Raw genomic sequence first — 72,089 nt, forward strand, 5'->3', positions numbered from 1 at the left:
CTCTAAATATAAAAAAAGAGCTGGGGATGTGGCTCAGTGGTTAATTGCCCCTGGCTTCAATCCCCAGTACCCACCCTCTGCAAAAGTTATCCTTTAATTGCATATATTCCTTTTCACTCACATTGTGTATGAAGCATTTTCTTTTTTTAAACTAATTTTTTAATCTAAAAGTGTTTTTACCTTATTTAAAAAAAAAAAACTCTGTGGTTCTTTTGGTCTATTTTGCTGAGTTTCCCCCATTTCATTTATTTCTGCTTCTATAGTAATTAATTCATTTCTTACTAGGTACTTGTCCCTATTTTGTTTTCCTTCTCAATCCTTTTTGTATTTTAATAGATAAATGTAAGACTAGAGTTTTCTTCTGAAAATGGCTTTGGCCATGCCCCATTGGCTTTGATGTGTGCTGCTTTATTGTGGTCCAGTTCCTAGCAGTTTACTTCCTCTTTAAACCAGAAGAACTTCAGAAGTGTGTTTTATATTTCAGGAGTATAGATTTTTCTTGGCTCCCCATTTGTTAATTTCTAAATTTATTGCATTACGGTCAATGAGTGTGGCCTATATAATAGCAGTTATTCTAAAATGTGTTGTTATTTCCTTTGGGCATAGACGAGACTCAAACTGGGTGAACTTTGCATGTGCCTTTTTTAATTTTAAAAAAGTATAAAGCATTATTTTTACCTTCCATTGTCACAGCCTCTGAGGCAATAACTTACTGGCATTTGATAGCCAAATTATCACGGGTTTATTTACTCAACAGGTATTTTTTCAAGTACCTGCACCTTTTAGGAACTATAGGCTTCAGGGACACAAAGGTGAGCAACAATAGACATGGTACCGTCCGTGTGAATTCAGAGATGGGGACATGAATCAGTTAGTCCCACTAGTGGAACAATGGGCCAAAGAATACACATTTGATTCTGTGCTAGGGGAGCCTAAGGATGAGTAGAAGTTCACTAAGAAAAGGGTTGGGGAAGAGTGAAGGGTGTCCTCAGCAGAATAGCTTGTTGTGGGCCCCACTGTAGAGGGCAAACAAATGCTCTGGGGTCCTGGAAGCCATCCCATGTGGCTGTAGCACCCAAAACTTGGGAGCAAACCACAAAGGCCTTATGAAGAATTTTTGGTTTTATTTAAGAAAAATGGGAAGTCATTAGGGGTTTAGATAGGCTTACAGGATCCTGTTTGTGGTTTTAAAAGATAACTTTTAGAGGAAATCTTAGAATTTTCTTCTGGGAGTTTTTTATTCCTTGATGTTGTACATGCAGAGCTCTGCCTCCCACTCCTGCTCCCTCTCTTTAGCGAACTGTACTAAATGTGTTAAGAAAATAATCTCCCAGTGAATCTTCTATAGTGATCTACACATCGCTCTGTACCTATGGAAACACATCTGCTCTGGTGGTAGATTGCAATAATGACAACAATAACAATCACTTAATAAGAAGACAAGGGATAGCTATCATGTTTTTTGAATACTTACTATGTGTTCCAGTTCTCTGTTAAGTCTTTTGCAAGTTTTATCTCATTTTGTCTTCACAAGAAGCTTATGAAATGTTTGTTAAATCATATGTATCAATTGCCACCACTGACATCCCTTGTAAGAGAAGGATTGCCCCCACTCAATGGAATGTAGTTGGTCCCTGTGACTTTGATTTTCCCATTGTGGTTGTACACACACAAACACACACACACACACACACACACACACACACACACACCTCTGACTTTGGGCCCAACAGCAACAGCAACCCATCCACAGACCAGTCAGCGGTTTGTATGGTATTGTAAGACAAAAAGTTTGGTCCAAATAGATTCTTACTTTTAGAAATTTCAAGTTGGAATCTATAGAGGAAATCAGTTTATTATAGAAACCGAAGCTGAAAAATCGAGAAGCCAGAGAGGACTGTTTGGTCTGAGTGTTGAAAGTGTGAGCAAGACCAAGGCACAAGAAAGTAGTAACAGAGGTAGAAAAAAGATCCTGGATGAGGGAGACCAACTATTTCACAAGGAGACAGACAAACCCAGAGCAGGTGAGTCCATGGGGAGTGGGCACTAGAGAAAAGACCTAAATGTGCAGCCCTGGGATCTGGTTCCAGCTTCTGAAGTTTCCCTCAGAATGGCTCCTCCTGTCAGTTTTTCGTGAGATGCCTTCCTCCCTTCTAGGCCTTATTAGAACCCCATTATCAGCATGAGCTGTGAAAAATCTCTGTTCTATGAGAGTTAAGAGACCTGGCACTCACAGCTGCAAAAGAAGGGGACTCAGAGAGGCAATTTGCATAGATTGTCACTGGCTAATTGGTGGAGTAGAAATTGAGTCTTCAAAACCCCATCCTCAAGCATAATGCTCTTTATTACAGTAGCAGGAAAGTTTTATTTAAACTTTTGTTCAGATCTTTAACTTTTCCTTGCTTAGAACACAAACGCAAGGAGCCTACAACTTTCAAATCAGTAAACCTGATAACTCAGCATTATTGACCTGTTGTTAAATATTATTACCTAACAATATTTAACATCAGAGGATGGTTGCCTGTGAGTAGACTGCATGCAAAGTGTTCCCACCTAGTCAGCTATTGATGGGGAGAGGCAGAGAGACAGCAGGGATACCTCAAAAGGTGGATTTATAATTTCTCCTCCAAGAACTGGTTAGAGCCTTACTGACCTAGAACCTGATTATTCATTCACTCAGGGAATGGCCCTGGGAAAAGTGGGTGATGTAAAAGAAAGTTCCAGCAATCATTGGGAAGTAGATTGCTGCCAATCCAGTGTTGGGTAGTGGAGGAGCAGAGCTGGGCGCCTGATCAACCCTGACCAGGGTCCTCTGTATACCATGTCCTCTGCCAGGTGCAAGACAGGGGAATGAATGCAGAACAGGTTCAATGAGTGCCTGGCAGGTGTGAGGCCTCGTGCTCACAGAAGGATAAAGGTCAGAATTAGAGGCACATGGGCTTGAAGGAGGTGACCTTCACAGTGACACAGCAGAAAATCTCCCAGCCTGCAGCCTCCTGGTCGGCACAACAAAACCTTCCCTCCCCGAAACCTGTCTCTTGCTGCCTGTGCACAGATCCTATTATGGCTCCTAGCACGTCCCAGGTCCTGTGCTGAGGACAGAGGGGTCTTTATCTTTGGGATTCCTTCCCAACAAGCCCTGGGGTGTCCTGTGCTAGATGCAGCTGAAGGCATTTCTTTCCTGACCTTTGCCAAATCACCTTGAACCTAATTCCTGGTGTTTATCCTATCAAGACAAGCACAGCTGTGACCTAGAGACCAGGCAGACACACATTGGTGAGAGGCCCAGTGGAATGCAATGAGCCCCCTCTATTTGCCTGTCCCATGAGGACTGGCACTCTGTGACAGCATCACTGAGTCTAACCACAGAGATCAAAGATGGCCTTGGGGTTGGCCACAGGATTCACAGATGGTCACCTGTGTCTGCCTTCACTCTTCTTTCTTTTCTATCCACTGCATTGTTACTTACTGAACAGTTTTCTTTAAAAAATTCACTTTTAATGTAAATGAAATTTTATAAGAGGTGGAAACATGAGAATCACTTGTCAAAAATAAAGAAGGTAGCTTTAACACTAGATTTCACTATTGTGGTGGAAATCATTTGTCCATGTTTCATCTAAATCCACAGCTCACTGCCATTGGGCCTGCCTGCCTCACTCTGGCCTGGTGGGGGTTGGAGAGTTGGGCCTGACCTAGTGTTAGACCCTGGGTCCTGTTTCCATCATGTGTGGCTAGAGACTACAAAGAGGTGTCTTCAGCTAGCTGGGTCTCCTTTCCTTCCCTGTCGATGGGGGATTACAGCACCTGCCTCACAGGGGGGTTTCAAAGACCAGATGAAATATTGCACGTAGCGTGAGGCCAGGGATGCAGCATCCCCTCCATTGGTGCTATTGTATCCAGAATTTCCCCTATAAATGCACTTGTGATTTTCAGATGATCCATCGCAATCTTTGTTTGAAAAAAAGGTGGTTTTAATAAGTAAGATCAAAGTTCAATTTGAAATTGAAGGGATCTAAGAAACAGTGAGAAAGGTGGAATTTTGCTGCTATTATTGCTAAGGACAAGAAAACGTCAAGGAGAGTGACAGTTCACGGAGGTCAGTTAGCCAAGGTAAAACACATCTTTGTGAGGGCTCCAGGGCTGCCTCCAAAACAGGCATCGGTGGGGCTTGTCCTTGGCACCAGGCCTCTCCCTGCAGCTCTTTAGAGTAACACACTAGAAGTTTCACTCTAGTCCTCAGCTTGACTTGGCTCAGTTCCAGTCACAGGTCTAGGCTTCCCCAGTCGCAGCCGGTTCCAGCCAGAGGTGTGGTTTTCTGAGGAGTCAGGATGCCTCCCAGCCTGGGTCAGAGGACACCAGGCTGCAGGGCAGCCTCCAGACATTCTGCCTCAGAAATTCCCAGATGAAACAGCTCCCTTCTGGTACAGTCCAGGGCCAGAGGCGGGCCTCCTCTTACTTTTAACCACTTCCCTCCACAAGCCCTGATCTCATTCACAGCATCCCTTCACCCTTCTTCCAGGGTCTAATCTACCTTTCTCTTCCCCTCCCCTGCCTCCCCTCCCTCTCATTCTCTCTTTTTCTTTCCTTTTTTTTTTTTTTTTAGTTGTAGATGGTCACAATACCTTTATTTATTTATGTGGTGCTGAGGATCGAACCCAGTGCCTCACATGCTAGGTGAACGCTCTACGGCTGAGCCACAACCCCAACCCTCTCTCTCCTTTCTATTTTATCCTATCTTCTCCTTCCCTCTCCTCCCTTTCTCATCCCTTCTTTCCATCTTCAGGACTGTTTAATGAGCCCCTACTCACAGGCTAGGTATTATGCTAAGGGTTGGAGTCGTAATGACATCCTTGTCCTTATGAGACTTTTAGTCGAAGAGGGAAGACTAACACTAATTGTCCAAACAATTATTTAATCATACCAGGAATGATGCTATAAATGAGACCCAAGTGGACCATATTCTGCAGAATATGTTCCACATCTGATTAATACAGCAAATGTACTTGATTATGAATATCCTGAACAGCAAGGACTAGGCCTATCTAGAATTATATATCTCCAGTGTTTAGCACAGAACCTGACACATACTTAGTGTGCACTCAGCAATTGTCTGTGGAATATGTAATACTTTGAAATGTAATCTGTTAGTGCACATAGGCCATGGGAGTGATGAAAATAAATTGGAGGTGGCAAATATTTTCTTCTGTCCCATCTTTCTCTCATCCTACCAAAGGGCAGCAAGAGGCAAAGAATGGATGAAGGCCAAGTGCCCTGGATTCTCTGCCCTTAGCCCTCCCCTCTCAGAAAACCTACCTGGGTACCCCCTTCACAAGCCCCCAGCCTTACAAGAGTCTTAGTCTGTTTCATGTCACCGTAACAGAATATCACACACTGGGTAATTTATCTTAAAAATTAATTTAATCCTCACAGTTCTGGAAGCTGGGAAGTTCAATATCAAGGTGCAGGTGTCTGGTGAGGGCCTTGGTAGTGCATATTCCATGGTAGGAAGCAGGACAAGAGGGTGCTAAGACAAGCAAGAGGGCAAGAAAGGGCTGAACTCACCTGGGGAACAAGCCCACTCACAGTAACTAACCTAATCCCATGATCCCAACACTAGTCCACTCATGATGCAGAGCCGTCTTTACCAGTCACCTCTTATTAGGCTCCACTTCCCAACACTGTCACCCAGGATTGTTTCCAATATATCAAACTTATGGTTTGATATTTTCAAACCACAGCAGGAAGAAATACAGGGACAATCACCGTCCAGATTCATGGCTTTTTTGGCATGAATGCATTTTGACTACTGTCACTATGATCAAATAAGTTGTCTTTCAGTTCAGATCTACTTTGAGACTTTTTATTTTGACTACCTCCATTATATGGAAAGTATGGGGGGGGTATTAAAAATCATGTAAACAGGATCAGCTAGGAAAAGAGACTAGTAACCAATGGAAAGTGCAAGTTTCAGTAGTGACAGGAGAAGATATCCAGAATATATTTATTTCATCACATTTTCACTCAAACTGGGAATAATAATAAGGTATTGGAGGATGGGAAGAAGCAAATTAATAAATAAAACACAATCCTTCAATTTCAGCACAGGTGCCAAGTTAGAGACAGGAAGTGAGGGATCTGAGTACCAGTGCCTGCATCCCTGTGACCAGGTGCCCAGGTAGGTGTGAAGAGCCATGCTAGAGGGTCAGACATCCTGCAGGGAGACAATGGGCCTTGGGCTTGACCTAGATTTGACCTGGCTCTGATAAGAATCTGTCCAATTTGGCAATGATGTGACAGTAAATTCCATGGATTTGAAAAGCTCAGCTCTTGCCAAAAAGCTTGATTGCTTTTTTGGACAGAATTGCCCTCATTGTTACTGTGTGGCAGACCAAAAATAAATAAATAAATAAAGTGCAAGAGACAGAGCATCTCTTACTTTCTGGCTCAGGACACAATCAGTTCTTTTCTCTCCAGTACACAGGGGAAGTAGGTTGGTGCAAGGACCAGTGAGGTCACCTTCAAGGTGCCCTGTCCATCCAAGTGAACACGTCAGAGCGGAAAGAGATGGAGGCTCAGCCCACTTTGGGGTGTGCAATTGCCCTGGTGTGCTAGCTCATAAACCCAGAGTTTTATTGCAGGGAAGGATATCATTGACCATCCAGTCCAAAAGCTCTGAACTAGTTCAACCCCATTGCTTTCAGGGTGAGACTGAGGTCAAGGCACGGGAAATGACTTTCTCAGAGAGCATTACCCAGGTAGTAGCTGACCCATGACCTGCTTACAAAGTACCTTCCTCTATGTCCATGTCTCCAGTGGTAAGTGCTCAATTAATGTTAGCCATCTTTTCCATCCTCACTCTTACCATTATATGCACTTTACACACCCTGTGGCAGTTAGATGGTATTTCCCACTTTTGAATGCAGAAACTAAAGAATTTAGCCAGGCACTCACAGCTAACATATTGGAGCAGGCCTGCTACCCAGGATTCTGACTCTACCTCCAGAGATCTTTCCAGTCCTCATGCTCTCTGTCCTGTAATCTGTGTCTTGTGAAGCCATCAGCCCAGAAAGACTGATTGGAAGACCTTGGAGAGCAGTCCTGCCAACTTGGTCTGCATAGCAGCTGTTTGGGATGCTCTTTAGGGGAACAAATAAAAGATCCCTTCAAGGTAAGCATTTCTTTTCTGGTAAGGCCCTGAGGTTTAATGAAGTGCTTGGTTTTATCTCTCCTATGGAGCCTTTGGTGGGGATTAAGTAAAGACATGCTATGGCAAGATTTGTGCTTCAGGTATTTCATGCTGGTGGTTGGATATAGGATGGATTTGAGAGGGTTGGAGGAGAAGCCAATGCTGAGAGAAGGCAGAGGCTTAGGTGAGATGATAAGGGTTTAAACTACAGTTTCAGGAGGGTGTAGAAGGGCAGATTCAGGACTGACAAGGTCAAGAGGAGGAAGAGAGAGGAGTCAAGGAAGAGTCTCCGGTTTCTAGCTTTGATGACTGAGTAGGCTAAGAGCGAGGAAGAAGTGTTGACCTAGAGGAGAGACCATGAATTGTGTTTTAGACATGTTGAAATAGAAAATGTTTTAACCGCATTTCTCCCAAACATTAACAAGACCCAGGCAGAGGTTTACCTATAGGTCCTTTATGTGGAAGGTGACCCCCAAGGAAGGATGGAAAGGAGGGATCAAGGAGGTAAATAAGGAAGGATGGAAAGCTAATAAAAGATGAGTATGGAGTTGACCTCTGCCATGAGACACTGGCACTGGATCCCCTGGGGCATCCTGAGGGGTATTTCTATTGCACTTGGCATGTCCACTCAAGAGATAGAGGGATAAATGACTGTCTACTGGTTCTTACACACCATAGAGTAGCAGACCCCCAACTTCTTGCCTTATACCTAGGTTGCTTATGCACAGGTGCTGGGGTATCTAGAAGGAATGAATAGATGTCCGGGGACATCAAAGCTCAGGGTCAAGCATAAGCCACTTGCTGAAGTGCAAACTGAGTCAAAGCCAGAGAAGAGCTGCTTGTTATAGCTGCTGCGGGACTCAGAGGCGAGGCCACGAGTATGTGGGAGGGCACACGAGAAGCATCTTAGCCCTAGGACACCCAGGTGAGCCTGCCTCATCAGTAGATGTGTAAGTCACCTAGAGTTCTGGAGAGAGGTTGGGGCTTGGAAAGGTTCTGGGAAACCTCAGTATCCAGGAGGTGGTTGAAAACTGCAGGGAAGTGTGTTGGACACACAGAACAGTGGGCTGACAGTACCCTGGGGGATGTAGGAGTAGGCAGAGGAAGAGGGGCCCAATGAAGCACAGGAATGGCCAGGTAGATGGGGGAAGATCCTGGAAAGCGTGGGACCCTGGGATCAGTGGTAGCAAGTGACAAGGAGAGTGCTTGTCAATACATCACATTCCATGAGAAATCCCTCTGGATTTGGCAATCAGGAAGTCTTGGGTACCATCAGCAAGATGATGATCAGTAGAACTGTGGTGATGGGGACCAGTAAATGTTAGCCTGTGGTGTGGACAGCAAGTAGGAAATTGGAAATAATGCAGCTGTGTAGACATGAGGATTGCCTTGGGCAGGACATGGGTAGTCAGAAGGGGAGAGAGGTGTGGAATGGGTCAAGTTTTAGGTCAGAGTCAAGAGCTAAGGAAAATCAGGCAAAAGGGACTTAATTTGCCTGATGAAACATGCTGTGGTCATAGGAGGGCCTGAATTAGAATTTCCCTCTCCTTGGAGCTTGTAAACCAGGCCCTACCTACAAGACAGCATTTGGGCTAGCACTTGGTTGTTGCTCTTTGGTATTTACTGAGCATCAACAATGTGCAAGGTCTTATGCAAGTAACTGAGAATGATACAGGGATGGTTACACTGCAGAGGAAGTGAAAACCCAGACTGGGTCAGGATGCTGACCTGTGCCCAGATGTCTATGCATTTTTTCAACAGATTTACTGAGGGACTATTATGTGCCAGGCACTGATCCAGCTGCTCAGAAAATATCAAAGAACAAAATGGATGAAGACCCTCCTGTTTTAGACTTTATGTCTGGATGGGGCATATTAGTCAGGAGAGACTAATTTATGTTGTGTTAATAAACGACTGCAAAATATCAGTGGCTTTTCAAAACAATGCTTTATTTATTGGTTGATTGCACAAAGTCCGTTAATTTTTTGCACAAAGTCCATTAAGTTTCTTGAGGCAATTGTCCCCAATGTGGTAACTCAAAGGCCCAGGAGGCTTCACCATCTCAATCTGAGGTTCCTTGGTTTCTGCTCCTCCACTGGTGGAGGAACCGAAAGACACACTGAAGAACTTCCCATAAAGTTGTCAGTGCCCCAGCTAGGAAATGACACTTTCTCCCAGAACTCATCACAGGGCCTCACCTAATGACAAAGGGACTAAGAAATCTGAGGGGGCATATGGACTATATGTTAAGTATTATTGTATCTGCCAGATGGTAGAAGTCAGTTTATAAGCATAATAAATGACAAATAAATAAGTTATATACACTCTTCAAATGTGATCAATGCCATGAAAAAAGCAGATCTAGGTAAGATCTGCTGGCAATGTTGGGAGGGAACAGAGAAGGTGGCGTTTTTTAAACAAGGCAATCATAGTAGGCCAAAGTCTTAAAGGAGAGATGGGAGCCATTTGGATATTTTAAAGAGTGGTCTCAGCAAACAATTCATGCAAAGACCCTGAGGCATGAAGATGTTTTGAGGAGGCAGAAATAAAGAAAATAAAGATAGACAGGTAGTGGAAGAGGGGCAGGGAAAGGAAAGGAAGAGCCTACAGATTGTGTAGGGTCTTAAAAGCCATTTGTAAAACTCTGAGGGGAAAAGGGAGCTCCAGAGTATCAAGTCCTGTTTGAAGCATTAATGTGATCATGCTGGGTGCTCTGTGGGGAAGAGTGTAGGGGCACAGGCAGAACAGACAGAAGGCTGCTACAGCCATCTAAGTGGGAAATGATGGTGGTTTGGAGCAGGATGGTTACAGGGGTGAGAAGCAGTTGAATTCTGGAAGTTTCTGGAAGTCTGTGCCATGGGTGGAGTGTCTGGGCTGCCCTTGCTCCTTGGTTCCTGACTGAGCAGGCCACATCAGCTCAGAGTCCCTGGGGAGTAAAGGTGTATTTAAGTCAGTGGTAGGTGGAGGGAAGGGGCAGGAAAGGTGTTCAGTGCCAGGGGTGAGTCCAAGCTGGGTTCTGCACACAGAGACGGCTGACGGACAGCCTCCAGAGCACTGGGAAGCTGCCAGAGAAGTGACCACACCTCCTTCCCACCAGGTCACAGTCCTGCTGTCTCAGGTCTCAGCATCGTCTCCTATCACATGGAAGAACAGGGTGGGGAAACTAAAGCCTGTGGAGTTAAGATGACCCAAACCCCCAGGCTCAGAGTCAGAGATTGAGCCCAGTGTCCCTCCCACCTTCCAGCCCAAGGCTGCCGCTTCCTTCCTTGCCTTCCATCCTGTGGCCTATTCTTGCCACATCCCCCCTGTTCAGTCCCTCCCCCACCCCCAGCCCACTCCTCTAATCTTGGTGCTTGTTTGGGAGTCTCACACCCAGCAGAAGTGCTTAGGTCTATCTGGCTCCAGGAAGGGAGGAATGAACCAGGAAGTAAAGCAAAAAGTCCCCATCTCTGTTGTGGTTAGAGATGAAGGACAGGCTTCAGTGTCAGAAGAACGGGTTCCAGCCCCACTCTCCTCACAAGGTAGTGATCGTGTCTCATCCGTTGCCTTAAAGCTCAATGAGCTTTCGTTTCTTTGTCTGAAAATAGAGATAATAAACCAATCCCACGGGACTGTTATAATAGATAAGATGCCTGGCTCAGGGCAGGAGGATGGGACAGATCCTGTAAATAGGTTCATCCAAAATCTATTCTCAAACACCTTTTGCTTTGCTTTCCTTGACTAGAGAGGGTGAAAAAGGAAATACTCAAACTCCCAGATCCTCTGCAGCTAGGGGTGCTCACAAAACCCAGTGCTGGCCAATGAGATGTAAATAGAAGGCTGATTTTTTCCAAATAGCCAGAGCTTCTGCTCTCTCCCTGCCTCTTTCTCTTCCTGCCTGGAACCGAAGGCCGAGTAGCCACCTGGCATCAGGGACTCAGGATGATGATACGGCAGCCCAGAGCTGGGCACCTGTTGATGTGGTTGAGCTACGCGTTTTGATCCGGGACTATCTGCCCAGTATTTTTTTGCTGTGAGAGACAAGCAGCATCTCCTTATTGGTCTTCAGCAGTATTTGTTGGGATCTCTGCTGTGTGAACAAGCACCATCAAGAGGAATAGCTACCACATCTCCACCCCACCCCCACCCCTGCACCCCCACAATCATGTCCATTCTCTCACAACCTTCAGATCACAGCTCTACATTTTATTATCTAATGGGGGGGGGCTAATTAAAACTTATTAAATGAACCTCTTAGGTAGCTTTCCCAGGAAGTATTCCAAGAACAGTGATTCTGTTTCAGGTATTAATAGGTGTTCTGAGAAAAGAAAAGCTTTAATGTCAATTAAGTCACAAATTATATCCTTTGCAACTATTTAAACTTACCATGAAATTTTTAGATGTTTACTTTAAAAATAGATGAGGATTAGATGAACTCTAGATAGGGCAAAGGGTTTGGAGGGGAAGGGAGGGGGCGTGGGGGTAGAAATGAGGGTGGATAATATGGACATCGTTACCCTAAGTATGTGTATGAAGACACAAATGGTGTGAATATACTTTGTATACAACCAGAGATATGAAAAAATGTGCTTTATCTGTGTAATATGAATTGCGATGCATTCTGCTGTCATATATAACAAATTAGAATAAAAAAAATAGATGAGGGGTATATAGTTTTCAGATTTTTTTTTGAGGAGTATAGCAAAAAATTGGAGATGACTGCCTTAAGACAATTTGTTTTCGTGAATAGATAAAAATGATAAGTAATTACAAATGATGTTATGGAAATGGTGCTTTTACCAATAACCACTGTTCTTTTTTAAACAGCCAGATACACTCACTACCGACGGTTGAATATCCTACATGTACACATATAACTTTACCCACAGATAATGCAAGAGTACGCTTTACCTCGTGTCTCTCTAGTCACAAAATGGAGGTTTAGAATAATCCCAAGTTGTTGATCTGTTAAGATTTCATCAAACTGTGTCAATAAGATGATACTTCACTCCACAATCAAATAGTTTCAAAGAGATATATTTGGAGGACAAAATAAGAGAAGGGGAGAACAAACAGAGAACTCACCACTAAAAGCAAATTAAATCTTGCCAGGGAGGCAGGGTGAGGACCCTAGGCAGTGGAAGGGGTGACAGGTTAGCTTTTGGTCTCAGCTGACTTTTGCAGACTCTAAGTTCTACCATTGTGAGATATAACCACTGGGGCCCAGCCGTTCTAGAAAGAAATGGGAAACTCAAAGAATAGAAGTCAAGAATAATGAAAACTGATTTTAAAAAATATGTTGTATTAGTTATTGATGGATCTTTACTTATTTGTTGTTTATATGTAGTGCTGAGAATCAAACCCAGTGCCTCATGCACGCTACGCAAGTGCTCTACCACAGAGCCACAACCCCAGCCCCCTCAAAAAGCTGATTTTATTTAAAAAACTCAGAAACAGTTTAAAGGAGTTCATTTATTTTTAACCTTTATGTATCTTTCTAATGAACCAGAAAGTCAAATGGTAACCTACAGAATGTTTTGGAGAGAGCCAAATTTTAAGGAGGGAATTATTTAGGATATATTAAGGATATAGTAAAGATTTTGAAAAGGATTATTTGTTTTAACAAAGACTATTTGGTGATCAAAATTCCTGCTTACGTGAAATCGTTCACTATATAAAGGGAAAGCTGTGATAAAAGTAGGGAAGATAAAATTCCAGGTTAAAATGGCATTACCACGAATTTGAGATGATTAAATTATAACTTGAACTAATCCTACTAACAAAAACAACCTTTGGTTATTAACTTAATAATGATACACCCTTGATTTTATTAATGCCATTTTATCAATAGACCCATTGTTGATTAATAATCGATATTAATGACTGAATAAATTATTCGGTTTCCCCACTCATGTTCAAGCTTCACTTAAGCCAGAAATCCTAGAATCTCTGGTAGAAGTGTCCAAATGGCCCAAACCTGGAAGAGACGTGGGGAAGACATGAATGATTCACAGTGGTTTTTTGATGTCTGAAAACAAGGAACCGGATGTAGATAGCAGGAAAGTGGACTTCCTGAATCAATCATGACAGAACAGAAGAACTGCTTTAAAAAAAGACAAAACAACCAAACAATTCTCTCCACTCTAGTGTATCCCAGCAGCATAAACAAAGTGTCATACGTGGTGTCAGGAGGAAGATGCATCCCTGTTTTATTCGCCCTTCCCCCTGAGTGGCCTTGCCTTGTAGAGTCCACAACCTGAACATCTGCACATGGGGCTTTGATCCACTATCCACAGCCGGAAACCTGGAACTCATCCTTGATTTCCTCTAATATTTCCTTTATCCATTACTCTCCCTCCTGATGGCAACTCCCCAGTTCCCAAACTGTCTTTAGGCATACCAGTGTCTGTCTCCTAGTCAAGAGCTCAATAAACACGTGTAGAATAAATAACCTGATTTGGTATGGTCTGTGGTCAACCTTTTTCTCCAAAGAGTGCTCTGCCAAGAAAGGAGATAGACAGAAAATCTCCTTAACCTTTAGATTGTTCAGGTGTTGCCTCCTCCAAGAAGCCTTTTAGATCCTCTCCCACCAACCAGGCTGGGGTACGCAACCTTCTAAAGCACCCTCTGCCTAACTTGATCAGAAAACTTCCAACTTTTCCTGTTGCAATTGATTTACTTGTCTGGATCCCCCACTCAGATTTTACACCCAGATCCCCAGGACTAACAGAGTATCTGGTGCAAAGTGCAAAGACAATGCTTACTGCTGATAAATGAATGAATGATACGGGGAACCAGTGCAAACACACCTGTGCTGTGGAGCCAGACGAAGGAGCAGCAGATTCTGCTATGAGGTGAGTGACAGTGAGAAAAACCCTTTTGAACTGTTCTTGAAAGCAGAGTTGGAGGGCTGCAGGTGGTAGACCAAGGGCTTAGCATGTATGTGCAAGGCCCTGGGTTTGATCCCCAGCCCTAAAAAAAAAAAAGTGGGTTGGAATTCCACTAAAGATCAAGGCAAGAAAGGGCATTCCATGCTGAAAGAACAGCATGAACAAAAGTATGCAGCCAAGATAGCACATGAAGTACAGCAGCCCGGCAAGAACAGCTTCAAGTAAGAGGAGATGGAATGGACGTGGCCAACCCTCACATGCAGGTTTTAAAGGACCTGGAAGTGACACCAAGGGTTTTGAAGATTATGTAGTAGGAAGTCACAGAAGGAGGAATAACATGTCCAGATTTCTAAAAGAAAACAAAAACAAAAACTTTTGTTTCCTTTTCATCAACTAAGAGTCACAGATCTAACTTTCTCCATTTTCATACATCTTGATACATGATGAACATACAAAAAAAAAAAAAAGAAAGAAAGAAAAGAAAACAAAGGCCAGCTGAAGCAATTCTTTCCTTGCCTGGTCTGCACAGGCTATTTTCTTTCTCGCCCTTGTTTTCTGGCAAGTGGCTTGTGCAGTTGTGCATCACACAGCTGGGAAAACAGGAGTCTGTTTGGCTTTGGAGCAATGTGGGTGAGCGCTGGTCTGGGCACTGTGTCAGCTCCTTCCTGAAAGTCTGGGTCAAGGAAGTCCACAGCACGACCTTGTTTACTTGATTTTGCTTTCAGTGTCGAGAACACTGGTTCTGATGACTGCAAAGGTGTATGTGGTCGCTGTTGGCTCACAACCCTGTAATTCCTTTGAAAAGATGATCTGATTGGGACAACGGTGACCTTATTTTAATATACTCCAGTTTCTTTTGAAACAGCCAAATGAAAATCGATGCGTTATTTTCCCAGTGGCTTTTGTTCCTTGGCTAACCGTAACAGTGTGTTGGATCTCTGGGAGTGATTCTGCAGGACTGGGTTTGCTGGGCTGGCAGATTTGGAGGGCAAGATGATGAGTGACCAGTCTGAAGCAACTCCTCTAGCCCAGACACGTGAAGTTACAGTTAATCAACAAGAGTTTACTGTCTGCTCGGAGCCAAGCCCTGTACCAGACGCTGGGATACCAAGAGGAAGAAGACAGTTTCCACCAGGGTTTAGTAACTGTCTGAAAACTCATCCAGGGTAAAAGCCAACTCCTAACTTGCTTTAAATTGTTTAGCACAGTGTCTAAGTCGAGGTGGAGCCAAGAATACCGAATGTCTAAATACACTGGTATATTTCAGTTTTGCACAGCAAATATTCAGTAAGCTACCATGGATTGATGGGCTAGTAAAGAAGGAGAGACAGACGACGTCCTACCCTCAAACTGTCCACTGTCTGGTGGGGAGGACAGAGGTTAAAACACTGCTCTGCCTGTATAAATCGGAGCCCCCAAAGAGTCCCTGAGCTCCTAAGGAACTTCTTACCAATCAGTCCCTCCATTGGAACCCCATATCTCCCTCCTCAAGGGATAACAGCTGGCATGGAAGAAAGGTTCCAGAATACTTCTCCAGCACTATGCCCATTCTGATTGGTCAATGCTTTTGCCTTTTCAGCTGATAATGTCTTAGTATCATTTGTGCAGGTAGTGATGGAGGCACAGCCATTCTTGTATGGGGGACAGAGGAGGGAATAGCTTCTGAGAAGGATCTGAGAAGGTGCATGGTTAAATTTGAAAGGGGAGTGGGAAGCCCCCAATAGGGTCGACACAGTCTCCTCACAGCCCCTGCCCCCTCCACCATGAGCACATGCATACACCCCGGATCAAGTAATTGTGTGGTCCAGAGACGAGGGGCACCTGGTGGTTACTTCATGTTAATAATTATGGGTTCCAGATGCAGAAAATAATTTTGAAGTGGTATCATAAAACATTTTAATTTTAAAAGTTAATTTCATTGTTTTTGTTTCTTCCTTTTCTGGACCAACCCTATCCACAAGCATAGTTTCGTAGTCATCTTGTTTCAAATAATATTGCAGTCGGCTGAGTCACTAGACTTGCTTGTGAGCAGGAATGGCCCAGAGAGCCTTCCCGAACCAGTTTACAAATCTCGAGGGCTAATCCTCCTGGGGGGGTGAGGAGGGGGGGAAACAAGGCTTTTGTTTTCTTTCCATCCCTGGCAAAGATAAAGCTTAGTACCTAGAAATATTATGGGACATTCTGAAAAACAGGAAGGGAGGAGGGAGGAGGAGAGAGGAAGAAAAGAAAGAAAGAGTTCTATCTAAACCTCTCCTTAGAGGTTCAAAATACAGATTTGTAAAATCCTAAAGCAGGAAGAGCCAATTTCCCACTTGTAAATGCATCAAACATCACCTGAGTGGTTTCTCAGTTGGAACCACAATTATTCATGGAAATGTGACAACTCTTCCCAGTTCAAATTTTATGAGCAAAAACAATGAAACAAATTACACTTGTACAGGTAATTGAATTTGGCTTCTTAAAATTCAGGCAGTGGACTGTTGAGAACATGCTGGTGCCTTTACTAACTCTTTTGTTTGTACCTCCTTGCACTCAAAGCAGGATGTCATAATATTATTTTTAAAAAATATGACTGGCATGAGACTGGTTTCCGGTCACTTCTCAGCCTCTTCCTTCACCTCTTGCTTTACACACAAAATACAGAGCTCTGTTCCCAAGCAGACACCCCCATAACCTGGCCAGGCATTCCTCATGCTGTGCCCTCTCCATGGAATGACTTTTCCCTCAATTTTTCTTGGGAGTGTGGTCTCCAGTGTGGTCTCTTCATCTCTGGTCCTTGTCTGGATACAGAGCCCTTCCTTTTTCCCACTCTGCACACCCACCTCTACCCTTACCACCTTCCCCTGGAAGTACGGTCTTTGCCTATGTATCTCTCTTCCCATCTCCCCACACTGACACATCACTCATCTTCCACATTCTTATGGCCTAACCTACTACCTGAAAGAGCAGGTACTTGTACCAAACATCTATTGCTGTGTAACAGATTACATCAAAACCTAGGGCTCAGGGCTGGGGTTTCGGCTCAGCGATAGAGCTCTCGCCTAGCATGTGTGAGGCATTGGGTTCCATCCTCAGCACCACATATTAATATAAATAAATAAAATAAAGATATTGTGTCCACCTACAACTAAGGGAAAAAAACAAAACAAAAACCCCTTAGAGCTTATGACAGCACTAGGTGTAATCTCATAGTTTCTGTAGGTCCAAAATCAGGTTCAAGTGCAGCTTGGGTGGGTGATCATGACTCAGGGTCTCTCATAAGGCTGCTGACCAAGGTGTCTGTCAGGCTGCAGTCATCTCAAGAGTCAACTGTGGGAGGAGCTCCTGTGGCTGTGGGCTGGCCTCAGAAAATCTACTTCCAGTCTCAATCACAAGGGTGCGGGTAGGCCTTAGGCCCCCGCTGGCTGTTGAATGAAGACATTATTTACATGTGACATGAGCTTCTCCATACTGGTACTCAAAACATGGCAGCTGGATTTCCCCCATATTGAAGGGGAGGAAGGAGAGGAGTGGGAGGGAGAGGGAGAGAGAGGGGTAGAAGTCACAGTCATTTTGTAACCTAACCCCAGAAGTGACATTCCAACACTTTTGTTGTATTCTGTTACTAAAAGTGAGTCACCAGATTCAGCACACACACAAGGGATGAGGGTTGCTCAAAGCTGTGACTACCATGAGGTAGGATCACTAGGGCCATCTCAGAGGCTGCCTACCACAGTGCCCATTAAATGTGTGAACAAATGGATGGATCCTTCTAATCAGGACGAGTCTTTTCTTCCCCAAATGCTTAATATCTAAGCTGCTGTTGAAGAATACAGCACAATGTGGCTTTAACTAGGTATATGTGAACAAAAATAGGATGACTTTAAGCAATCAAGTAAAAACAGTGCCAAACACATGGCTGGCACACACGGCTGGCACACAGTAAATAACTGTGCCAGTAAATAACTGGCACATAGTAAATGATAGTGAATGGGTGAAAGAAAAGGTGTCAGAGAGCAGCACATGTCCATTGATATCTCTTCTTCAGCGATGTAGGGTCAACACTGAGACATCTAGGCATAGGCAATGCCTTCCTCAGTAGGATTCCTAAAACTCAGGAAATAATGTCAAGGATTAACAAATGGGGTGGGCACCAAACTGAAAAACTTCTACGCAGCAAAAGAAACAAGAACGTGAAGGGAGAACCTTTAATGGGAGAAAATCTTTGCTAACTGTTCTTCCAACAGAAGGTTAATATCCGGAATTATGAAGAACTCAAAAAACTTCCCACCAAATAACCCAATATATATGACAAATGACCAACAAATATATGAAAACACCAACATCTTTAGCAACTAGGAAAATGAAAATAAAAATACACAAGATTTCATTTTTCTCTAGTTAGAATGGCAGTCATGGAGAATACAAATAATAATAAATGCTGGAGAGGATGTAGGGGGAAAGGAACACTTTTACACTGTGATAGGACTGTAAATCATACAACCACTATGCAAATCAGTATGGAGTTTCCTTGAAAGACTAGGAATGGAAGCACCAAACAAATCCAGTTATACCACTCCTTGGTATTTATCCTAAAGAATTAAAGCCAGCATAATATAGTGGTACATACATACCCACCCTAGGTGACCATCGATGGATGAGCAGATGAAGAAAATGTGGCATATATACACAATGGAGTTTTATTCTGTTGTTAAAAGAAAGAGATTATGTCATTTACAGGAAAATGAATGGAATTTGAGAACACTATATTAACAAAATAAGTCACACTCAGAAAGTTAAAAATTGTATGTTTTCTCTTACATGTGAAAGCTAGACAGAAAAAGGGGAAAAATATGGGGTGAATCTCATGAAAATAGAAGGGAGACCCATACAGTAGAGGATGGGGGTCAAAAGGATGGGGAAGGAGAGGGAAATAAGAGACAGTAGGGAATTAAATTATATTGCTATATTTTGTGCATGTATGCCTATGTAAAAAAGAATCTCACTATTACATATAATTATAATGCGCCAATAGAAAAAGTCTTAAAAATATTTCTTCTTCAATAATAGAATTGAAGAGACACTTCACTAGAGATGACACTTTCCAATCTCTTGCAATTAGAGGCATCCATATTACCATTTTTTGGCTAAGGGGATGCACAAACATTTGGCTTCTCCTTTACCCCGGACTGGAATGCAGAGGTTGGTGAAGACCCTGTGTAGGAAGGTATATGCATGTGGCAGGACCACCCCATCAGACTACTTGCCTTTGTATTAGTGCATGAAGCCAGCTAAATTTCTGTCTTATGAAAAGCCCTGTGCTTTAGAGTCTTATTGTTATATCAGCATCGAGTGTTTCCTGTTTGATAAAGAAGTATAAAACAAACATGAAAGACAGTCTCCCACTAGCCCAGAGCTAGCCCATGCTTTAAACATGCTATAGGAACTACAAAAATATTTGCTAGATTCAATTGTGCCTGTGGGCCCCTTGGACTTTGTTGGTGGATGAGAAGGGATGATTTAAGTCACCTTTCTCCTTGGACAGTCAACTCCTGTAAAATCCAGGGTCTCTGCGGCTCCCCAGGGAAGCAGCCCACAGCAGCACAGCAACACAGAGAGGCCTTCACTTTCTAAGGTTGGAGGAAGAAAGTCATTAAGGAGAGATGTATGTCAGTGGACTATTGAAGGAAATCTGTCCAGATTGAGGTTTTCTCATGCATTTTTTTTTTCCCTCAGTGCTGGGGATAAAACCCAGGGCCTTGTGCATGCGAGGCAAGCACTCTACCAACTGAGCTATATCGCCAGCCTGCTCATGCATTTTTATTTTTCCCCCAAATGAAGAGTTCTCAGCATAGCTCTTACACAGGAACAGGCCAGCAGCTCCTCTAAATCCCTGTGACCATCAAGGGCCAATGTCCCACTGGGCCACAGCAGACATCAACGTCCTTGTTCCCCGCTCTCTGCTCTCAGGGAGCCGGCCAGTGCTCTGATTCTGGAGAAATGGGCCTTTTGCCTTAATCTGGAACTGGAAGGGATCCATGGCCTAAAGCTGGATGTTGTTGTTCCATTCGTGTTCTTTTACAGCATAGGGATAGGAGAAGGCTCCAACCAACACCATCCTCCAATGCCAAAATAAAATGCTCACCCAGCCCACTCGTCTCTGCTGAGCTGGCTCGGGGAAATGACCAAGCCTTGTTTAAATACAGGAAGGGGAAAAGAAGGAAGTGGGATACGGTTTTCTTGCCTGGATTGAAAAATCTGCTAAGATGATAGATCTATGCCAAGTGTAGAGTTGTTTGAAGATTCCCCCACCCCCCAAGGGAAAGCAAGTTAAAAAAAAAAAAACCCAAAGGGAAAGAAGTGGTGAGGAACTCCAGGTTGAAGTCTACAGGTGCAGTTATCTTGGAAGGTGGGGACATTTTGAAGCACCTGTGTCTGTGCATCCACAAAGTGTTTGGTACTAAAGAGAACAGGTGTGTCTGTTTCCAACAATGATTCCCACTCTGAAAAAACTATCATATTTTAATGCAGCAGATGCTAGGGGAGAAACACAGAAAAGATGACCTGAAGAATTGTTGAGATTTACCAGCTGTTCATTGGTGAACAGGAGAGATTGTTTCAGTTAGGGAATGGCAGGAGCCCCACTCTGGAGATCTGAGCGTTAAGTGATGTTGCTGGAATTCCCAGTGCCCCGGGGAGGAAGAATCGCAGGACACTTGAGTTAGGTATTTGATAAGAAAGAGTAGATATGGCTTCAACTGAAAATATGGAGAAAATACTGCAAAGGAATGGGGAGGGAATAAGAAGAGTTAATACAGCAAAGAAGAGAGACAGCTTCTGTTCTGTGGAATCAGGATTTAGCAGAAGGGCTGTGTAACTTGATGGCTAAAGTCACAAGCTCTTGAGCCAGCCACAGGGTTGGTGTCCTAGAGGGCCCTAACAAAGTACCACAAATTGGGTGGCTCAAACATCAGAAATTCATTGTCTCACAGTTCCGGAGGCTTGAAGTCAGAAATCAAAGTGTTGGCAGGATTTGGCCCCCTCTGAAGTCTGGGAGGGAGAATCTGTTGCCTGCCGCTCTCCCAGCTTCTGTGGTTTGTTGGCATCTTTGGCATTCCTTGGCTTGTAGGTGCATCACCCGGATCTCTGCTTTCATCTTCATGTGGTGTTCTCCCTGCGTGCATGTCTGTCTCCACATTCAAATTTCCCCTTTTCATAAGGACACAGTTATATTGCATTAGGGCCCACCCTAATGACCTCATCTTACTTTATTGTCTGCAGAGATCCTTTTTCCAAATAAGGTCACATTCAGAAGATATCAGGGTTAGGACTTGAGTATATTTGGGAGGTGGTGGTGAGGGAGACACAATTCAGCCTATTACAGCCTTGTAGGTTTGAGTCCCAACTCTGCCATTTACTGGCTATGTGGTCCTGGGGAAATTACTGGCTGTGTGGTCTTGCACAAACTGCTTAATGTCTCCTAACCCCAGTAACCTGCCTAAAATGGGACAAAGGATCCTCTTGATGCAAGGATTAGCACAAAATAAGTGCCTAATAAACACCAGTGCTTACCATTGTGTGCACAGAGGATAGAAGCCGAGGCTGCCATCACTGCTAATTCAGAAATAGGCAGAAATTTTACTTTTTTTTTTTTTTTTTACTACCAGGCCTACCCCCAGTACCTAGCACGGTGCCTAGAATCTTCTGGGCTCATTAAATATTTTCTGCAGTTTATGACTCTATAACTGGACTTAATATTTACTTTGGGCCACTATACTCCCAGGGTGACAGAAACTAAGGACTGTCAATTTGGGGTTTCTTTCTTCCTTTTCCTAGGATTGTGGTAAATTTCAGAGAACCATGTTGGACCAGACTCAAGCGCATGGGAGCTAGTTCTTTTGGGGAGGAGGTGGGGGGGGTTCTTATTTCAGGGATCTGCCCAGGCTTCTAGTAAGACCTCCACAGGCTTCATTCCAGCCCCAATGCCCCTGAGACCCAGAGGATTCTCTACCACCTCCCTGTCTCACCAGGACTCAAGATCCTCTGCACCCTCTGTACCAGGCTGGAACATGAGCGCCTCTCTCCCTCTCCACCCCACCCTCTCTCTCAGCTTTATCCCTGCAGTCACCCCCTCCTGCAGTCTCCTGCGTCCTTCAAAGTTTGTGTGGGAAGGAGGTACAGCACCCCTGCCCCTGGACTCCCCGAAGTCTTTCTGAGGAGCTGCAGCCCCTGGGGCTCTTGTTCTAAGACCATCTTGCCCTGCTTTTATTAACTTTCCCTGCTACCTCCCCAAACCCAGCTGGATCGCAGGGATGTTTCTCTGTCTTTACTGTATTTCCCTAGACATTTGGGGGATACCCCAATCCTCTCAGTTCCCTTGTGGATTTGGTCGTTTTGGTTTCAGAAAGCCAAGCCCAGAAGGCAGCTGCAGGCTCTCCGCACCTTTTCCTGACCCCTTCCTCCCCTGAGGCCTGGGACCGGACCAGTCTGTCGCCTCAGGAAAAGATACCAGGAAAGGAGGGAAAATAAGTTAATATTTAAAAAGCATTATCCCAGCTTGTTTGGGTGAATAAATAATGAATAAATGGTACTGGCCCAGGGCAGTTGGGAGAGATCCTGAGCCAGCCTCATGGAAAACTTCTCTCCTGGGGTCCAATGAACACTTGTGTTCTCAACAGGAGGACCCAGAGCACACATACACCCCCTTCCCACTTGCAGTAAGAGCTGGGCTGCATGGTGCACACGTGCTCCCTGCCTGCCTGCCCCAGAGGAAACGGCTGGTCTCTTCCTCCGCCTCCCAGGTCTGGTGGCAGTTCTAAAGAGCACTTATCCACACCACCTGGTAGGATTACAGTTAATGTTCTACACATCTGACTTCCTCACTCCTGAAATCAGTTCTTACTCACCCTATGCAGCAAAGTGAAAGCTTGGTCACCACCCATGACCTTAGCTGGGCTGGGCTGGCCTCTCTGAGCCTCAGTTTCCTCAGAGGTAAAATGGGGATAAGAACACCCCCTTCCCACGGCAGGGTTGCCATGAGGATTAAGTCAGAGACCTACATAGAGCCCCCCAGATGGCTGGGGATGGTGGTCCATGAGCTGTGGCCCTGGCCTGGCTCTTCTTCACCTCACCTATGCAGAACAGGGAGCAAGTAGCCATGCTAACAAGGTCACCTCTGCAGAGGGGACCCAGCTAAGGGACTTCACCCAACAGAAGGACCATCACTAAGTCCCACTCATATCTTAAACCATCCCAGTTCAGATTAGTGCTGACTCATCAAATAACCAAGCACCTATGAACATCAGCTAAAAAGTGGGCATTTTCATACACCTGAACAGGGGCTCCGTAGGTGGCTGGGGGGAGGCAGATATGGACAGAGGAATAGAACAGTAATGGAAAGGGCCGACAACTGGGTTTAACGTGGGTTCAGGGAGGGACACCATCGGTTTCCTTGCGGTCATTTGTATATTCATACCACCATCACAGCCACCTCTTTTTGCAAAAAGAGATTTAAGGAGGCCTAGAAAAATAAGGAATTCTACTCAAGAGGTTATTTGTGGGAGTGGTGCTGAACACTCACTAGGTGACAGGAGACAGAGATTGCCCAGGCTCAGGGGACAGCATGTACCAGGCCTAAGTATGAATACCCCAGTCCTGGATGCTGTTTTTCCGAGGAAAGAAGCAGAGCACTTGTTCTCAGACATTCCCACATCTCAGTCCCTCACCTCTTTCCGGTTTCTATTCAAATTTTCTTTCTCAACAAAGCCTTCTCTACCCACCAGAGAGTCTCAGCTCACTAGAGCCAATTATGAAATTTTCAGGAAATTTGTGGTCCACTTTATAAGCCAAGCCATTAATAAAAATTAAGTTATGTAAACTTATAATTAAATTGTAAGCCAAGATTAAAAATACTCAAAACTCCTAGTTTCCCTATGACTTTACATTTTATTATTATCTATACTCAAGATTATTTACATTCATTGTCTGTCTGGTAAAAATACTGTATAATGCTGTGTACTTTTTCCCAATTTCACATTTAATGATGTCTGATTCATAGTTTACAATCTGTCATGTTTATTCCTCCTATAAAGCCAGTTGTTAAATATCTACCTGCACCCCACAACTAACCACTTCCACCTCCGGTTCTAGTTCAATTTATTTTTTTCAGTAGAACATATTGCTTTCTAATTTGTTACACTGCATTTTTTTAGTGTCCTTATTTCCTGTCCAACTGCATCAGCATCTAAGCTCCAGGATGGCAAGGATTTTTTTTTTCTGTGATGTCCTTCATAAGCACCCAGAAGAATGTGTAAATTTAACTGAGTGAATGTTAGCAGTGAACATGGGCCTCTCTGTGGGTAAGGCTGGTGGGGGTGGGGTACAGCTCTCTAGGTTCTTGCCCACACCCAGTGGTGACTTTCCGGACTCACCGGCTGACCCCACTTAGTCACTCTCTCTCCATCTCTCTCCATCCCTGTAGTCCCCTGGATGCACACAGTTAGGGAGATCTGGTGTAAATCCCTCAAGAACCCTAGCCTGTGGGATGCCTGTTGACTCTACTATTCTTGTCTCTGGCCAAGAAGTACTCAGCACACGGATCTGAATTTCACTAAGACATTCTTGCTCAGAGCTTTGTGGCTCTTTTAAGGCAGTGGTTCCAAAGTGGCCTTGGACCAGCAACACCTGGAATGAGTTAGAAACCTAAGTTCTCAGGCTCCACCCTTGACAAAGTGAATCAGGAATCCTGGAGATGAGGCCTAGCCACCTGTGCTTCTGAGATTCTAATGCAGGAGGTTCCAATGCATATTAGTTTGAGAACCACTGACGTAAGCCCTAGAATCCCTCTAACTTAGTGATTCTTAGTTGGGGCTACTTTGTCCCCCAGCGCATATTTGGCCATGTCTGGATGCATTACTAGTGGTTGCAGCTGAGCAGGTGCCACCAGCATCTAGTGACTAGAGGCCAGGGCTGCTGCTGAGGCACCTTCAGTGCACAGACCATGCCCACAACAAAGAAATATCTGGCACAAATGTGGAGAGCCAAGGTGGAGAAACCCTGCTCAGAGGCTTCCCTGCTTCCCCACAACCCCACCTCCATCCTCCCCTAGAACATTTGCCTAGCAGTCAATAATAATCAAATGCTCATTCAACCGTCAGCTGTGAGGAAAGAGTGAGTCTGGTATCTGCTTCTTGGTCATTTCCAAACACAGAGATACTTTAGCTGAACTTCACAGTACAGTATGCTAAGCATCATGATTGGGGAAATATCAAGATGACCCCATCCCAAGCTTGAAGCATCAGGGAGATTGCTACCTCTGTACAAAGACTCGATTTGGAATGGACAGGGAGGCTGGGAGGGGACAGCTTTCATTTTGGAGCACTTACTATGTTTCCTCATGGGTGCTAAGTGTTCTACCAAAAAGATCTCATCAGATCCGTGCAGCACCTTCTGGTTACACTAGTATTATCTCCATTTTACAGGTGAGGCTACTGAAGCCCAGAGACTCTAAATAATTTGCCTAATGTCACCTAGCAGGAATTGGAATCCAGATCTATGGACTCCAAAGCCTGGGAGAAAGTGGTTACTGTTTACCAAAGGCAAAGGGGTAGACTGGTGAGTTTTTTAAAAATAAAATAGAGTCAACTTTTGTGTTAGGAGCTGAACTGTGCCCCTCCCCATTTGTAACTCCCAGAACCTTAGAATGTAATGTATTTGGAGGTGCCGTCTTTAAAGAAGCGATTAAGTTAAATGAGGCCTTCAGGGTGGGCTCTAATCCAACACAACTGGTGTGTTTATAAGAAAAGGAAGAGACACCGAGGATGCATGTATGCACAGAAAAGGTCACGTGAGGACACACAGAGAGAAGGGAGGCTGTCAGCAAGCCTGGGAGAGAGGCCTCAGGGGAAAGCAAGCCTGTCCAACACCTCAATCTTGATTTCTGGCCTCCCGCATTGGGAGATATTAAGCCACCTAGTTTGCGGTACTTTTTGTGATACCTAGCAAACTAACACACCTTATTTCCTCATTGAGAACACTGCTTGGATAGTGTGGAAACTTAAGGGATGTTAACTGTGTTCTGTTTTCTCTGCTGTAGAATTAAAAAGAGCATGAGGTCTGGGGTTTTGTCCTCTCCTACACTGACACGCACATCTCAAGAGGATCCTCAAGGACCCTTGTTTCCTCTTCCTCCAGGGCATCTGCAGAACCTAAGGTTCTAGGAGACAATTTCTTTTCAGGCTTTTGTAAGAGCCAATTTATTAAGGAGATGGTCAGTAGGTCCTGGAGGGTAGGAGAGAGTCCTCTATGGGAGATATGGATTCTCTGAGGTCAAGAGGTGACAAAAGTTTGAGGGTGCCACCAAGCAGGACCCAAACCTTACTTCCTCATTGCATTGTGGAGTGGCCATGGACACCCACCAGGCAAGGCTGAATTCTCCTGCAGTAGAGCCCTGGCCCTGAAGTGTGAATCCACAACTGCAGCAAAAGCTGAGGACTTTTTCTCTACTTATGGACCCTAGAAATAATGTTGCTTCGGGAGGCATGGGGTAAATACAGTTAGCATCCATCAAGGCTGAGATCAACTCTTGCCTCAGCCTAGAGAATGGAGCGTCCACATTAGATTGAGCTGAGCTGATGGTTGCAAAGAAAGCAACATGATATGTTTGTGCGCCTGAATTTGTGCATTAACATTCAAACTGACTACACTATATTTTCAGAATTGGGATACCAAAAGGCAGGCAGAGCCAATCCAAGGCAAAGCTGAAAACATTTCTTTCAGCAAGAGAGGCGAGCCAGGAGAGAAGGAGGAATAAGCTATCCAGTGTTTTTCCTCTGGCTCTGCCACTGTCTCCTGGCTGTTTTGTCTCCTGACTAGGACTAATTATGCTTGTCATCTGCATCAGAGGATGGGGCTAGGATTAACAAGCTAATATGGGGAAAAGCTCTTGGAGCTCAGTAGATGAAAGAGGAACTAATTAGCAAGGCCAGCAATGACTGCAGGCGGGTAGGCAGGCGGGCAGGGGGGGCAGATTCTGCGCCTTGTACTTAGCAAAGGGCTAGTTAGAGGTCCTGGGAGGAGCTGCGGCAAACTCCACCCAAGCCTTCAGCACCGGGAGAAGAATCTCCCACATTTTCCTCCAGCCCTAGAATTCTGTGATACTTCAATGAATGGAGGGGCGGGGGGGGGGGGATGCACACACCTCTATAAGCTGATTGACAGAAGGGAAAGGTCAATGGACAGAGGTCAGAGGTCAAACAAGTAGAACAGTGTGGATGGCACGGGGACCTAGGTCCAAATCCTCATTCCTCCATTTCTAGGTTCTTCATTTGCCCTAAGATGGTAATACTTGTAAGGCTTAGATTTATGTTGGGGACTTGTACCAAAATAAATGGATATTTTGATTAATGTTAATCAATATGAGTACTGCCATGCATATAATAGGTGCTTGAAATATTCGTTGAACTGAACGCTTTTGTTTCAAGCACACCTATTGCACTTTTTCCTATGGCCAGGGGAGATGGCACTGTGCTACTGAGTGTGCAAAGCTGGGCCACACAGATATGGTTCTGCCCTCACAGAGCTGGTGTGTGCAGGGGAAGAGTCTCCATAAACTTAAATCCTCCCTTGATACCTTGTTTCTATTAAAAGGTAGTACTTGAGTGTTTTTTAAAAATGGAAAAAAAAAATCACAGCTCACAGTTTTTTACTCTAAGAATCATGGGGGAGTATTAGTTTAGAGCACCCTGAATTAGCCAGGAGGAGTTGAGAATTTTAAAGTATACAGGCCAGGCGCAATGGCACACACTTGTAATCCCAGTGACTTGGGAAGCTGAGGCAGGAGGCTCTAAGTTCAAAACCAGCCTCAGCTTCTTAGCAAAACCCTGTCTCAAAATAAAAAATAAAAAAGGGCTAGGGCTGAGGTTGAGGTTGTGGCTCAGTGGTAAAGCGCTTGCCTTGCATGCGTGAGGCCCTGGGTTGGATCCTCAGCACCACATATAAATAAATAAATTAGATAAAGGTATTGTGTCCATCAACAATGACAAATTATTTTTTAAAAAAGCCTATTAAGAAAGGGCTGTAGCTCAGTAGGAAAGCACCCCTGGGTTGGACCTCAATTTAAAAAAAAGGGGGGGCTGGGGTTGTGGCTCAGTGGTAGAGCACTTGCCTTGCACATGTGAGGCACTGGGTTTGATCCTCAGCACTACATAAAATAAATAAATTAGTAAAACAAAGGTAATGTGTTCATGGTCAATTAAAAAAAATTTTTTTTTAAAGTATAAATGCTAAAGCAAGACTTCTGACTTTTCTTCAATTCCATATATAGGGCCAGAGGTGCTGTTTTGCCTTTTATATAAACGAAAGCCTGGCAGGAGTGAAAATAGGGGAAGAGTCTGTTCCCAGAGATTGAAAAACTGGTTCTCACCGGGCACTTCTCAGTACTTCTCAGCACTGCCACTGAGCCCAGGTTGGTGTAAATATTTGGTTAACCTCTGTCTCCCCCACTGGGCCATGAGCTGCAGGAGGGCAAGGACACTGACCTGGGCTTCTGATGCACTCTCCCAGGCCTGCTGCTGCCCTTTACCCTGGACACTCTGAGGCCCAATGTTCCCTGAGACTCTTTGTGTGCAGGGGCCTGTGCTGCAGTCTCTTTGCATGTGCTCCCACACATTCTCACAGCAAACCCCTCAAGGTGGGAGCTCTTACCAAGCACTTTTTTTTCTGTTGAAGAATATGAGGCAAAGCAGAGTCATGTGACTTCACTCCACTCCATCTGACAGCCAGTGAGTGGCTGAGTCACCCCACTAGCTCAGAACACAGGAAAGGCTCCAGGGCTCTGGCACTCACCCATTCCACCACGCTGCCTTGATGGACACGTATAGAAGGCCATAAGTGGAACAAGCCTGGCTGGAGACATGGGGCAGAAGTGCTTGGATGCAGGAGGGGCCACATTCTGAGGCTGCTCAGCTGCAGAACTGCCTTAAGAGTGGGACAGAGCATGCAGGCTGCACTCTTCAGATCAGCTGGGTGGTCTTGAGCAAGTTACCTCCTGTTTCTAAGTTGCAGTTCCCTCTTCTGTAAAGTGATGACTAAAAATCAATAAACCATAAAACCAAAACTGAAATGAGATATCCACCTCACTCCCAAATGAATGGCTACTATTAAAAAAAAAACTAGTATTGGTGAGGATGAGGAGGAGCTGGGGTCCCTGAACCCTGTTACTGGGGATGTAAAATGATGCAGCCACTATGGAAAACAGTGTAGCGGACTTTTGAAACATTAAAAAAAATAGAATTACTATGATCCAGCAATTGAACTTCTGCATATATACTCAAAAGATTTGAAAGCAGTTTCTCAAAGAAATATTTATACACCCATGTTCATAGAGGCATTATTTGCAATAGCCAAAAGAAAAGCAACCTAAGTGTCTGTCAATGGATGAATGAATAAACCAAAGATGGTATATACATACAGTGCAATAGTATTGAGCCTTATAAAGGAAGGAAATTCTGATATATGCTACACTATGGATGAATCTTGCAGACATTAAGCTTCTGATGGACTCTCCCAGGTCTGGTGCTGTCCTTTACCCTGGACACTCTGATGCCCTGTATGACCAGTCACAAAAGGACAAATATTACACGATTCCACTTACAGGAGGGACCTAGAATTGTTGGATTCATAAACAGAAAGCACAGTGGTGATTGCCAGGGGCTGTTGGAATTGGAGAAAGACAAGTTGTGGTTTAAAAAGCAGGTTTCAGTTTTGCAAGATGCAAAGAGTTTTGGAGATGGATGATCATGACAGTGAATATACTTACACTTTACCATCAGCTCCGTTCACAATGAACTGTGCACTTTCAAATGGTTAAGGTGGTAAACTTTATGTGAAGAGTATTTTACCACAATTTAAAAAATAATCTAATAAAAAAAAATAATCTACATCTGAGAAGTGTTGTGTCAAGTGAAATAGTGTGGCACATAAACTTGAGAGAGTTAAGGGGTATAATGACCCAAATGCCCTAAGATCTCCCTCAAGAATTTGCATTATAAAAAAGGGTTTCTGCACCTTGGGCCCCCCCAAAAGTAGGGAGCACTGTCAGATTTTATCTAGTGTGGCAGGCCGCACAGGAAGGTTTATTGTTGGGGTTAGATTTGGGCTGTTTTAAAGGCAAAGAGGACTTTGGGTGCAATTGCTGACTTCAAAGCAGATACCTCTCACCACCCACAGTCCTTGGGAGTGTTTGGCCTCCAGGCAGGGTGGGGCAAGAGCAGAGCCTGATGGGTGAGGCTCCATTTGTATGTCTCTGTCAAACACTGGTGCCCGTTTGCTACCAGATGCCTGATCTTCCAGCGCTGCCAAGAAAAGGTTCAGGAATGCTCACCCAGCCTGAAATTCCAGGCCTCCATCCTAGTCAGTGCCTAGTACAGTGATCTGCATTAACTGGCACTCTGCAGAGCAGGAACAAGGGCTTCCATTTATGGACTACCTAGTGTTTTGCATATATTATCTCATTTAATCCTCACTCGGGGTGACTATTATGTGTTTTTCAGATGTTAAAACTGAAGTTCAAAGAGCTAAAGTGACTTGCTGAAACTAATGAGTGGAAGAAATTAGATTTGAACTTAGTCTTTATCCAAAGCTGCTATTCATTTCATTATGTTACACTGAGTGAAGAATGAACGAATGAATGAAAGAAAAGGATGAGGGTTGTTATTTCCAAATGCCTTTCACCTGAAGATTTTAAAGCATTTCTTTTTTTCAAAGAATTCTGCAGTTATGAGGCAGGAGATGTAGCTCAGTGGTGGAGTTCTTGCCTAGCATTTGTGAGGCACTGGATTCCTCATACCACATAAAATAAATGAATAAAATAAAGGATCATTGACAACTTCAACTAAAAAATATTAAAAAAAAGAATTCTGCAGTTATTTATTGACTATCTGCTCTCCAGCCACCATAGAGAGCTGGCCACAGTTGTCCCTATTCTTAACAGGGCTTGCATGCAGCAAATTGGGGGGATAAGCATGTGGTAACTAGTAATAGCTAACATTTACTGACAATGCTAAGCTTGCTTTTACATGGGCTATTTTGTTTAATCCATAGAGAAAAGAGCATGAGAGGTACTAATATCAACTTCATTTGCAAATAAGGATACCAAGGCTTAGATGGGTTAAAAATTAACCTATGAAATTTCCAACTCTGCTAGCAGAAGTGTTGTCCTTGTCAGTGGCCTGACACAAAATGAGCATGGCAAATGAGTTTAAGTGTTTTGTAGAAATTTGATAGACAACATTTTTTTGGTCTGTTGAATAAAGTTTTTTTTAAGTGGATCTTATATTTTATATGTTTGTTTCTTTTTATTTCATTCTCTATGATTAATTCCCTTGGTTTTCATTTCAAAGATATTGTTCTGAAATAGGATGAAACAATTGTTCCTATGATATATACAGTTTGAGAAGCAATGAAATAGCAAAGGCAGACCTGGGATTTGACTGGGACAGTCTCACTCCAGAGCCTAGGCTTTTTCTCAGGGTTAAAAAATGGCTGTTGCACTCCAGGCTCTGTATCTGCCTTCCAAGGAGAAAGGTGAGGGACGAAAGGCACCTGCCAGTTGAGTCACAATTGGTCTTCTGGTTGTTTATCTGTTTCACCATACTTATTCCTACTTCACAGCCTTTGTTCTTGATAGTCTGTCTTCTCCAGCTACCCTAAGTTTGGCTGCAGAACTTCACTTCAGTCTGCATTTGAGAGTCTTCTCCTCAGACACACAATCTCTGGCCACACTACTTAAAATACAACCATTGTCCTTTCACTTGCCAACTCTGTGCTGACCGATATAAGTAGCCTCTGGTCACTTGTGCCATTGAGCACTTGAAATGTGGGTAGTCCAAACTAAGATCAGTTGTAAGTGTGGTAAGAATAAATTTCAAAGACTTTGTTCAAAAAATAATATAAAATATGTCACTAATAATTGTATGTGTATATGTGTGTGTGTGTGTGTGTATATATATATATATATATATATATATATATATATATACAATTGAAATATAATTTTGAATATACTGTATTGAAAAACCAACCTCTACCTCAGAGCAAAGCCTGTCCAAGGAAGGGGCATGACCATTGTTCTTGGAAAGACCCACAGAGCACTCCTAGGCACATTCTCACCCTGCTAAGTTGTTTATCTACAAATAACAGGAGAGATCTGCTGTACCAGGTGTCCCTGACTCAAGTCAGGCTATAGGTGGGGACCCATAGCAACCACCTAGCAGCCACCAATCAGCATGAGACAGGGAAATACCTGGGATGCCAGATGACACTCCCAGTAGTTTATGGTGGTTGATAACAAGTTGGGAAACCATGTAGTTCAGCACGTATTCCCCTCTTGGCTTAAACCAATCAGTTCAAACGCATCCCCCTCTGTAGTAACCAATCACCCCTATCCAACTTGTTCCCACCAGTGAATGTGCTAATCTTGTTTTAGAATTGTTTTATGATTTTCCCGCGGTGTGTGATGATTTGCTAAGAAATGCTATGATGTATGTGAAGTCCCTGCCTTCCCCAAAGAGTGTATAAAACTGCTGCAAACCCTGGGCTCGGGGTCTCTCAGCATCACCAGGTGCTGTGTGCGTGCGGAGGACCGGACCGAGCTAGCTCGCCATAAACACCTCTTTGCTGCTTACATCGATCTTGGTCTCTGGTGGTCTTTTGGGGGTCCCAAATTCGAGCATAACAGTATTAAGTTAAATAAAATATTTCAATAAAATTAATTATAACTGTTTCTCTTCACCCTTTTAAAATGGGCTGCTAGGACTACCTGGTGTTTTTGCATATATTATCTCATTTAATTTAAAATTACATACGTGGCTTTCATTATGTTTCTACTGAACAGAGATGTGCTAGTCCCTGGTACAGCTGTGTTTTTCCTATAGGGGCCAGCTTCACCAGACAGTAGCCAATTTATTTATGTTTTATTGATCACCAGCCTCTCCTAATGGAATTGAAGCTCAAGAATGGCAAGGACTTTATTTCCTGCTCCCCCACTCTGATCTCAAGTCCTAGAACACAGCCTGGCACAGCCTGGATACAGTCTTCCAGCACCGCCCATGTGAATAGATAAATAAATGAGTGAACAAACCCATTGGGCCAGGAGTGCCTTGGCTCCTTTCATCTTTGTGTTTACACTATTTTGCATGCCTGACAATTTGCTTAAAAATAGGCCTTTGTAAAAAGCATAAAACATGTGTCTACCTTCACTTTCATCTCCGCCCTCAGGGCAGTTAGGTAATATTCAAAGTGCTCCCCTCAGAAATCCACACTTTAGAAAGATTGCTTACGCTTTTCGGATACAGAAATCTACACTAGGGTTTTTGTTAATTATCTTCAACGATGTCAAAAATAATTATTCATGCTGGAGAAGGGGCTCCAAGGTGCAGCTTTCTTGACAAACAAGACTTGAGAACCAGCAAATTGGGCAGCCATGTGCCCCCAGGGCAGCCCTGGAGGTCCTGAGACCCCCCCACCCACCCTGGGTCGGTGATCCCACCTCTTCCCACCGATTTTCTGTACTTGACATGGACCTGGGGTGGGCTGCTCTTTGCCGAATCTTCCCTGCAGGCTCCTTACAGGGCTCTCTGCTCTTACCCCACACACTTGAAAGAACTGATCTCGGTTTTTTGCACCTAACTTGCTAACGAACACAAGTCTGGCAGAATTGGTTCAAGTCCTGCTTTCATCACAGCTTAGCTCCAGGTAGCAAGGTGAGGGGGATTGGACGTATGCCTTCACCTGGCCCATCTCCTCCCTCTGCTGGAGGCGACTGATGTGTATCAAAAAGCAGCCAGTTGTTAAACCAACACCACGACTGAGGCCCATTAGGAAGAGACTGTTGGGGTTTTTTTTCATCCCAGGTGCTGCTCCTCTGTAACAGAAACCTGACCCTGGCTCAGACGGCGCCTGTCTGCACTTGGGCTGCGGTGGTTCTGCTCCCTTCCAGGCCTGTTGCAACAAGCCATTGCCAGGGCGGCAGGCGGCAGGCGGCACCTCAGTGGCCTCAGAGGTCAGATCGAGGTGTTCCGTCTGAGCCAAAATTTTAGAGGCAACTAATATTCTCATGGCCAGGCCTCGGAATTGGCCTTAGGCTTTTGTTCTGCTTTGGAGAATAGAAAACTGCAGTCTTTAGAACCTCAGGACAGGGCTGACTCCTGGTTCCCAGCACGGGGCACTGCCCTGGGGCCATCTAAGGACATTGCGGGCAGGTCTGAATCCATGTGCGCTTGTGCAGTAAATGGGGTTCATGAGCTGAAAACCTAGTTTCACAGAAGCATGCACTGTGTTTTACATGCTTACAGATGAACAAAACTTATTTTGGTTGAGTGGTCAAACTTCGGTCAATATCTGAATCAATCCGTCCTAAAAGAACAAATGCTATTCCTCAGGGTCTTTGTACTCAAAGCCTGGGTGCTGCTGAGCTTAGTGCCAGCTCCTGAGCTAGAGGAGAGTTCACAGAGTACCTGGACCAATGATTTTCATATTTTTCTGGATTAGAATATTTTTTTCTTTTAAGCCAAAATCCCGTTTTTTAAAAGAAGCGATAGAAGCAGCAAAGTCCCCCTAAGGTAAGCTAGTTCTGCACCTAGACAGGGGAAGGTGTCTAGTTCTGCACCTACTCCAGGCCAAGGCTGATGTGGGTAAGAAGCCTTGTTTCCTGTGCCCCACCAATGTCTACAGATCCACTCACTCTGTCATCCTGGAGCCCCCTCCCCTGGAGGAGTTGCCCACTCAGTGTCTCATTCAACAAACACTTATAAGTACCTGCTGTGTACTAAGAAGAATGGCATGCCCTGACAGGCAAGAATAATTATCATGGTGGATCAGGCATCCACAAGGCCACAGCCATGGAGCCTGTGATTCCTCTGGGGGTCACCAGGGAAAGCTTTCTGCAGATGTCTCAGGGGACTCTTGAAGGAGGTAGGTGGAGGGGAGGGTGAGTTTGGGGGAAGCAAGGTTGGCCTAAGTATTCTAGGCCAAAGGAATGACATGTGGAGGGAATAATAATTACAAGTAGCCCAGGTGACAGTGATCTGCATGCTGTGGCATCTATACAATCCTTGAAGGTATGTACTATTATATGCCCCATCTTTCATGTGAGGAAACGTCACCTTCAGTTGGATGCCTTGGCGGACTCTGAGGAAAGGCTCAGAGGCCAGAGGGACCAGCCAGGCCTGACATTGTTCAAGATGCTAAGGAGTCTGGCCTTGATCCAAGAGCAATGAAAAGCTATTAAAGGGTTTTAATTAAAGTGAAAGGAACAGATTTATTTAAATTTTCCTCCAACAAAACCAGATCCTTATGAGATCATCAACACTGATCCTATCATTTCCCATCACCCTTTTCACCTCAGTCACCTCTAGAAGGTCAAGCCTCTCTCCCAAGACATCCACCATTGCCCCAGCCCTCAGCCCCAAGGGAGCTCTGCACATCATTAATCTGGCCTATCGCTCCCCTACCCTGACCCGTCCTATCAGCAGCTTCCCCTCCTCTGTCCTCAACCCCTTCTCTGAATGTTTGCTTACTCCTTGCACTGACTAGTGCTGAGATTTGCTATAAAACTTGCTTCTCAGGCTAGGGATGTGGCTCAAGCGGTAGCGCGCTCACCTGGCATGTGTGCGGCTGGGGTTCTATCCTCAGCACCACGTACAAACAAAGATGTTGTGTCTGCCGAAAACTAAGAAATAAAATATTAAAATTCTCTCTCTCTCCCTCTCCTCACTCTCTCTAAAAAAACAAAACAAAAACAAAAACAAAACTTGCTTCTGCTTCAGCTATGTAAAAACAGGTCCCCTTATTTTCCCCTCATACCATGCCCCTGTGCCATGTGACAGGATTGGTGTGTGCCTCATTTCCTATTGCATTCCAAGCCTTTGACTCTCTTCTCCTTCAGTTCCCCTTCCTTTTATTTTTATGTCACAGACTTTATTTCCCCATCAGTCTCCTCAGGTGGCTGCCCCCTCCTGCCCACCCTGTCTTTCTCCTTTCACTGGTGACCCCTAATATCCCCTTGTTTCCTTCCACTGCCACCATTCTTGGCTACTTCAAAACTCAGGAGGCTGATCCAGCTGATATCCTGGCTCCTTGTTCTTCAATTCACTGATAGGAATGCTGCTGGTTTCCCCAGCCCACCTCCAGCTGTCCTGGTCCTTGCTCTCAACCTTCCATAATGGATTCCCATTAAATGTACCATCTCCCAAATTGCAATCTCAAGCATCCCAGTCTCTGCTTCCAGCTCACTCTCTCTGTTCCTCCAGCCCAGTATGTTTCCAACCTCAGGGAGACCTGCAACTCTATCAACTGGCTGTGTTCTCATCGGTCAACTCACTTCCATCTCAGCTTAGAGATACATTTTTTTTTTAGGGGGGGGTACTGGAAATTGAACCCAGAGTCACTTTACCTCTGAGCTACATCCCCAGCCCTTCTTATTTTTTTTTTTTTTTCATTTTGAGACAGGGTCTTACTAAGTTGCTTTAGGCCTCCTTAAATTGCGGAGGCTGGCTTTGAACTTTCGATCCTCCTGCCTCAGCCACCTGAGCCACTGGAATTACAGGAGGGTGCCACCGCACCCGTCTTACAGTTTTTTCTTAGAGACAGTCCTGCAACCCACCTCCAACAAACTTCCCTGCCAAGCTCCAACTTTGCAGCTCTCTCATCTGTACCCAAGCAGCTGTGTGTTCTTACAGAATCCTCTGACTACCAGGATTGGGTTCCTGTTACATTTATGGTCTCAAATCCCTAGTGCACACTTCCCTCTGCCTTGTGACACTTCTCCACTATCTTGACTTCTCCTCTCTACTACTGTTCACACCTTCTCTCTCCTCTGGCTTCCACCCCCAGAACCACAAACATGAAGCAGTGCCAAACCAGAAACGAGTGAACGTTGCTCAGCCCCATATTCCCCTCTCACTGCTGGTCTAAAGCTCCGTTTCCTTTCCTGACCAACATGGTGAGCGGTTGTCTAGGGCTGCCTCCTGCTCTTCCTTGCCTGTTCTCATCCCCACTGGTTCTTTCTGAGCTTGTCTCTCCTTCTCTGCAGTGATGCCTCTTGGGAAAGTGGCCAGTGGCCTCCAATGGTCACTTTGTCATTCTTACCAGAACTTCACAGCCACATTTCAAATATGGCTGACTCTCCTTCTGGAAAGATTTTTTTTTTCTTTTGACATCTGGGATATCAGATGTCAAACTGTCTTGGCCCTACCCTACCTCCCTGGCAGATCCTTCTTTATTTCCTCTGCTGGATCTTTCTCCTCTTTGACTTTAAATATTGGAATTCTCTATTCTAGAATACCTTCCTTCTTTCCTTTGTGATCTAATTTAGTCCCACAGTTTCAGTGCCAATTTAAACCTATGATTCCCAAATTATATCTCCAGTCATGGCCTCTCAGTCGATTTCCCAACTCTATCCAGCTGCCTCATTGATACCTTCAAATGGCTGAACCAAACTTAACATGATGCAAGCTTGACTCCATTCCCCTGACAGCTTGAATACCACCAGGTTCCCTGATTAAAAAAAAAAAAAAAGTGACATCATCACTCACTGAGTTGTTCCAACCTGAAACCTTGGAGTGACCTGATTTCCTTCCTTCCTTTGTCCCCATCAGCAACTTCCTTCCAGAATCCATTCACTTTTTACTCCACTTGTATTCCCAACCAAGTCCCCAGCATTTTGTGCCAGGAGACCTGAAAAAGGCTTCTAATTAGACTCTCTCCCCATCCCCCGGCTCCTGCCCTCCACACTGTTCTCTATTTACCTGCCAGGATTATCTCTGAAAAGAGTCGAGTATTCCATGTCACCTTCTTCCTTATGTCTTCCCACCTGACTTAGATGAAAAACCATAATTCTTGTTCTAGCTTTCCCTGTCCACTGTCTCCTCCCCTCCCACTTACCCTACACCACTCATGCTCACCTCCTTTGTCCTCTAGACTTGGAAGGTTGTCTCTATCATGGGGCCTTTGCTATAGCTTCTTCCTATAGACCTCTGCTTGGAAGGATCCTTCCTGAGTCTCAGCCTATGTCACATCCTCAGAGAAGCCTTTCCTCACCATTCCGTCTAAAGCCTCACCCACTACCATCACCACCACACGCATGTAATTTGCTATCACACTATCTTGATCAATGTTATTCAGAGTTACTAAAGAAAAAAATGTAACCTGATATTTGCATACTTATTTGTTTAAGATATTTGAATGTCTTACTTAGAATCTGCCTCTAACCTCCGCCCCAACGCTCTTTCTTCCCACTAAGCTATATGTCATTGTCACTAGCCTAGAATACCTAGCACTCAAAACATACTTGTAGAATGAATGAATTATAAACTAAGTACTCCATGCTCCAAAATGCAGAATCTGTCCTTAGCTAGATTCTTGCATGAGAGGAGGCCCATGCAATCAAGACAAAATTTTCAGATGTAATATTACAAGGTCTTTCAAATAATTTGAACTAAGAATGGACTGAGCTCTTTTAGAAAGGGGGAAGGTTCAAGGAACTATTATTAGATGCCTATTGCAAAAGGTTGTCTCATTTCATCCTCACAACAATCCTGCAAATTCTGTATAATTATCCCCATTTAGTGGAGCAGAAACAGAATCAGAGGAGTAAGAAACTGGCCCAGAGCCATACAGTAAAAATTGGCATCTGAGTCAGGGATATTTAATTCCAGAGAAGCCATGGGTTTGTCTGGCACAGTTAGCTGGTGCTTTATTTACTATCCCAAGCATTGGGGTCTTCCTCTGCAAAATGATGGCAACGATGTACTCTCTAGGGCTGTCATTAGGATTGCAGGGACCATGCAGAGAGAAGTGTTTGTTCATGCTCAGCACTTGGAGAGCACTAGTCACCTATATCTTACTATCAGTGTTGTCTAATTGTTTTGTTTTGTTTTTGTAGCAGAGATTGAACCCTGGGGTGCTTAACCACCAAGCCACACCCTCAGCCCATTTTTGTATTTTATTTAGAGACAGGGTCTCAATGAGTTGCTTAGGGCCTCACTAAATTGCTGAGACTGGCTTTGAACTCACGATCCTTCTCCCGAGTTACTGGGATGACAGGTGTGCGCCACTGCACCCGGCTGTTGTCCAATATTTTGAAATTAATGAATGGGGAAGCTAAGACAGGAGGCCTAATAAACTCCAAAGCCTTTGTCTGTGATTTTCTCATGGAGTTGGGTGGGAGCTTGTCAGATCTGCAGCAGGAGAGATGCTGTAAGACTGAGGATCTCCACATCCCCCTCAACTCTGATAGTGTGTCATTCCTGCCTTTATCCTCATGGGCCAATAGAAATCAGAGTGCATTCCTCCATCACCCTCTACTTCTGGGTGAAGCAAACTCACCTGGCCAGGCACCACAGAAGTATAGATAAGATAATTTGGTGTGATGCTCATTAGAGTCAAACCCAGCTGGGTTTGGGTACCATGCTTACACCATCTTGGGTTAGTGTGGGCAAGTTCTTTTCTCTCCTGAGGCCTCAGTTCTTTAATCCACAAAGCAAGGATAATAGGACATCCTCCCAGCTGGTGAGTACTGAAGGGGTTAACATACATAGAGTACCCAGCTCTATGCCCACAGAACCTGGAACCGTACTGAGGCCTCCCCTGAGTGATAGTTCTGGTTATTATTCCCTCTCCTGAGCCCCTGGGTGAACAGTCATTGTTTGAAGACCCGGGGCAGCCGTGTTTGTGCAGAATTTGCTTCCTATGGTTGGACCTGTTAGATATATAATCAGCTGATTAGAATTTGCTCAAGTGTGTAGGAGCCAGGCTGCAAGAGGGGCTGGATCCCTGTGCAGAGTTCCTAATGAGGCAAACAAGTCGTGCTGTTCCTGTTTTTGAGTCTCAGGGAAAGACGGAGGGCTATTTTTAGTTGTGGTAGGTTTGGGTTCTGGGGAGGGCTCTGGAGCCGTGTTTGTTACATTAGGTTTTAACATAATACAGAGTCACCAGCTAAAGGGATCTGTTTCGGGTTGTTTTTTTTTTTTTTTTATTAATCAGAATGTTGTTGTGTTTTTTTTTTTCCAAGTTGAGATATTCATACTTAATGGGCAGCAAGCAAACAGGGCCCTATACACGGATTTAACCTAATAAAAATAAATTCTTTGTTCTATTAAGTTTCCATGAGGTCCCCTAAAAACAGGAAAAAAAAGTCATAATACAGCATTGCCTTCACTAAAGTTATTCTTTTAGTAAAAAAAATATTTTGTGATTATACCATTGTGTATCTCACAAAAATAAACTTTGGATGAATGTGCTGTGACTCAGGAGTGAAAGCAAGACCTTCCTATGGAATTTTTTTTGAGCTCTTTCAGGTGTAGACAGACGACCATCTGTCTCCTAAGATGACGAACCTGAAGCAGCGGGGGAGGGAAATAATTACAGCAAGTACAGATCATCTGCGTTTGGGAGGCTAGGAACAAAATGTTGATGTGTGTAATAAGCCAGGTTTTGCAGAATCAGACCCAATGGTTTCATTTAGGAAACATCAGCCTGGTACCCAGGATGGACCTGCCTCCAGAGATACATAAGGGAACCAGATAGACTCCATCTTGTTCTGAAGGAGTTTAAGGCTCAACAGAGAAGATGCAGGGGAAAACAGTGTGATGGGGGGCCTGTAGGAGAAGCAGCCTCCTGAACCAACTCAAAAACTTTCAATTTGCTGAATAATCCTGAACTTCGGTTGCTTCGTGCATGAGGCTAGGATGGCAGGTTAAACATGTGCACAGATGGTCAAAACAAACAAACAAAACCTTCCCATGTCCTCTTTCCCATGCTCCAAAATGAAAGAACAATCCAAGCAAGAAGAGAGCAAGGGACCCAGAAATAAGGAGTTCCAACCTAAGAGAGAGCCAGGGAGCCCGGTGACAGCTGTGCACCAGGCACAGAGGCCACCTGTCCAGATCTGAGCTGATTAGATCCCAGAGAGATTGCTTCGGGAAGATGAAATTGATAGAATACCAACTAAATATAGTTGGTGTACGTATTTGGAAAGCATACAACGACAGACATGTGGGAGGTGGAATTAGATGTAAATGCACAGAATATGAAGCAGACTTTAAGAAAATTATTCCAGAGGCAACAAAAAATTATGCAGGTAAAGTAAAAAAAATTAACAGGCTAGAAGATACAGCAGTGAATATAAGGATCTGGCAAAAATTAAGTTTTATCTATACTAACAGAAAAGGGAGGCATATGTGTGGGTATAGGGTATGTGTATGTGTGGGGGGTGTGTGTGTGTGTGTGTGTGTGTGTAGGATGTGTGTGTGCAGGGTGTGTGAGAATAGGGTGTGGGTACAGAATATGTGTGTATGTGTGAGTGTGTGGGTTTAGGGTGTGTGGTCATAGGATATGTATAGGGAGTGTGTGGTTGGGTGCAGAGTGTGTATTTATGTATGTGTGCAGCAATTGTGTTGTGTGCAGTGTGTGTGGGTGTAATGTGTGTAAGGCATGTGTGTAGGTGGGTGCAGGTGTGTGGGTATAGGATGTGTGTGTGCAGAGTATGTATGTGTGCATGTGTAGAATGTGTGCAGAGTGTATGTGTACATGTGTGTATAGTGCGTGTGTGTGTGTGTGTGTGTGTGTGTGTTGAACATGGGTGGTAGGTCGATGACAAAGCTTAATCCTTATCCTCCATAGTACAAAGCCATGCTTAAAACCGAAATCACAAAGTAGCTGTCGAAGCATGGGGCTGAGAACATAGTGCTAGACAGCAGGGAGTCAGCTAACGCACTGAAGGTGGTGTTCTCTGGCCTGTGGGAATTGCCTGGTGTGGGTTTGGGGATGGAATAGGGAACATCAAGGTAATCATCATTTTTTTAAAACCAAAGAGCTGCTTAACTCTTTATACAACTTGGATCACATAAAATCTAATTTAAAAAAACCCAGCTATACAAAACACAAAGTGCTGGAATTCCTTGGTGTTTGTTAGCAAACATGAAAGTCATGTGCATATCACATGAAAACCTTTCTAAGAAAGGGTTGCCATCACATGGTGAGCCCAAGCTAGCAGCCCTTCCCATTAGTTCTCAGACTTGCAATGCTGGCTTGTTGATAAAACATCATCTACTTAAAAATGAGGGTGGGGTAGATAATAACAGTATTTCCATAGGGTAGTTGAGAGGGTCAAATGCAAAGAGCATTTATTTAGTCATAAACATTAGCCATAAATATTGGCAAGTTGACCTCTCTGTTCTCCTCTGCTTTATCTCAGGAGATGCCCTTAAAGTGGGAGGAGAAGGGACTTTCTCTTCACTTCTCCTTCTAATGCCATCCAGGATGTTAGGTGTGGTGGTGAGCCCTCTGGGACCATAGTGACAAGGGCCACACCCTGAGGGTGGTAAAATAAGAATACAGAAGGAGACATAACCTCCCACCCAGCCCCCAATTCCAGTCTGTTATATGAGAAAGAAATATAAATACTTATGTCAAAAGTCCTGGGTGGCTATCTTATAGTATAACAACTTTCTTTGTTCATTAACAGTAGTAGCAGCACTAGTTGGACAATTATTTATGGTACACTAAGTAGGAACACCTATCTTGTACCCGGACACCTGAAGCCTTGATGTAGGAAAGACTGAAGGAACTAGTAAATGTTTAGGCTAAGAGTAGAGAAAGAATGTTCTGGGCAGAGAGTAAAGCATGGGTATCAGTGATGAGGATGAGAGGAGCACATAGAGTTGGGGGAACCCAAAGAAGCTGAGGAGGGAGTAGAAGGAGAAGTTTCTAGAAGCGAGGCTGGTGACATAAGCAAGGCTAAGGGCTCACAAGCCAGGTTTAGGAGTTCTGACTTTCAGGGACAACAGGGACCCATGGAAGGAAAGATGATGGAACTCAAATTTTAATGGGTGATGTTTGTGGGATGGAGGATGGATTGGAAATAGGAAAGAACAGAGGAAAGGAGGTGAGTCAGGAGGCTGTTTCAGTCATCTAAACAAGTCATAAAAGAGACCTGGGAAATGGTAGTAGTAAGATGGACAGAGGTGAGGACAGATTTGGACAACAGGTAGAACAACTAACTCAACCTGAAGACAAAGTGGGAAATGGGCATTGAGAATCAGGCCTGGGTTCCTGGCTGTTCTGCTGGGAGGACAACTGTGCTGTTCATGGAGGCAGGGAACAGGATGGGGAGCTGGCTTGGGGAGGTGTATACACGATACTGGGCTCACTTTCACATGTTTAGTTGGAGGAGCCAGAAAAACATCCCACTGTTAAAGTTGGGGAAGCAACTAGATATCCAAGAGAGAGTCCAGGCTATCTGGATTTGATCTCACCCCAGAATTAGTCTTCCTAATGCATTTTAAAAGAATGAGTTAGACACACTTTTGAATAGCTGCATCAGTTTGGGATAGAGACATCACCATTTTACAACAGAAGACACTGGGACCCCCAAAGACCCAAAGCCTGTACTCAGGGAAGTTAGAGGGCTAATTCCTTAGGTCTGCTCAAAAACAAAAATCTAGATCATACAACTCAACACGGCATGCAACCCTGGATCTTTGTCAAATAACTCTGAAATATCTGTCAATCCCCTCATGATGTCAATCATTCACTAACCCTTAACTGAGGACCTGTCTGTGCATTGTGCAGTTCTAGAAGTTGAAAATATGTAAGGTGAACAAGAAAAAGTCCAAGTTAAGTGGTACTTGGGAAGTAAACCATCCTGCCACCACCCATAAGACGTTAGCCAGCAAACCTGTGGCACTACGAGGAAGAAGAGGGAGGTGGGCCTGATCCAGAGAGACAGGGGACAGACTTGCCATTGGAATGATCAGGAAAGTGCTCTCTGAGGCTGTGTTGTGGACAACAAGGAGCCAACCATATAAAAAAAATCTAGGAAAAGGACACTCTGGGGGGCAGCACCTGCCAGTGCAAATGTGAGATGGGGCTTGGTGTAGAGAAGCTGTGGAAGGCCAGGGTGGCCATGGCAGGCTGAGCCAGGGGTAAAGTCTGGGAGGTGCCAGGGTGCAGTGCAGCGGTATTTCAGGTTAAAGCTGGTATATCATCCTATGTCTGATGGGAAGTCATTAAAAAGTATCGTGTGGACGTTTGGGGCATGTAGCTGTCCCTTTAATAATATTTGATGTTTGATTAATAAGTTAAACAACCCATTGATTCATAGAATCGGGCAACCCAATTAAAAGGCCTCAAAAACAAAGACTAGACATACCAGCTGTTTGCCGGCGCTGGTCAGTTGCTAGAGCGGGAAGCCGTGTCAGGCTCAATCAACAGGGTGACCCAGTAGCCCACGATGACACAGTCTCCAGGTCTGCCATTGTTCTCTCTGTAAGCTGAGTCCCTGCGCCTGCAGAAATCTGGAGGAAAACAAAAACATCCCTTTTCAACCCCATGTTTTCTCCAGGGGCTTGTCATCATCAGCTGAAGTGGGAGCACCCATGAGCTCAGATGTGGACCCCGGGGCACCCAGGTGGACTATGGATCATGCCTTATCTGCTTCCCCCAGATTCACTGGGTAGCACAGGATCTTTGGGCTTTCTCGCAAACAGGGCTTGAGTCACCACAGAAGCTGAGGAAAGGCACGGTCACACTTCCTGTCCTTAGCGCTCCAGTTCCTGGGCCAAACCCCATCAAGGAGGGCAATCAGTGGGTCGCTGCTCTCCTGAGGTAAAAAGCATGGTGGTTGCCAGGGCTGATGGGGTGTACCTATTATCACAGCAACTTGGGAGACTGAGGCAGGAGGATCACGAGTTTGAGGCCAGCCTTAGCAATCAAAATAAACAATAAAAAGGGCTGGGAATGTGGCTCAGTGGTAAAGTGCCTCTGGGTTCAATCCCCAGTACCAAAAAAAAAAAAAAAAGTGCACAATGACTTAGAGTTACCTGCCCCACTCAGCCTCTCCTGGAAGAATCCCCACCCAGCTCTTGTTGAAAGAGTGTAAAACGTATAAAACATCATGACCCCATGGCCTGGAAGTAATTCCCTGACCCCAAAATGTGTTCTACATAGACTGGCCTGAAAAATTCATCAAATCACTCTCTGAGGAAATGGAACCCAAACCCAGAACGTCTGGCTCTGAGCTTATGAAGTGAGACAATTAAGGCAGGAGGAGAGTGAGAAAAGAAAGGTCTGGAACTGTGCTGGACAGTGTAGTAGCCACGGGTACTGATTTAATTCTATTTACATAAGCATTTCCATGAATAGATTGAAGTTAGTGAATGTGCTTAAATTTGTATATAATATTAGAAATTAAGGGCTGGGGCTGGGGCTCCCTGGTAGAGCACTTGCCTGGCACTGGGTTCAATTCTCAGCACCATGCATAAATAAATAAATTAAAGTTCATTGACAACTAAGTATATTTTTAAAAAGAAATTAAAATTCAGTTCTTCAGTTCTACTGTGCCAGCATAGAACATTTCGGTCATCCCAGGTGGTCCTATTGGACAGGGTTGGTCTGGAAGACACATTAGGTTAGAGAGTAAGGAATCTTAGTTCCAGGTTTTCAGCTCCTGATTCCTATCCCCAGACCCCCTGTCCCACGCCTCACAAGATCATTTGCATTCTTGTAAGTAACCTACCACCCCTCCTGCCACCATCACTTTTTTCTTGAACTAGTTGGATTCTCATTTTTATTTTAGCTTATTATAATCAAAAGAACATGTGCTGACTGATATTAATAATAAAAATGATTTTAAATGGTCACAATTTATCAAATGGTCCTATGAATGAACACCATGCCTTAGCTTTGTCCATATGTTCTTATTTAATCCTCTTAAGGAAACTAATAATGCACAGATTTTGTCTCTGTTTAACAGCCAAGAGAACCAAGACACAGAGAGGTTAAGCAAGTCATTCGAGGCCACAGAGCTGGTAGGTGGTAAAATAGGAGTGGAACTGATCTTTGCCTTCTATGATTGACGCACAAGAACCTGGCTTAAGCCCCGGATTCAGCCTGTAGGAAGTGGACTCCTAAGGCACCACTCTTACACAATCAGTAGGAACTGGAAGTCTGAGACTTCCCTAGAGATAGCCAGGTTCTGGAACCCCTAATTAGGACAGCTGGTCTGGTTGCAATCATCACTCTGTCTCATCCTTTTTTCTCCCTCTATAGAAGGAAAGTTTGAAAAGCCACAAGGCCCTGAGCTCAGGCTGGCCCTGCTGAGAGACAGTCCATCAGGAGCAAACTGCATGTCCTGTGAACTTGGGGTCCTGCCAGCAAAATTCCCTGATGCTAGAACTTTGGTTAGGGACCCTAAGTGGTGTGCTGATTGGCGATAGAAGCCAAGTTTGGGGGGTGGGGGTGGGGGGAGTCAGCACATACTTCTCTGCTGAACTTCATTTCCCATTTGGTTTTGGCAGCTTGTATTTAACGAAATGAGGCCAATCCAAGAATTCCATGTCAACATTGCTATTTTTTACTGGAACCACAAATTCAGCCCCCTGGGACCTGGCTCTATCTCTGAGTAGACATCAAAAACAACTCCTTTTTTTCCCCTTTGAAACTGTAACAGTCTTCTAAGCCACTTCCTCACCTTTTATTTTTTTCTCCCCTTTGAGGAAGAAAGTAAGGGCCAGAGTTTGTGGGCTGCAGCCCCCCAGGATTTACCGTTGGCAGAGAAGGCCTGGGGGCTAGCCAGGCTGTGGGGGTCTTCCTGCACTCAGCTGTTGGTTTGTCCTTTCTTGTGCTTCCAAGGCCTCAAGGCTCCTTCCTGCCAGCCTGCTGTTCTCCCTCCCAGGGCCAGTTCCAGGAGTAGGCATGGCTCTCCCCCACCCCCTCATCACCCTGCCACAGCTGCCCTCATGCTGTGACTTGGGGAAGGGGGAGTGTTGTAAAAGGTGCTGTCCCATCCCAAATCCTGGCCCAGCCGGTGAATAAATCCTCACACACATCCATCAAAACTTCCGCAGCTCTCCAGGGCTCCTCTCCTTTGGGGAGAGGAACGACTTTTGAGCTATTCCAACATTTGAGATCCCAGCTGGGGTGAGGATGGGGGTGAGGGCAGGAAGAAAGTGATCGGTGATTAATGGACAGTTGAAAGTAGAAAAGGCTGGGACAGCAGTGGTCTGTGCCACAGGCCAGGCTCTCCCAGTGAGAGAGGAGCTGGAGAAAGGCTGATTGGTGCCTGCTGTCCTGGACCCTAGGATGACCTCATTCCGGGTCACCTTTCTCCCCAGGGGTGGATGTGTGGCCCTCCTCTGTGTCCTCATGACTTCTTGTGCTTCTCTCTTTTGTAGATCTAACCATTCAGAAATTGTCTTCTTTCTCACCTGTCTTCCCAGCATGACTCTCCTGTGCCCCCAGCTCTGTGCACACATGGAGGTCAATGTTTGCAGAGGGAGGGGATGGATCCTGGCTGCTCTGTGGACCATCAGGGGAGGTGCAGGTGAGGGGGTGGCTTATTGCTGCTCCAAACAAAGACTCTAATCCAAGGATAACATTGTGCTTGGAACACGGATCTAGGCTCTGTCACCTACCAGCTGTGTGCTTGGGCAAGGTTAATCCCTGTGCCTCATTCTCTTCACTTATCATATAGGGATGATAAGAATACCTACCTGATAGTGTTTTGTGAGAAATAAATGAGTTTATACAGGTTGAGGATCCCTCATCTGAAATGCTTGGGAAGAGAAGAGTACCCGATTTCAGAGATAATATCAGCACAGATTTTACTGATTGACCATTCTCAGTCAGAAAATCCTAAATCTAAAATGCTTGAAAAATCCAAAGCGTTTTGAGTGTCTGCACTTAAAAAAAAAAAAAAAAAGAAGAAGAAAGAATTCTCAGATTTTGGAAGAATTTGGAGTTTGGGTTTTTGGATTATGGATGCTCAATCTACACATCCCAACTAAGCTCTCAATAAATGTTAGCTACAAAAAATAAATAGAGTGTTGGGCATGGTGGTGCATACCTATAATTTCAGCAGTTTGGGAGCCTGAGGCAGGAGGATTGTGAGTTCAACGCCAGCCTCAGCAACTTACTGAGGGCCTGAGCAACTCAGTGAAAGCTGGTCTCTAAATAAAATACCAAAAAAAAAAAAAAAAAAAAAAGGCTGGAGATGATGTAGTTCAGTGGTTGAGTGCCCTTGGGTTCAATCCCCAGTACAAAAAAAAAAAAAAAAAAAAAGTAAATAGAAAGCATGACTAGAAGAGTTGGGCCTTCAAGTTGTCCTCATTTGATGCCAACTTCCTTTGCTGCCACCTCAGTGACTTCTCCCATGGCCATCCTCGCTGGTCCATTCTTGTCTTGGGCCCTGGTTTATTTCTCCCTCTTGGCTGGCATACCCTTCCCCAAGTAGCTACGTGGCTTTTTCTCCCACGTAAATAAAAAAAAAAATATTTTTTCCTCAGAAGCCTTCCTTCTCGTCCCCTCCAAAAGAGCGGCCTGCCTGTTTCAGGTGTCTTCACGGAGCGCGTATTTGCGAGTTCCTTTCTTTGCCTTTTGATTTTATTTTTTTGAGGTTGTATATGAACAGCATGGCCTTGTTTTATTTATTTATTTTTTAATGTGGTGCTAAGCATCAAGTTCAGTGCCTCACGCTAGCTAGGCAAGTGCTCTGCCACTGAACTACGGCCCCAGCCCTTTATATGTGCCTTTTGTTTGTGTCCACACTGAAGTGTCATCACCATGAAGACAGGTACCTTGTTTGGTTGCCTTGTCGTTCCTAGTGCTTGGTATAAAGACTGCCACGTAGCAGATGCTTGGAAATAGCCATGGAGCGAGGGAATGAGTGAATGTGTGAGTAGATGAATAGGTGTCTGGATGGGTCCATTGGCCCCTTTGGGGAGCCATATGCTTCTATTTCCACCAGCTTTCTCCTCTTCAAACTCCCAACCGCATTCCCTCATGGGAAGCCCTCAACCAACTCCCTCTCTGTGCCCCAAATTTCTCCCTAATGCCCCCCTTTCCTCACAGTTGACCCAGTTTGCCAAAACCATACCTGTCTCGGGAGGCAGGTTTCTGGCACAAGCAGTTTGGGATTTGCCGACTAGTCCAGAAGGATCAGCTGTCCCCGTATCAACAGTTAAGGGGACACAGTGGACAAGACAGAGTGATGACAGGCCAGTGGGAGAAACAGAGGAATAGGGTGACAATCACATCTGCTTTGGAGCTGGGTCAGAGAAATCCAAGGAGGATGGGACCACAGAGGAGGGCTCACAAACCAGGCTTAGGGCAGGAGTCTGCCTTGAACAAAGCTGGGCTCCATCACAGAGCCTCATCCAAATAAAGTATGGAGGAATGACGCATAGGTAAGCTGTTGCATTTATCCCAAGTTGAAAAAGTACCTGGAGAACCAAGCTCTAGTAAAACTAGACACTTATCAGCCCGGGAGTTCAGATGCCACATCATCAGAGAGGTATTTAAAGGCCCCAGGGAGTAGCAGTCCAGCAGTGTAATTAGCAGGGAGAAGAGCACCTGCTACTCTCAGGAGTGAACTTGGACTCCAGACGCTGTTGTCAGAACAGGAGAAGGGTGGCTCATCCTCCACTTCCTGCTGTGAGGGGGGAATGTCTCACCAACCTTGTACACTGTGAGTCACATACCCGAAGACCTTTCTTTTTTATTTTCATAATTCCTGCTAACATGATTTTTTTTTTTTTTTTTTTTTTTTGTACTGGGGATTGGACTTAGGCATGCTACTCCACTGAGCCACATCCCTAGCCCTTTTTATTTTTTATTTTGAGATTGGGTCTTGCTAAGTTGCTGAGGCTAACCTCAAACTTGGAATCTTCCTGTCTCAGCTTCCCTAGTTGCTGGAATTACAGGTGTGTGCCACTGTATCCAGGCCTGGATGTGATTTTTTAAAATGATTTTTCAGAGTGCTGTAGCTTGAATTGTGTCTCTCCCCAAAATTCATACGTTGAGGTTCTAAGCATCAGCACCTCGGAATGTGCCCTCATTCAAGATGGGGTCTACAGAGACATAATCAAGTTAAAATGAAGTCTTTAGGGTGGGCCCCTGTCCAGTATGACTGGTGTCTTATAAGAAATGGAAGCTTAGATACAGACAGGCACAGAGGGAAGAGACACAGGGAGGAGAGGGCCATCTGCAAGCTGCAGGGGATTGGCCTGGAACAGATCCTCTTCCCCTCCCAAAGCTCAATCTCAGACTGCCAGCCTCCCAAGATGTAGACAAGAAACCCCTGTTGTTTGAGCCCCCCCCAGTGTGCGGTACTTGGTTACAGTAGGCAGCCCCCAGAAATTAATACAGAGAGTAAGCAGCCACTCTTCTTCAGACAAAGAGAAAAAAAGGACATTATCCTCGTCTTTTCTAATCATTAGTGAATTTGAATATTTTACAGGAGGGTTTGGTTTCTCTGTGCTACGTTGTGGGTTGTTGGTCTATGTATGTGTGTGATTTAGCGCAAGAAGGAGAAAGAGTAATCATGCTTTATCAATCAGTGAGAGGGTTGGTGGAGTGCTAAGCACATGGATTCTACTTAATCTTACAAATATTTGTGGATCCTACCACATGCCTGGCATTGGGCTGCAACCTCAGAAAGACAACCCCTACTTTCATAGAATCCACAACCTGGTGGAAAAAGCATGAATATAAATAATAACACTTCAGAGTCACAAGAGCAATGACTGCAGTGTGTAGAGAGCAAAGGTGACCATCTTGAAAAGAGAGGGCTGTCAGGTGTGGCTTATGGAGGAGAACCTGAGCTAAGTGAAACCCACCATTTTCTCCAGAGGGAAACCTGCCAATCACAGGAATAGGATGCCACACTTATACACACCATTAATCTACATTTACCATCAGAAGCTCAACAATCGTTTGTGGGCGGTTGCAACATTGTTTATAATAGCAAAGCAAGCCAAATCTTTAAGAGATGATAGTTAAGTAAATTATGGTCTATTCATACAATAGTCACATTATGGAAAATTATGCAACTGTTAAAAATGATGTAAACTACATGTATCATCATGGAAAGATTCCCCAAAATGAATTGTGAGCAAATTAATGGTAAAACAATGCACTTAGTATGATAAAAAATTACGTTATACATAGAGGAACCTCTGAATGCTTCCTCATAGGTCTGAATGTACAGGAAGAACTCTGGAAGGATATGTAAAAGCTGATAATGTCAGTTGCCTGGAATGATGGGGGAGAGAGGTAGGGCTAAGTAGAAAACTTCAGATTTTTTTCTACGTAGATATATACTTTTTATAATAAGTTTTTATATAAGTTTTTAAAGAAAAAATAAAAGTTTTTCAATATCTATGATGAGCTCCTCCTCTTTGAGCTTGGGGCCCTGGGAATCTTCTCAGGATGCCTGGGCTGACTTTTGGAGAGCTTGGCTCCCAGAGAAGCCACGTCCCACCTTTGGTCCCATTGCTACGTCCAACAGCCTGCAGGTCTGTCTACACCGTGGTCCTGTCCCCAGCTCCTGCAGCCATGTACATGCTGTTTGCTTTGCTGCACTTGCAGCTAAATGCCTGAATTCAAAGCTAGGCAAATTCTACTTCACATCCCCAAATTTTCATTCAGGATCTCTATGACCGTGAAAAAATAAGATGTCTTCTGAGCTTCCCTCATCACTGAATGATGGCAAGAATTAAATAAGGCAATGTGATTAAGTACTCAATAAATCATAGCTTAAATAAATAACAGAAGAAAAAAATAACAGCAGTTGACTGTGTCCACCTGATTCCCCAGGAAATCTAAGCAGCCCTCACATTACCCTGGGCTGTGGCCAGCTGGATTGGCCTCCTCATTCTACTTTCTGGACTCCTCCTAATAAGAAATCATGTCAGATCGAAACAACAGGAAAAAAACTTATGGATTTGATCACGAGTGTTATTTTTCAGCAAATCACAGATGCTACCTTTTCTCTCTACCTTCTCTATTCCAGGCATCCCCCCTCCTCCCTCCCTCTCTCTCTCTCTCTCTCTCTCTCTCTCTCACACACACACACACACACACACACACACACACACACACACACATACCCCCAGAAGGTTGTATGGACCTATTTTCACAGGAAGAAAGGATGACATCATCTCAGTGTACAAACTTGATATACCTTCTATCAAAGCATACATGAAGAAGTTTCTTCAACATTTTGCCCTATAGCATTTAGCATGTATTTGCAGAATAAGTGCAATCCACTCCATACGCATTCACTCATTGCAATATTAAAAATAAAGGCAAAGTAGACCCCAGTCATTTTTCTATCTGGTGCCTGAGCCCATCATTTCCTATCTTAGGTGATTCCCTTATGGTGCAGGTCTTGTGAAGAGGCAAGGGCCCTCCTCTGTCTGTAGGAGCTGAAAGAAAGCAGCAGCTTTTCATCCATAAGCTGTCAAGCAGAGCTGTGGCCTGTGTGCTGGACTCAGACATTTGGATGCTTCTATCTGGAAGCAAATGTCACAGAGACACAGGGTATCCCAGAATGATCACAACCACACTTGTAGGTAGGCAGTGGCAACCTCAGAAACAAGGCTCCAGGATCAGCAGTGCACCCTGGGGCAGGCCAACAGCTCTGGGGGCAAGAACTGGGCTGTGTTCTCAGCTGCCCTGTCTACCCTGGAACCTGCCCATTTTCCACACCTGGCTGTAGCCTTCCTGTTGACTCCATGAGCTACCCAATATCCTTCCAGTACATTCCTATGCTCCTTAAGTTAAAGAGATTGGTGTCTGTTTGTTTATTTATAAGCAAGAACCCTGACTGGAACTAATAACTGCAAATGATTGAGCAGCTATGAGCCAGGAGTTATTCTAAGCTCTTTACATGGGGTATTGTACTGCCCTGGTGACAACCCTGGGGAGATGGAACTGCCATTCCCACTTCACAATGCACAGATTGAGACCTGCCAAGCATAGCTCACTCAAGGTCAACAGCCAGAAAAGAGGCAGAGGCTTATTCAAACCCAGCTGCACCTGACCTGAGGCTCACCCTCCTAGTCAGCATCCTAAGTATTTGTGGATGGTTTGCTAGTTAGTCAAAGTGTCTTGTTTCTTCCCTCATGTAATCCTCACCACTCCTTGAGGTTGGAATTTCTAATCCCTATTTTACAAATGAGGAAACCGAGACTCAGAGAGATTAAAAGTAACTTGCACAAATATTTACCATCAACCTTAATATTTGTGCCTGCCCCTTGATCCAACAATTCCAAATCTGGGCATTTATCCCAAGGAAATAATTAGAGGTATGAGCAAAGATTGCTCATTGGATTGTCATTTATTATAGGGAAAAATGAAACGTCATCCTATGTTCAACAATTAGGATATGACCACAAAAATAAGGAAATGCCATCGATGGACTATTATGTGGGTACTGAAGATTGGGCTCTAGGTGCTGGGGGTGTGGTTCAGTGGTAGAGCATTTGCCTGGCATGGGCAAGGTCAAGCCCCTGTACCACAGGGGGAATAAGAAAAAGGGTGTATGTAGATCAGTGGTTTCCTGGGTCCAAGGGTGGTAGGAGACTGACTTCAAAGGAGCATCCAGGAACTCTTGGGGATGGTTGAAATATGCTACATTGTAATGGTGGTAGGGGTTCAGTGAGTGCATACAGTTGCCAACATTCATCAGACCACACATTTAAAATGGGTACATTTGTTGAGTGTAATTTATTCCTCAATACACATTTTTTAAAATTCTCCTATAAAAAATGAGTTGTATCATAAGGACCCTATTCATAAAACTAATGTTTTACCAAAAAGGTTACAAAATGATATTTACGGCATGTTTGCTTCTACAAGAGTGAGTCACACGCACAGAGAAGGAAACAGAACAATGAGAGTGGCGGTGGGTGTCCGAAGTGACCTGCTTAGACCTTCTCAAGACTGCTCGCTATTCTGTGGTGATCCAAAGAAACAAACACCCAAAGTATTTTAATGACTTTTCGTGCATCACGGCAGGATCAGATAGAGGCGAAGGAGGCTGAAACCGGGGCTTTACAGCCAATCCTGCACTTTCTACTGTGCCTCAGAGTTTCTCCTCTGTGCCAGGAACTGCTTCATTGTGTGCTTTGGAAGTCGCCTATAAAACGTGTTCTTGCCTGCTAGGAACTTGAACTCTGCGGGGGAAGGGTTAGGAGAGAGTGATCCCATCTGGTGGGGGAGGCGGGAGCGGCCTCACGGAGGCGGACTGTGTGATGAGCCAGAAGGATGGGGGGGGGGAGCCCTGGCTGGTCGGGGACCAGGGAGGAGGGTGACCAGGACATACATGTGGGGTTGTGAGTCCTGTGAAGGGTGCTGCAGAGCTGTGAGGTCAGGGGTACCTGGAGGCCCATGATGGTGTCCCCTGAATGAAGCCTGAACCGTGGGGGACAGACTTCTTACTCCACAGAGGGCAGGACTGGGCTGATCTCAGGGCAGAGGTGCCAAGTTCCAATTCCTGCCAAAGAACCTCATGTTACAGAATGTGAGTCCATATAAAACAGGAAATTGGAAAATCCAAAAACCCAATTTAGGGCCACTTTGGGGGACACGTGTGACAGGTGTGCCTGTACCATCACCAGCCCAGGCCTCCAGCAGGACACCCAGGTTGATCCAGTTATTCAGTTCCCTGTCTCTACCACACCATGGAGACCCTGATTGAAGAACTAGAGAGTAGAAGGTCAGTTTGTGGTTGTAGAATGAACAAAGATAGTATATCTATCTTAAAAAGAAAACTAAGGAGGAGGTACTGTACAATGGTTAGAGCATGGACTCTGGAACCAGATTTCTTGGCTTTGAATCCAGGCTACTTATTATCTGTGTGGCCTGGGGAAAGTGATTGAACCTCTCTGTGCTTTGGTTTCCTGTGTCTATAAAATGAGATCATGAGAGTATCTGCCTCTGAGGGTAGTTGTGAGAACTAAATGAGTTAGCACATGTAAAGCACTTAGAACAATGCCTAGCACATAGTAAACTTTATGTGAATATCAGATATGGAGATCCTTCAAGTTCAAACTTCTTACTTTAGAGATAAGGAGATCAAAGTCCAAGGAAAGGGAAGTGACTTGCCCCCAATCAGAAAAGGCATTGGAGGTGAGAGTGGGGACTCTGCCTCTGTGCCTCAATCAATGTCTTTGCAACAAAAGGACTTAGGTTGGCTGCTTGCCATGTGCCTGACATTGCCCTAGACCCTGCCTAGGGCCCTGTGCCTGTTTCCCACTCTCAGGTTTGAGGTGAAAAGATGCATACCCAGGAAACTAGAACATGCTGGGCCTGGTGGTGCACTTCTGCAATCCCAGAGAGCCCCGAGGCCGAGGCAGGAGATGGCAGATTCCAGGCCAGCCTCAGGAGTGCAGGGAGACCCTGTCTCAAAACAAAAATGATAAAAGGCTGGGGATGTGGCTCAGTCGTAGAGCACCTGCCTAGCATGTATGAGGCTGTGGGTTTGATCCTCAGCACCACAGGGGGAAAATAAAAGAAACTAGAACTGGGAATTGGTGCAATGTGGCATGCATCCCTAGCTAGGTGACACAGTGAGGGAGGTCAGTCTGGGCCTGATGAAGGACAGGAGCCCCTGCTCGAAGGGAAACTTCAGCCTGAGTCTTCTCAGGTGGGGAAATAACTAGGACAATGGAGTTTCATTTTCTGTAGGGAGGATAATTAGGAAGCATCTCCAACCCCAACTCCACAGACTTTCACTCCACCTTCCTGAAAACGGTGAAAGCCCCGTGGAGTCAGACAATGCGGGTTGAAATCCTGGCTCCACTACTTGTCAACTTTAGTGACCATGGGACAGTCACAGGCTGTCTCTGAGCCCTGGAGTCCTATTCTGTAGAACGGAAGTAAAAGCACCTTGTTCACTGGGTTGCTGTGATACCGAAGGAGGAAGCACTTCGGAGACACCGGAGGAGCAAATGAGATGAATCCTTCTCTCCCGTTTTTGACTTTCTCTAGTCTACCAGATTGAAGAGACCCTTCATACTCTAGTGAGGGCCGGGTGGCAAGCGAGAGACAGAGAACAAATCAGATCAAGTTCAAATCGAATCTTTGGAAGAGGTCAAATTACTTTCCTGGGACCAGGCGTTTTGGGTGGGTGGTGGGTAAGAGAGGCTTTGGAAGAGGGGACAAGGACTGCAGGGGAGGACCTAGAGGACAGATATGAGCACTAAGGATTTTGTGAAGCATGACTAACTGCCAGGCACGGGGCTAGATGCCAAGGATATGGTTTTGAATTATATAAGAACCTTACCCTAAGAAATTCCAGTCTTGTGACAGACATTAACAAGAAATTCAATCATTATAATCCAAATAATGAAATAAGGACAAGAATAGAAAAATAACACGTCAGACAGCATGACTGATACTCGGAGGCAGTTATGTGGAAGGTGGGTTTTGAAGGATGAGTAGGAGTTCCCGAGGAAGCCGTCTAAGGAAAGAGAAATGACCAAGTTCATGAGCAGTGAAGTAAAAGTAGTGGGGAAAAAATGAGTCTGAGAGATGAGGCTGGGGTAGGGGTGGGGTTGGATGATGATGGGTGATGTTAGCCTTCATCCTGGAGTAATGGTGGCCTGTAAGGGGTTTGGGGTGAATGGAAGACTATGTCAATTCTCCAGTTAGACTCCTTTGGCAGCAGCTTGCAGTGTTCCTTAGAGGGGGAGTAACCTTGGAGGCAAGATTCTGGTGAAGATGCAATTTCCTGTGGTCCAAAAGACAGGATGAGGGTCTCACCGGGAACCTAGGCAGCCGTCTTCTCCCAAGCTCCTCAGCCGTGTGCAACCGAGTCCTCCTGTAAACCCCGCAGCATGTGGCTGCCTCCCTGTGACCCGGGGCCGTGTGTTTGTTTTTCCTCCACTGCCAGGTCGAGAGCACTTTTCTCTCTCTGCATCGCTGGGCCATGGAGCTGGCTTGTGGTCAGCATGAGCATGTTGTGAGCGTCACGGGTTCAGAAAGAACACAGCACAGAGGAACACAGCACAAGCTCTGCTCTGAGCCAGGCAGGACTTCTGCACACACTCTTCCCTTCTCTATTTGTCCTTAATCACACTGTGCAAAGACATGTCTTAGCTGCCGTCTGTGTTGTTTTGTGAGTCAACAGAAAGTCCAAACCTTTTCTCTTGCACGTTCACTGACCAGAACGTTAAGGAAATAGCACACAATCAGGGAGGGACAGGCCAGCTGGTGGTGCGTGGAGCCGGCCTGCATGGTCATTTGTCTCCCTCTCACTGACACGTTGACAGTGGTCCAGGGCCAGGGCGTTTTCCCAGAGGTGGACTTGCCAGTCTGCAGGGACCCCTTTGCTGCTTCCTGCTGCATCTGAGTGGGCACGGACAGGGCAGTTGCAGGTTAACTGGGGCTGAAATGCTGTTATCACCTGACATCTGTGCCACTCGCTCATGTAAAATGAGCTGATCCTAGCAAGGCCATGCCCCAGGCAGGAGCCGCCCCACCCCCCAGAGCATCGGCCAGGCGCCTGCGAGCTCTGTGCTGCCAAGGGCCAAGAAGGAAGCAGAACCCAGGGCTGTGGCTGTGTGGGGTGTTGGAAGGAGCTGCCTCTGAGAAGGGCTGGGACATGTGGGCAGAGAAGTCAGGCCAAAGAGGACTGTGCGTCCCGGGTAGCACCTGTTTCCCGGGAGTAAATAATACCTTCCCCTTGTGTCACACGCCTGCCTGTCGCCGAGCAGGCATCCAATCCATCCTTCCTGTGGGCCACCAGCCCCACGTCAGCTCGTCAGTGTGCTGCTGATCTAAAATGTGCTTTGAACAAGAAATCAAAGGTCCTGATGCCATCTGCTCCCTGCTCAGCTCAGTGCCCCTCTCAAACCCATCTCACAGCGGCTGTTCCACCACAGCATCGGTGGGGTGAGCTTGCCAGGGATTTGAATCTGGTTGCCCCCTCCTCCTCAGGCTCCGGACAGAAGCAGGGTGACGGGGGCAGAGAGCCTGAGATTGCCCTGGGCTGCAGTCCCAGAGGACAGGTGCTGACGGCTGCTGCCTGGTCCAGCTGCCCTCCCTTCCTCTCCTCCCCCTCTGCTCGCCTCTCTCTGTTTACAGTCTATTCCCGGGACAATATTTGAAGTATTCTAAATATGGGCGTCATAGTCCAAGATGGATCGCCGGGCCCATTGTGTGGAAGAAGAATTAGTGAGTTTAAGACAGGGAAGACTAATTGCTCTGTTTGGGAATGAATCAGAGTTCAGCGATTATGGTGTTTTGAAAGAACATGGTTTATGAGTCGAGGTAATAGCACGGCGGTTAAGAACTCGGTGCTCAGGGCACACAAGTCTGGGTTCCCATTCCAGCTGGGTGTCTGTCCTGCAGCAGGGCCTTGGGTAAATTCCGTGTCCCTGTTTGTTGGGTGAGCATCTCCTCCAGGTTGGCTGGGGGTTTCGAGTACTGGGAACCCCATCCATCTGGACCCCCCTGAGCTCACATCATGCTCAGCTCCTCTACTGAGAGGGCTCACTGGGCAGGATTCAGAGTGGTCATCACGGTTCCTGGCATGCCTCGAGTTCTCACCGAGGTCTCCTTTTGAGTGCCCAAAACTCTTGGTTGCACCCGAGGCAGCCTGCTGAGCAAGAGACAGCCACACACACACCTGCTGCTGAGCCAGCACCATGGTTTTTATGCATGGAGTTGGTAGCTAGTGTTATGTCTCTTCCTGATGAGGAAACTGAATTTCCCCAAGGCAGTAAGACTTGCCCAATGTGAATACCCAGAAAGATGAGTGCATCCCTCTTGAAGCAGCTCTTCTATGCCAAGTTCCCAATCCTTTTGTCCTGGATCATTCCACCCACAACTCCTCACTCCACCTCCACTCCTTTGGCCTTCAGCTCATGCCTTATGTTGGGCAATGCAGGGCCTCTGCACAGGCCCTTGATCAGCCTTTGCTCCAGTGTCACCTCTTGCCACCCTTGTCTCCAACCTTCCTCCCTGTAGCTGGCACAGTCCCACTCCCCTTTGGTACCAGCTGTGGCTTCACCTTCTCCAGATATCTGTGCAGACCCTTTTCACGTGTCTCTGTTCTCTGCTCCTGTCACAACCTTTAAATATAGAAACCCTCTGTTGGCACATTTCCTCATATTATAGTAAGAAATTGCTAACGAACTGTCCTGTAAGCTCCTTGAAGGCAGAGATCGTATCTGTCTTTCCACCTCTCCCAGAGCCAAGCCCAGTTCCTAAGATGTACCCTGTGCTCCACAAATGTGTTGGAACTGAATTGAATTCATGAATGTGTGACATGATTATTTTATACTTCATAATAATAATAATAATAGCTTGAGTGCTTATGGTGTGTCCCACTATGCTGAGCTTATCTATTTTCTCATTTAATCCTCACAATAAATTAGTAAGTTTTGATAAATGCCAGGAAAGTGAAATTCAAAGAGGTTGAATGACCTTCCCAAGGTCACATAGCCACTAAGCAGCAGATCTGAACTTTGAGTCCAAATCTGTGTAACATAGTTTTGATGACTGGGCTTTTGAGCCACCAGTTCCTTGTGTACACAGGCACTCAGGGCCAGCTGTCAGGTTGGATGAGTGGCGTGGGGCAGGCGTTGGTAAGCCCTCCAAGGAGTACATCAGGGCATTGTCCTTGAGCCCTTACAGGCCAGCTGTTATCAGGAGTGTGTTTTCAAGGCTTCCAGTTCCCTGAGCTGGCACCAGAAGCTCTTCCTGTTTTCACTCTCATCCTTCCCAGCCTTTCTCATCCTCCCAGGGCAAGGTGAGGTCTGAGAAAGCCCAGGAATGTGGCTGAATTGTCTTCAGCAAATTCTTTGCTGATAAGACCTGGGGGAGTTTCCAAACACTTTCCTATGATGGTTCCAGCTAAGAACACTGGCTGTGCTGCAGTGACTCAGCCCACGGAAAGCCGGGGCTGCCCAAGGTTCCCAGGAGACAAGGTGCAGCGTGCACGTCTCCATCCAGCCTGGGTAGGCAACCCCAGGCCAGCCCAGCGTCCTGGGATCCTCCTTGTGGAGGTGACAGGCAGGATAGCACTGTCCCTGGGGCGAGAAAGAAACCTCAGGAATGGACTTGGAGTCAGGTCATGGGTTAGATCCTGAACATGTCACTTCCTGGCAGTGTGACCATAGCCAAGGATGTCACTGAGCTTCAGGGTCCTCTCTGCAGAATGGGAAAGAGAACAGGCCTTGCTTCAGCAGGGTGATATGAAGTTAAAAGAACGGGTATTTTTAAAGAAAAACAAAAACAATCACACAACAACAACAAAAACACCAAACACTTGGTTACTGACCAGTGCTGAGCTGTTACCAGACCTGGAAGGTGCTTGATAGCACTAGCTATTATATGAGGGAAGGAAAAACTGTGAGCTGGAACTGGCAGCCTCTGGGTGGCCCCGAATCTAGCGCAGTCTTCCTTGCTCACCAGCGGAGCCAATCAACTTGCTGTGGCATTGTCAACTGCTCCTGGGCTGAGTGGCACGTCCCCTTCCCCTGGCCAGCGGCTCCCAAAGTGTGTTTCTGCAGGCTCATATCTGCAGGAAGGACTTGTTTACAACGCCCCCCCCCAACCCACACACCCCCATTGTGTTGGCACTGTGTGCATTTTGCCTGGACAAGCTGGAAGGGCATGACCCCATGACATTGTCTCAAGGGAACTTTCCTCCTGGGCGAGTGTCTGCAGGGTCTGCTATCTTAACCACCAAGGGCCTTGACTTTGGGAAATCTCCTCTGGACACGGTGCATGAGGGCTCCTGAGATCCACATTTTTTTTTTTTTTAAAGAGAGAGTGAGAGAGGAGAGAGAGAGAGAGAATTTTTAATATTTATTTTTCAGTTCTCGGCGGACACAACATCTTTGTTGGTATGTGGTGCTGAGGATCGAACCCGGGCCGCACGCATGCCAGGTGAGCGCGCTACCGCTTGAGCCACATCCCCAGCCCGAGATCCACATTTTGGCTGTATTTCTACTTCTCCTCCCCAATCCACCCCCTCCTTTTTTTTTTTTTTTTTTTTTTTTGACAGAGCCAGAGGCAAATGGAAAATTTTTGCTCACATGAAGAAAGATGTTTAATGTCAGATATGATCTTTTCTTCTCTGACTTTGAAGTGTATCAAAAAGAAAAAAAAAAGCCAAATGGCCTAACCTGGATTTTAAGTAGCCTTTTAAGTGTGGCCATGTCTTCTTGTCCAGTCAACATGTATCTATTAAGCTGTAAGTGTCTGGAGACTGGGAGTCACGGAGTCTTGGTGGATAGACAGGGCTATGGAACTGATTTAATGGCAAGGAACAGAAAAACCTGGGAGAAGAAGGGACGTTCCAAAGGTTATCAGCCGGGAAGAGATGTTGCTTGTCAAGACACTCTTGTTTGGCTAAACTCTCTTCTTCTCCCCATCTTCCTAATGGCCAACCCACAGTGTCACTGCTGTGGTCCTGGCAAGGAAGGAACACCAAGAATTCAGAGGAACGCTTTTCTTTGAGGAGCTTTATTCTAGTAGACAGATAAGCAGGTTGCAGGATGGGAGGTGGTTCTTGGAAGCCCAGCATCAGGGAAGAGCAAGCACTCTCCTGCAAGGCAGATGGTCCCCAGGTCTGTGTGCTGCACAAGCCCTACCACTCACCTTCTGTGGACCTGGTGCTCTGATTCCTCATCTATGAGACCCCCTCTCAGGGCCATGGTGAAAGCATCCACGTAGGCCCCAGCACATCCTGGGGCTCAACAAATACAGCAAAGAGAGATCCAAGTCCTATGAAAATGCCACCTCTTCTGATCATGCCTCCCTGGGGGTAGCCTATCATTTGCAATGTGGATTTGCATCTGTGTTCTTCCTCAGTCCTCATTAGAGCCTTCCTCAGGTGCAGTGGCAAATACCTGCTATCCCAGCCTTTTTGGAGGCTGAGTAGGAGGATTGAGAATTTGAGGCCTGCCTGAGCAACTTAGTAAGACCCAGTCTCTAAATAAAAAATAAGAAGGTCTGGGGATGTAGCTCAGTGGTACGTCAGATGTAGCCCCTGGGTTCCATCCCCCATACCGAAGGGCGGGGATAGGGAAGATCATGAATATATTTATAATTTAAATGGCGAACTGGATGTCTGAGTATTAAAACCAACACATGTAAAGCACTGGCCACACGGAGCTGTGCTCTAAGCACCTAATGTATTCTATGTAACTTCAAAACACACACATTAAACCTCCTCAACTCTATGAGCTGGGGCGCTCTTTTCATCCCCATCTTACAGGTAAGGAAACTGAGGTCCCGAAGACATTAAATGACTTGCCTAGGGATATGCAGGCAGTATGTGACTTAGTTAAGCATGAGCACAGGTAAGCTGACTCCAGAGTTTCCTCATCACAGCACACTGAATGACAGAATATAGAGGCCAGGGAAGCCCTCATTTTATACATGCTGAGGCTGAGGCTGACAGAGCATGACCCTTGTATCTAAGGTCACATAGCTTAGTGGTGAAATGGCTATCACATAGCAGGATTCCATTTCCTCCACCTGCTTTGAAGTTAAATGTAACCCTATGACTTGCTTTGTCCAATAAAACGAGAGTGGAAGTTGCCTATTGCCCTTCCAGAAGCAAGATTTAAGAATTTACCACATTTATTATAACTGTGGGTTGCAATGAAGTCTTTTCTGCCTGGGATCCTTAGGGACAGGAATGAGCAGAGTTCACCTGCCCACAGGGGTAGCTTCAAGTGAGAAATATATTTTTACCACGGAGACTAGGAGAGAGTCTTGTTACCACAGCAGACCCTTGCTTTTCCTGACTGATCTGAGGGGGCCAAGAATGAGAGAGCTTGGGCAACCAAGTGGCTCCTGCAACTCCTGATACATTACCTAACCCCAGTCAACTCTGCCCTGATAATGCATTCCTCCCCCAGCTGAGCTAATCTGATTGACTGAGCTGGATCATTATGGCAGGAAGGGGAGACAGCTGTTGAATTCCAACCCTGGGCAGAACACTCTAGACAGTCATTGACAACTTGGTCTGCTGGTTTGATACACCAGATACCCCCTCCCAAAAGTGCTGCCTTAAGTCAGTTTTTTTTAACAGAATATTGCATCAAGAGTGACCTAATCTTAAAGCAGTATAAATTGAGACTAGCAACTATATCTCCTGAAATTAAAAAGTAAGATCAATTTTAATTAGCCAGATTTGTATTTGACTTTTTTTTTAAAAGGTGGCAGGGTACTGAGCATAGTTATGTAATCAAATGGGCTTTTCACTTTCTATTTGGCAGGTATCATAACAATGGAATAATTGATATTGACAAAAAAAATGCTCAACTAATTTAAAAAAATTGCTAGTGCCATGGCGCACCCCTGTCATCACAGAGACTCAGGAGGCTGAGACAGGAGGACCATAAGTTTGAGGCCAGCCTCAGTAAGGTAAGACCCTGACCCGGCCTCATAATAAAAAATACAAAGGGCTGGGATGTAGCTCAGTGGTAAAGTACCCCTGAGTTTAATTCCTGGTACCAAAAATAAAATCAAAAACTAAAAAACTAGTTTTTTAAAAATATTTATTTTTTAGTTGTAGTTGGACACAGTACTTTTATTTTATTTTCATGTGGTGCTGAGGATGGAACCCAGGGTCTCATACATGCTAGGCAAGCGCTCTACCGCTGAGCCACAACCCCAGCCCTAAAAAACTGTTTTGGTTACCTGAATCCAGCCAGAATTGTTAAAATCAATTTCTATGCATCATGCATATCTTTTATATTTAAAATGAGGGAAGATTATAGAAAAAGAAAGGATCAGGATTTTGTTCAATCAAAAATTTGCAGTGTCAACCACCAAGAAATTAAGAGTGTCTGGGTCTAGACCAACTTTATATTCATAATTATAGTTTTCAGCAACCTTGAATTTTTTAGACTTTCTAGTCTTCTTTTCGTTTGTCCTTATTTTCTGAATTTGTACATACTACTCATAATAAGTTGAATAATCGAGTTTTTTTAAAAATTAAGTCATGATAATGCTTGTGATCCCAAGACCATAGGCTGCCTTTGGAGTCACTGCAGGCCAACTTGAAGATGAACGAGTCCAGCTGGGCTGTCTGGTGAGGGCAGACCAGAGCCTCACCTGTAGTGCCAGCAGAGACCCTGGAACACAGGGGATTCAATGTCTCTGAGGCCCAGAGACAGGACATGCTCAGGCAGCATGCTATCGGAGGATTAGAACGCAGGTCTGCCTGATGCCAAAGTCCAGGCATGTGCTTCTACCCCCAGTTCTCAGGAAGTCTCTAGACCTGCAGGGTTTGCATAATTGCACTAGACGCTGTTCTGAAATGTAGGTAGTTACAACTTTATTCTGGGTTCTGACACATCTTCCTTTTGCATAGCACCTCACAAAGATTTTTAAATGCATGATCTCATTTAAACTCATTACAAAGGACATTTCATACTAAAACCCAGCATTGCTATCTTGTTGACCCCTCTTTCCACATGGGCAGGCCCCCTCACCTTATATATTCTGGGTGGAAGACTGTGTGGCACCAGCCGTAACTTGGCGCCTCTCTTCCTTAACCATGTGGTTTAGAGCAAGTGACTTAATCTCCCTGTAAAATGTACATAATAATATAGGTTGTCAAGATGATCAAAGGAGATGACAGGTGGGGCAACTGGTCCTGTTCCTTTCCACGCTGCAGCTCATCAGGCCCTCCAGAGATGCATTTAACCAAGAGCATAAGGCTGGCCCCTCTGCTCCCTTCCTTCAGGTCTTGTCCATGTCACCAGCTGGTGCCCTCCACCTCACCCAACCTTCCCTCCAATGCAGTGTCCTCCAAGAAGCCTGCCTGGTCTCCTTTGACCTATTCATACACACACACACACACACACACACACACACACACACACATATACATACACAGATATGTATGAATGAATATGTGTATTTATGAATTCATATATATGAATTACACATGTGATGTAATATATGAATTACATAGACATGAATACATGCATTATGTATGTAGTATATGTCCACATACTTAATATATATATGTAGTGGGGTTTTTTTTCGGGGGGGGGTGCCCAGGATTGAACTCAGGGGCAACTTGACCACTGAGTCACATCCCCAGCCCTACTTTGTATTTTATTTAGAGACAGGGTCTCACTGAGTTGCTTAGTGCCTTGCTGTTGATGAGGCTGGCTTTGGACTCACAATCCTCCTGCCTCAGCCTCCCAAACCGCTGGGATTACAGGTGTGCATCACTGAGCCTGGCTGTAGTTTTTTGAAGACTTCATTCAGGGCTAGGGATGTAGCTCAGTAATAGAGCACTTGCCTGGTATGTATGAGGCACTGGGTTCAATCTCCAACAGCACACCAGCACGCACGCGTACACACACAAACACACACACACACACAGAGCAAGGGAGAGGAAATACAAAGGTACAGAAATGTAAAAATAAAATGGGTAGAGGAGAATGGAAGAAAAGCCCAGAGATGGAGGAAGGGAAAGAGAACAACCTTAGAACAACCCTGTTATGGTTTCCACTTTACAGAAAGGAAGTTTAAATGCCAAATCCAAGGGTGCAGAACCAGATTAGATCCTCTCTCTGCCTGATTCTGAAGTAGATGCTTTTCCTGCAAAACCAGGCTGTATCCCCTTTACCAGGGTGTAGGGTAGTGGCTAGAGGCTCACACTCAGCCAGACAATCTGAGTTGGAACCTGGTCTTGCCATTTATTAGCTGTGTGACCTCGGATGAGTTATCTAACTCCAGGCCTCAATTTTAACTGTCATCAATGAAATGGGAATGGTAAAAAGAGAATGATCAGTTCATGTGGATGTTGTGGACACTAAATGATCCTAGGAAATAAAGCACTGAGGGAAACTCCCGTTGCAGATTTGGCCCTCTGTGAACAGCATTGGTGGTGATCATTCTCTCACCTTTCCACCCCACTCTGCACCCAGCAGGGCTAGGGGAAGTCCACCTCCTCAGGGGCCCTGACTCAGATTCTTTTTCCTCCTTCCTCCCTTCCCAAGCTCATGGCCCAGCCAGGATCCCAGCTGTTCTGCTAAGAACAGCCTCAGCTCCTGTCCCTGTACCAGGTAATTTCCAACTGGGACCCAGGTGCAGTGTCAATGACAAGAACTCCATCCGGTAGAGGGACACTCAATGAAAGGAAGATCCACAATATGCCCCATTTGAGCCATTTCTTCTCTCAGGTTTCCACACCGGCTTCTGCTTCCCACAGCAACAGGGCCAGTTTCTGCTTCAATTTCACATGGCCCTTAGTTCCCCTGTGGTTCCCACGAGCCCAGGATCACAAAGCTGGTCACAAATGGAGGAACTGAGACTTGAACTTAGACCCTCTGATTTCAGACCCTGCGCCTAACCACTGTCACAGGAGTGGCACCTGAAGATCCTTCACAGGAGATGCCTTGAGGACAGGCACAGCTTCTTGTTGTCCTTCTAGTGGTGGCACCAAGCTCTTTCATCACAATAACCAGTACCCATTGGCAGGCTGGTTGCCTGGCAACAGTAAATGTTTTCATTTATTCTCTTTAGAGGTGATTAACCAAGTTTAATTGAGGAAAGGTCAAAATGCTCGTTCAGTACCTATTTGTTCCCTCACTTATCAAATGTGCACTGACAGGATTTGCTAGGTGCTCGGGTATGAAAATGAATGAGACCAGACCCCCCGCTAATGGCACTGAGCATCTCCCTCAGGGAGGCCAGGCAAACACTTTTTAAAATTCTGACCTCCACAGACTCTGGTTAATTGTCATGAGGCATGGCCAGCATTTTTTTTTTTTTTTAACTTTTTACTGTAGAACACTTTTAGATTCACAGAAGTACTATAGAGGTAGTTTAGAGTCCAGTTCCTGCATATTCCACACCTACTTTCCCCAGATATTAACCTCTTACATCAGTGTGGTACATGTGTCACAAATAAGGGACTCATACTGATTATTATTAGTGAAAGTCACACTTCATTTAGATTTCCTCATTTTTTCTCTAATGTCCTGTTCCTGTCCCAGGATTCCATTGAGAGGATCATGTCTCCTGAGGCTTCTCTTGGCAGTGACAATTTCTTGGCTTTGGTATTTTTTTTTTTAAGTTCCTTGGGATCTCATACGCAGCCAGGGTTGAGAACTGGTCTAAGGTCAAAAGCACGGGAATTCTAGAGGGAGGCTATCTGTGTTCCTACTTCTTCTTACGTTGTTCCAATAAAGCAACCCCTTGGTGCTTCCATTTTCTGATGTGTAATGTGGGGATGTTAATAGCAAATAATCCATAGTTATTGCAAAGATTCAGTGAGGGCAGTGTTTCACAGTTTTATATATATATCTCATGGTACCCAGAGAAAATAGATAATATCAGTATTATATTCTGGCACAATACACAATACAAATTATTGCATCATAAACAGGTGATTCTCTACTTCTAGTCAGAGATGAGGGGGATCAAATATTGAGGCACCTGCAGCTCTGGTATGTCATTTTAGGAAGTTATGGGTTGATACAAGTAGAAGCATTCCGATTCTACCTGGGCCAGTATGAGCCTTCCACAAATGTTTGCCTTAAATGCAGAGCAGGAGACAAACCTGTGAACAGGAAGGAGCAGCAGGTGTGTCAGAGGCCTACTGTGTGACCTTGTGTGTCTTTCCAAAGGGAATATGTGTCTCTCCTCAGTGGGGGATATCTGCTCTCACTTCCTGGTGGACTCTGGGTGACCAGTTAGGACAAATCCCAGGACATGTCATTAGACCGTGAGGAACAAGAGCAGCCAGGCTGCTGACACCTGAGGAATGCAGAACACCCAGCAAATGAAATGGCACTTGGAAACTGAAGACCAGATTTCAGGGACCTTTCACTATCCTGTCCTCTGCACCCCTGCCTCTCTGGTGCCACCATCTGGTTATTCACTGCCAGCACTTGCCAAGATCTACCCCATCTACTCCCCAGCTACCAGCGGAGTGGTTTTGTATTTTTTTTTTCTCTCTCTTTTTCTTTTTAGAGAAGCTTAAGACTTAAATTTACATCAATTAAAACCAATTTCTTGGGTAAATAAAAACTCTCAAATTAAAAACAAAAACAAAAACATTATCTGGGTCTAAAGAGAACCCAGTGAACATATTCATATAATTGAGAAAGTCTAGGCCCTTTATAATTTGCCTTCTGGTACAACAGGACTTTTTATGTTTGTAATTTGTGATTCTTGGTTTTGATTTCAATAGGACAAGCGAGGAACTCTTCAAATCTTGAGCTGAATTCCGTGAGGGGATAGTTGGCTTTCAATATTTTGCCTTCCATTTTTCCTTGTCTAATAGTTGGCTGCAGCAACAGCACTCATGTTCTGGGCAGCTCCTTTCTTGGTGTGATGTCTCTGTAGACCCACCATGGAACTTTGCACTCTGGAGACTCTGGGATGGGCAGCCACTTGGAGTGATGGGTCTCTGTCAGCACACCTGTGATCCTTCTGTTGCTTGGATGATCGGGAACATTCTCCCAGCATCTGCTCCTGCTCCTGGGGTGGGGGTACTGAGGGGATCATAGAGGCAGTCAGGGACCCCTGCACATGGAGCACAGACTCTGGTGCCTGCAGGAGCTAGACCACATCTTGAAGGTATATCTGAACAGTGCAACGACACGATCATGGACTTTTTACCTCAAAGTTGATCTCAAAACCAAGCTCCTGGTTCAAGTGTTCAATCCATCAAGTGAGAGGAAGTCTTCTTTTCTTTTTTTGTAGGTGAACATTTCCAGAGAATGAAGAAATTAGAGATGTGAAGGACTACAAACTCAAGATGGCTCTCCAGCACCATCCCTTATCTGACAGTCCTTGTACCTCTGAGACCCAAAGAGAACCAGGGATGATTTTAAAATAGTAATAAATTCTGATGTGCAGAAAAGACTTCTTGCCATTGTAAAAGATTTCCGTGTTCCTAATTTTATAGTTAAGAACATAAATGGCAAGAATTTTACAGTTGGCAGACCAAGGTTCAAATTTAGTCCTATTGTATAATCTTGGGTAAGTTACTTAGCCTCCCTGGATCCTCTGTATCCTCATCTGTAAAGTCAGGGGGAAAGTGTCATCTTCCAAGTGTTATGTAGAGGGGATCAAGAAGGACAGTCAAGTGTTAAGCCGGATGCTCGGCACATGGAACAGCCAGGATTGTGATGATCCCCTCCATGACTTTGTGAGGCAGGGCAGAGATTCCTTCCCTTATAGATGAAGAGATTGGGGCTCTGACATGCAGAGTGATCCCTGTGAGTGACCAAGCCTGCTGGGGCTTAAGCTCAGGTTTTTCTAGACACTGATCCAGGGCCCTTTCCTCACAAAACATACAATCTGCCTGCTCTTCTCTCTGCCCCAAAGTGACAACACTCAGCTGAACCTGAGACCCTGTGGCTAGAGACACACCCAAGTCAGAGAGAGCCAAAGCAGAGACTAGAAGATCCACCACCAGACTGGCAGGTGTTGGAATCCCAGAGCTAGGGGGAGCAAGGGCCCAGACACAGGGTGGGGAGACTCCATCTCATGTCCTTGGAAGGGAAGGCCAGAGGGCATATGAGGCCAAGGGTCTTGGTATTAAAGAGCAGAAGGGAACATGCAGTTGGAGAAGGCTGATTCAGTGAGAGACATAGCAACACGAGATCTCTGGGCAGACAGAGAAGGAAGAGGTCTGGACTGAAGAGACTCCAAGACAGCATTAACTCAGCCTAACTGGCCTTCTTGGGTTGTAGCAGCTGAAACCTCTCTTGCCTCTGGCACAGTCAGCAAGATTCTTTTCGGATCCCTCCTAATGTCATTCAAGTGTCTTTCATTAGTTGGAAGAATCCTTAGCTGGGATGCTCTGGATGCCCTTGTGTGCCCACATGTCAGTCCAGTGGAGTGATCAGAATTTCTTTAGGCTTTATCTTCCAGAAGATGTGAAGTCATGGGATCCTCATCTGCAAGGTCATCCATTCCAAAGTGGTCTGCCAGGCTCTACTCGCACACCTCTGGTGATGGGATGCTCACTACCTATCGAGGCAGCCCCTTTCATCTATGGACAGCTCTGAACTTTAGACAATGTTCCCTTATCATACAACTGAAGGATTTATTCAGTTGCTGGTGACAAAAAAAAAATCGATGAATAAATAAGGAATATATTGTGTAGTGAACCCTTATGTGCCACTTAGAGCATACCCATTAAAGGTTCTCAGCTCCAGCAATTGGAGAACTGCATGAGAAACTGTCAACCTTTTCTGGAATCTTTTGTTGCTGCAGCCTATCCATATCAAGCCACAGGTAGCAAGAGATTGCTGCCAGAGTATAAATGCCTGGTCATCTCCACTCACCTCTGATAACACTGGAAGGCCATGCCACCTTCAAGGCCCTCTGTGTTCTCTGGCTGTCTGAGAACCTGCCCTGGGCTTGAGTCCTCCGTCCGCATCTCCTGCTCCCTTTCTCTCCCTTCCTCAAGTGTTGACCTATTAAATAACCTGCATCTAAAACCCCATTGCACAGTCCACTTTCTGAAAACAAATCTGCAACATATTGGTTTACCTGATGAAAGTATCCAGAAGCCAACAGACACAACTGGTTCCAGGGACTTCAGAGGAGAGCATGGTGCATAATTCCACCCCTTCTCTTGGCTCTGTCTTGACTTCACTCTCACTAATCTCTCTCCATAGTGGTCACCAGCAGCATCATTGTTCTCTAAATCCCATGGCTGGGACTCCTTTGACGGGCAATTCTATCAGAGTTGAAATTTATTTCTCATTGAACTAGTTGGAGCCACAAGCTGATTCTTGAACTAATCATTGAGACCACAGAGAATGGGCTATGCCAATTAGCTGAGGTCAAAGTCTTACATTTACAGGGGTTAAGGGACAAAGTCAGCCCACCCAAACAGATGGCAGGGACCAAGAGTAGGGGAGGGGGTGCTCCCTAAGCAACACATGGGTTCAGTGTCCAGAAGAAAGAAATGCAGCTATCAAAAATGCCACGAAGATCTACTACAATTTTACCACTTGGAAATTGCTCAGCGGGAAGCAAAGTCCAAGCCCCAACATTAGCCCTTCATTTGTTTAGAGACCTCCACTCCACCCCACCTTCAGCCTCTGCAGGCCTATTCTTCCAGTTTGTCCTGAACGCATGGCTGCGAGCCCTCTCACTTCTCATGGAATTTTCTTCTATATAAGCTTTTCTTTTCCTTTAGTTACCAATTGTGCTGCCCAGAATGAAATACAATGTTCTTAGAGGAGCCTGTGATAATCACTTCCCTCCTTCTGGAGTCAAAATCAAAATAATGAGCTTTCCTTGGTGGACACAAAAATTGACTTACACCTCATGTACTGTTCGCCAAATTCTACACATCGCATGCCCAAGTTCTAGAGCAGCATACAACTGCTTATGCCACAGTGGTGTGGTTAGATCTTGAACCATGTTGTTTATAATAAATCACAATTCTAACTATATTGATTAGCTATTAAAAGTTGTCATACTTTGGCTCTCTGTGTGTAGGTATATAAAATACATAAGTGCGGAAGAGTACAAGGCCTTGTATTCAGGTCCTGAGCTCAAATGGTATGAGCTGTGTGACCTTTGACACATCACCTCCTTGTTCACTCTCCATTTCCTCATATCTAAAATGATTTAATACTATCTATGTCACATCACATCAAAATAAAATCATATATGAAATATGCTTTGAAATTTCTGTGGTCTATATCCATAGAATTCTCCTTTGGAATCCATGGGAGCTGGTTCTAGCACCCCCTAAGAATGTTAAAACCCACAAATGCTTGAGTTCCTGAATATAAAATGACATAGTATTTGCATACATCCTAACATCCCCTGTATACTTTAAATCATCTCTAAATTACTTATAGTACTTAATACAATGTAATTGCTATGTAAATAGTTGTTATATTATACTGTTTAGGGAATAATGACAAGAAAAAATATATATATATTCAGCACAGATAAGATTTTTAAAAATATTTTCCATCCATGGTTAGATATAGAATCCACAGAGGCAGAGGGCTGACTATACCGTGCTGCATTATAAAGGATCTTCTTACCATAGGTGACAGTTTAAAAGTTGGAAGATAAACACTGCTCCACACCATATGTTTCAAAATGTCTAGGCCTATGTCTATTTTCTTCACCATTGTACAAACACACACACACACACACACACACACACACACACATGCATACATAATGGAAATGAAAGTTTCCTAAGACTATTCATCTTAGTATATATGATTAAGTGAAAC

This window comes from Spermophilus citellus (assembly GCF_964194105.1).
Source record: "Spermophilus citellus genome assembly, chromosome: 9".
NCBI lineage: Eukaryota > Metazoa > Chordata > Mammalia > Rodentia > Sciuridae > Spermophilus > Spermophilus citellus.